At 34.9% G+C, this 72,089-nt stretch overlaps 4 protein-coding genes across 4 annotated transcripts; 3 read left to right on the top strand and 1 right to left on the bottom strand.

Moving 5' to 3' along the window:
- The first annotated feature begins 29,104 nt into the window (after nucleotides 1-29,104).
- On the top strand, nucleotides 29,105-30,211 carry LOC132310261 (uncharacterized). The gene is made up of 2 exons (XM_059808451.1): nucleotides 29,105-29,786; nucleotides 29,889-30,211. The coding sequence occupies exons 1-2, from the start codon at nucleotides 29,175-29,177 to the stop codon at nucleotides 29,952-29,954; spliced, it is 678 nt and encodes a 225-aa protein (XP_059664434.1). The 5' UTR covers nucleotides 29,105-29,174; the 3' UTR covers nucleotides 29,955-30,211.
- An 11,312-nt stretch (nucleotides 30,212-41,523) lies between these two features.
- LOC132307084 (U-box domain-containing protein 13-like) lies at nucleotides 41,524-49,172 on the top strand. Its single transcript, XM_059804746.1, has 4 exons — nucleotides 41,524-42,014; nucleotides 43,700-43,816; nucleotides 44,184-44,654; nucleotides 47,639-49,172. The coding sequence occupies exons 1-4, from the start codon at nucleotides 41,745-41,747 to the stop codon at nucleotides 48,743-48,745; spliced, it is 1,965 nt and encodes a 654-aa protein (XP_059660729.1). The 5' UTR covers nucleotides 41,524-41,744; the 3' UTR covers nucleotides 48,746-49,172.
- A 1,156-nt stretch (nucleotides 49,173-50,328) lies between these two features.
- LOC132307082 (heat shock cognate 70 kDa protein 2) lies at nucleotides 50,329-54,466 on the top strand. Its single transcript, XM_059804743.1, has 2 exons — nucleotides 50,329-50,607; nucleotides 52,491-54,466. The coding sequence occupies exons 1-2, from the start codon at nucleotides 50,394-50,396 to the stop codon at nucleotides 54,224-54,226; spliced, it is 1,950 nt and encodes a 649-aa protein (XP_059660726.1). The 5' UTR covers nucleotides 50,329-50,393; the 3' UTR covers nucleotides 54,227-54,466.
- Nucleotides 54,467-55,480: 1,014 nt separating this feature from the next.
- LOC132307083 (uncharacterized) lies at nucleotides 55,481-58,967 on the bottom strand. The gene is made up of 3 exons (XM_059804745.1): nucleotides 58,761-58,967; nucleotides 55,917-56,093; nucleotides 55,481-55,720 (listed from the first exon to the last, which is right to left on the bottom strand). Exons 2-3 carry the CDS (start codon nucleotides 56,085-56,087, stop codon nucleotides 55,649-55,651), a joined length of 243 nt encoding a protein of 80 aa, XP_059660728.1. The 5' UTR covers nucleotides 56,088-56,093; nucleotides 58,761-58,967; the 3' UTR covers nucleotides 55,481-55,648.
- Nucleotides 58,968-72,089: the final 13,122 nt, after the last annotated feature.

The raw sequence follows: 72,089 nt of genomic DNA, 5'->3' as shown, positions 1-72,089 counted from the left end.
CTCCTATATAAAGGAGCATCCACCCTTGTATTATATATGAATTGAGAGAGTATTATAAAAGTGATGTAACTCTTTGAGTTATTTGTGCTGTGGATGTGGGCCCTAGTGATTGAACCACATAATATATGTGTTCTACTTGTTTTATTTATCTCCTCGCTTTCGTTTTATACTTTACAACACGGTATCAGAGCCTAATTTATCTTCCAAGGTTTGAACCCCTATTCTGGGGTATTCCCTTAGCATCTGAAAAGTTGCAAAGGGTTTCTCGGTGTTATTTGTGACTTGTTTAGACTGCCGGTTTGTTCGGCAGTAATGTTTTTTGCCTTTGTGGTGTCTGCAGCAATTTTTATCAACTTGTCTGGGCTGCCGGTGTATTCAATAGCATTGTCTTCGCCTTTGCCGTATCTCCGGCCATTAATTTTTTGTTGACTTGTTTGGGCTGTCGGTGTATTCAGTAGTATTGTTTTTCATCTTCACTTTTCATTATTCACACTAGTTGTTAGTCATCATCTCAATGGCAAGTTGGGCATTCATGCTTCAACTTGAGGGGGAGTATTGAAAATTTAATGTAGGAATCAGTAGTGGAAAATCTTTCAGTAATTGATGTTGTTTCCTATTTTCTAATTCTTTCCATTCTCATAATTTCTCTTTTTATATAAAGGAGTCTCTACTGAGAAATTATTATAAAAGTGATGTAACTTTTTAGGCTCTTTATGTCGTGGATGTAGGCCGTGGCTAAACCACATAATATATGTGTGTTCTACTTGTTTAATTTATTTATCCCTTCGCTTCCATTTTATGTTTTAGAACAGAGTGCAAAGAGAAACCAAACGTATACTACATTTTACCCTTTTGCCGTGACAAGCCAAGGTCTGCAACCTTATAGTGGTACCCCTCTTACTTAGCAACTAAGTTGGATGCCATCTGTTTTTTTCTTTTTCTTTTGTTTTTTTTTCCTATCTCTCTTAACAAAAAAAGATTGGTACTATATTTTCTTTACCTTTTTTATTTACTTATTTAATTTAAATTTTCTTTTGCTTAGCAATCAAGTTTGGTCTTAGGATGCCATACGAATCTTGTGCGAGGGCTTGAAAGTTTTTCGTACCTCCTGTGATAAGGGAACGCAAAAAAGTAAATCAAATGCAAGGTACAATTATTGTTAGATATATATGGCTTTGAAGAATGAACCAGACATGATATACAATGAACTCTTCATTCTTTTTCAATTCAGAAAACTTAGTGCTAAAAGAATGAATAACTAATTCTCCACGTAAAGCAAAGTTGCAGACACAAGCATGTGAAAATTAAGATGATGGATGACAAATGAGAGCCCACAAGCCATTTTTTCTTTTTCTAAAGAGGACAAGTCGTGCAAGTTGGGTTCCCAAGTTTCAACATTTTTTTTTTTCGGAAGTTGCCAAGTTTCAACATTGTTATGCCAAGACTAGTCTTCTTCATCTGCGTCCTGACAGGAGAGAATTACAAAAAAACTCAGTTCTCACTAAATAGAAAGACTAAATGAAGAGAGAAGTCTATAGGCTGAAGTTATGCATTTGTAATATATTGTTCAAATATTCATGGACTAGATACTTTAACTGTTCTTCCTCATGCAAGGGTAATGTTCAATTATTCACAACTTAAAACAAAACACACACACACACTTCTGGTGTGTCATGACAGTATTGAACGCTCCAACACTAGACATGGAACATGATCCAAATTGTATGTTAGACACTGAAATTTAATTTAATTTTTGTTTTTTTGGAGAACCAGCTTATACATGCCACGTTAGGTGTTTCGATGTTTAGAACACCACAATTGAATTTAACAACAACCGGTGATACAATGGAAGATCAAAGCATTCATATCTAGAGAACTTCGGAGCTGACAATTCTTTAAACTTAAATTTATAGGTTAATTTCACTTACACCCCCTTCAGGTTTGATCAAATACCACCCTCAAATATCTTTAAAAAATAATTATTACTTAAATCCATTATAACTTTTTCGTTACATTTTTTGTTAACTATATGTAAAAAGACAATTTTACTCTTAATTTTTTAATTCCATACATTCCTAAATATTAAATTACATAAATGAGCAATATACCCTTTTTATTACACCTACCCACACACCCGCCATCAGAAATGACAACCACTGTTTTCCACCTCGCCGGAATTACTGTTTGGCCGAAACTACAGTTTTTGTTTTGGGGTTGATTTGTGAAGTAATTTCGGGGTTGATTGCAAATTGGTTCATGGGGTTGATCGCAACATCGTCGTCTAGGCCAGTAAGCGCGTAGTTCACCAACACCGAATCTGAAAGCCCTCTATTCGCGCTATTGAGGGCATTGAAGAATCAATCCTCTGATTGAGTAGGCCGACTCGGGTTTCAACAAGAACAGAAAGAGACAGAAGCGAAACAACTTTTGGGCGACAGCGATCGGGATTGGCAGCTGAGAAGGAGTTTTGGAGAGAATGATGTTGTTGTAAAACCTTCCACTTCCGCCATGCCCTCACTGACCAGGAGAGGCTCAGAGCCCACTCAAACCCAAGCCTGTCAATATGCAATGAAAATAACTTGGAAGATGAGAGAGACTTGTAATTTCAATGGAATGGACATGTTTATAATCCTCACAATAATAATGTTGTAGTAGTAGTATATAAAAGAACGAATTCGATATGATGATGACGATAATAATATCAGTTGGTGGGCCGGATCGGAAGATGTATATGTGAGAGAGATGTAAAACAATAGAGACACATTTGTTGTACGTTTTCATTGTGCTAGACATTTTTCCTTAAATTTTATATTTATTTTAATGACACTGACAAAATTAAGCGACACGGGTCGACGGGTCTGTCTGTGTGTGTAATGTGTGTATATATATATGTCTCTGTGTGTAATGTGTGTATATATATATGTCTCTGTGTATGTGTGTGTGTGTATATATATATATATATATATAATTTGTAAATTTACAACTTTCTAGGGGTATTTTAGTCTTTTAATCTAATGCCTTAGGTTTAAAGTGTTGGTTTGACAAGTTCAAAAGTTAATTAAGTCATTTTATATCGTGTCAGAACTGTTCAATTAACTGTTGGAGTGTTAGTGAAAAACGGAACAAAAGTTTGTGATGTGAGTGATAATTATTTTCAAAAGATATTTTAGGGTGATATTTGACTAAACTTGAAAGCGTGTCAGTGAAATTAACTTTAAATTTATTGTTATCAGTTATATACATAATGGGCGTATCTAGGTGTTAGGAGAGCCTACCAAAAAAAAAAAAATTATTACTAGCATTAGCCCACCCAAAAAAAATTGAGCCCACCCCATTAACATTAAATCCTGGATCCGCCTACTAATATATATGCATCTGAATTGGTGGGAATATTTTTAAATGATAGCATGATGTAGAACTAAATTGCTGAAGCTTTTACGATCCGTTTGAACCGCCAGGGGCCAAACGGACACATTGATAATTTTTTCTACAAAATATCATCATTTAGGGAATCAAAACGGTATTTTTCTATCCTATATATATGAAGTCTATTCAATATTTCAGGATTTTTGTTCGTTGTCTAAACGAACTTGGATTGCACTCAAATTTTATATTTAGTAGTTTTATTTGATTAGGTTTGTTTCTCTATTTTTTCAGAGAAACTGTAAGCCTATTTTCGAGTAATAGTGTCCTTTCGAGATTAGGTTTTCTTATGCTGTAAGGTTTTATGTTACAGTTAGTTTCTATATGAATTAAGATTTTCTTCCATTATGAATATATGTAATGTAGAGAGCAGAATTGCATATTCAATTATCAATACAATTATTAGATTTTCTCTTAATTTATCACTTAGTTTATCGTTCCTTGTGAACAAACCTAGGTTTAACTTTCATCACATATTTTTTTGGGAAGATTAATTATATATGAATTGTTTATTTGCATCCTTTGATCTTTTAAATCATCTTTCACTTTACATTTTTGACAAACACTTGTACTAGTGAAATTGAATCATCATTTTAACTTTAGAACAAAAGAAAAAGATTACAAAGGAAAAGATAATGAAGTTGTGGAAAGCACTTCAAACTTTATTGCTGGGAGAAACATAAAAGTTACAAAATGCACAGTAATTAAAGAGCAAATGTTGCAGAACTAAATAAAAGATAGAGCCTTCTTTGGACATTGTCAAGTGTTCTCTCCAAGCTCACTCTTTCCCCTACAATATATGCTAACCAGTCAATCTCAAATGGCCACAACACCACAAATAAACTTGAAGCTATTCACTGAAAAGAATACAAAAATAAAGTTGAATCTACTCGTGAACAAGGCGAGGAACGTGCTGATTGCGGAGGCCGGAAAGGACTTTGTGTACTTCTTGTTTGGACTCCTTGGGATGCCCCTTGGCTCCATTATGGCCCTTTTAATAACTACTTTCGGATCCTTAGGCAGTGTCTATTGGCAGGGGCGGAGCCAAAAATTTGGTTTTGGGGGGGCATATTAATACTGATAAAATAAATTTTTTCAAGCTGGCAAAAAATATAATAGTGTAACAACTGTGCAGCAGAATAAGTGAATAAAAAATGAATTAGAAAAATTAAAAAAAAAGGGTTATTGCACATAAATTATGCATGAGTACATGAAAAAATAAATTTTTAAGAAGAAAAAGGAATTTTTTAAGAAGAAAATGAAATAAAAAGAAATTTGAAGAATAAGAAGGAAAAGGAATAAAGAACTAAAGGCATTTTTAGAAATAGATAATTTTATGGGGATACTTTAAAATTTTATGAGGGTGTTTTATAAATATTTACAAATTATAGGCATAAAATAAAATAAAATTTAGTGGATTCAGGGGCAGATGGGCCATTTTATTAATTTTAAGGGGGGCATTGTGTCAATTTTTACAAATTTATATATAAAAAAAACAAAAAAATTTAATGGGGCAGCATGGGGCAGGGGGGGAGCTGCCCCCCCTGGGCACATGCTGCCTCCACCCTTGTCTACCGGAGTGCCAGAGGCTTTGACAACAGCTATCTGCTACCAAACCACAAAAATAAGGACTTCCTCTCGAGGCCTACGGCAGCCTCTTCAAGCACCATTCAGACCCCTCCATTTAGTAGTAGTACTTCATTTAGTACTTCATTTGGTGTTAGTGATCATTTGTTTCCAAACACTCCTGCCAAGCCAGATCAGTTGGATGGGCATGTTAAAGATGTGGTGACATACATGGTGATGGATGATATGGTGATGAAACCCATGTCCACAATATCTAGCATCTCAACACTTTTGAGGTTAAAGATGTTGGTTGTCTTTAAGAAATGATAGTAGAGGTTGACATGGAAATGGTACTACTACCCTTATAAATCTTCTTAATTTGCTTCTTTAATTAAGATTGTTGTTGTTGTTGCTTTAGTTGAGTGTGTTTTTTTGTGTGTGCTTTTATTAGGGTTTAGAGATGGTGCAGGCCTCCTTTTATTTCAACACAGTCCTTTCAGATGTTTTCCTGCCCTGAGAGAATCAGTACTCAACTTCAAGCCAATCCCCCTACTTGTAATTTAGGGTTTGTTTCAACTTATTTAGTATTAATTAATGGGATTGCAATCAATATTTAATTTCACAAGTCAAGTAGGAAAAAGGCATTGTTAGCTCCCTTTTTTAGCATAATAGTATTTTAACAGCTTGTTTCTAGCTTAGAGGTTGTTACTACTCTTCTTGTTAACTACTGCTTCTCTTCTTATGGATGCATACATTTTAATTTGACTCCATTAAGGTGGGCTTTGGTGTGACGTCAAATTAATTACGGGTGGGATGCTTCACCTTTGAATCAAAAGTTTAAATTGTTAAATACTATGGTCCCATTTGGTAACCACAATTGCTTTATGTTTTTTTGTTTTGACACGAAGCAGAAGCAATGTTTCTACTTTTAGAGTGTGTTTAACACTATTTAGAAGCTTGTTTGGTAACGTAAATTTGTTACAAGATTTTTAAAAGCAAAAACATGAAAGCATGTTTGGTAAAAAGTGTTGCAAGTTTGAAATTTTGAATGGTTAGTTAAAAATGTTATTTTAGAAAAATTATAAATAATAAATAAATAAATAAATTTGTTTTTGAATAGTGCTTTGGTACAGTGCGGAAGCAAACAAAAGTATCATTTTGATGCTTCCGATTTTGACTTCAATTTTGGAAGCGCTTCAGTACTATTCAACAACAAAGCAAATATTACCAAACATGCTTCGTGCTTTTATTTCGCTACAATACACTAGCAAAAATTATAAAAAAAAAACATAAAGCAAAAGCAATAGCCAAACAGACCCTATTGCTATGTTTGGTGTACCAGAATGGAATAGAATGCAAGTGGAAATGGAATGAGAATGGGAATGGAATGGAATGGTCATTCTCATTTTATTGTTTGGTTGTAAATATGAAATGTGTAGGAATTGAATGATAATAACCATTCTAGTGTTTGGTTGAACCAATTTAAAATTTAGAATGGAATAAATTTCTAATTGAATTCTCCAAAATATCCCTCTTAGTAACAAATAAATTAAATTAAATTAACAAAATGATATTCTTTAATAATTTTTTAAAAATAAATGGTAGCAGTGGCTATGGTGGATGGTGGAAAGCGGTAGTAGTATAGGTGGTGGTGTTGGAAGGCGACGGTGGTAGCAATGGTGAAAATTAATGGTAGCAGTGGTGGTGGATGGTGGCAGTGGTGTTGGTGGAAGGCGGTGGCAGTAATGTGGTGGTTGTGGTGGAAGGAGATAGTGGTGTAACTATAGTGGTGGTGGAAGGCGGTGGCAGTAGTGTGGTGGTTGTGGTGAAAGGAGATAGTGGTGTAACTATAGTGGTGGTGGAAGGCAGTGATGAAAGGTGGTGGCGGTGGTGGGCGATGGCGGAAGGTGGTGGCGGTGGCGATGGTGAAAGGTGATGGTGGCGGTGGCGGAAGGCGATGGTGGCGGTGGCGGTGGCGGTGGCGGTGGCGGTGGCGGTGGTGGAAGGTGGTGGTGGTGGTGGTGATGGAAGGTGGTAGAAGGCGATGGTGGTGGTGGAAGGCGATGGCGACGACGTTGGTGGTTGTTGAAGGCAGTGGCAGTGGCGATGGTGGTGAAATGTGGCGGTGGCGGTGGCGGTGGTGGTGGTGGAAGGCGGCAGTGGTGGTGTAGGGCTATGGCGTGGCGGTGGTGGAAGGTGGTGGTGGTAGTGAAAGGCGGTAGCAGTGGTGGTGGTAGAAAGTGATGGCACTGGTGAAAGGCAATGGCGGCGGTGGTGGTGAAAGGTGGTGAAAGGCAATGGCAGTGGTGGTAGTGGAAGGTGGTGGCGGTAGCAGTGGTGGTGGTGGTGGAAAGTGATGGGCGATGGCGAATGTCAGTGGTGTTGGAAGGCAGTGGTAGTGGTGGTGGTAGTGAAAGGCGGAGATGATTGTGGTGGAAAGTAATAGTGGTTTTTAGACTTGGAATATGAGGGTGTTTTGGGAAGTCAATTTTTTAAAATAAATTACTTGGGAATGGAATGGCCATTACATAGGTTTAGTTGTGGAATGGATTTTCATTCCAATGGAATGGCCATTCCAACTTTAAGTAGCATACCAAACAAAGGAATGGTTGGAATAGGCATTCCATTCCATTCCATTCTATTCCTTCACACCAAATGTAGCATATATGTCTAAGTCATTCTCCATTCAAATCCGGGAAACAAACCCCTCTTACAATATGTAATTTTGTGCACAAGAATGATCACATAAATTTATCACTGTGAAACAATTTGTGGTTCTGCTACCTCAATTCATGCTTTGTTGTTCAGTCTTCAATAGTATACTAAATAATGGGAGTAGTCCATTTATATACAAGGCCAAATTGCGCTCGACTTTTCATTTGTAAAATCAAGGGCAAATTGCAATCAAAAATTCTTCCATTTTTAATTTTTAGCCCAAAAATGCCCTGCAAAAAAAAATATATATCTAAATATATATATATATATATATATATATATATATATCCATTTTTAATTTTCAAAAGGATAGTCTCGGTATTTTGTTTAATTGTTTTCTGTGCATTAATTATTTTTGGTTCATTAATTGTTTTGAATTATGTTTTAATTGACTTTTTAATGATTTGATTTACTTGACTTATTTGTGTTATTTGAATTAATTAGTTAGTTTATTTGTTTTCTTTGGTTTAATTAATTATTTGAATTATTTACATTAATTGTGATAATTGTGATTATTTAAGTTAATTGTTTTAATTATTTATTTGGCTTTAATTCTCTGTAAATTGTATGTTATTTTCTGTTTTACGGTTAACTTGTAATTTTTATTGTTTCTTTAATTGAATTAGTAATTACATGTTTTAATTTATGACTAGGTATAAAAGTGTGGTTAGGGTTTTAGTTCTGTTTAGGTTTAATTTAATGCGCCGACAGGGTTTATAAACTAGGTTGTGTTTATGGGCCGCGTTTCAGACTTTAGATATAATTGGACTTAGGGTTTTGGTTGCCTATAAATATATAAGATAAGTCTGCTTAGGAAAATAAATAATAAAACCAAAACACGTCTGTGGAATTAAAAACGAGGAACAGAGGAAGTTGTAGGAGGAATCGCCGGAGATCGTAGAAGATGGCATAGAGATTTTTGGACAAAGATCTCAAAGGCAAGTTCTAACCTTACTCTCTCCCTTATACTCGTGTTCTTTGCATACTCAATAGTTCCAGGATGAATTACATGTTTAAAAAAAAAGTAAAAACGTTAGCTGTTTCATGTTCAGAGTTTCACTGAAACTGAAATTGTTTTAAAATTGTAAACTGTTTAAATTTTGAACTTTCTTGTTTAATTCTTGGTTTAATCCATATTAGTAGCATAATAAGGACTGAATTAAGGGTTGGAATCTTCTTGGATTAAGTTAAACTCTCTGAAAACCTATACTGTAAAGTATCGGAGGCGTAAACGGCGACCGGAGAGGAGAACACGAAGAAGAGGAGGGAGAGAGCCGGCTCCTATTGGATTGGAGCCGGCTCTCCTTGGACTGGAGGCGGCTCCAATGGTCTAGGAGCCGGCTCCAGGGCCATTGGAGGCGGCTCCAATATTCTGGAGCCGGCTCCAGGTTGTTTATTCGTGGGTTTTTGGGTCTGTTGGTTGTTTTTCCAATTTTCAGTGATTAGGCTTCCTAGTGATTGTTTTAATATGTTTTAGTGGAGAATAAATACTGTAATGGATGGTTTAGGAGTGGTCTAGAGTAAACATAAATATGCAAAGATCAGATTAACATAGAATTGGACACAAAGCATTAATCATTAGGATTACATGGAGTTAATTACGAATGTCTTGTAGACTTGTGTGGGTTTGGAGTTTCTAACTTCCAGATTATAATGTAAAATTTCTTGTGAGAGTTTGTGCACTGCTAATTGCAAATTCTTAGAGTATACCTACATACAAGGAATCTGTATTTTTGCTAAAGATTAATTGATGATTAAACTTAACATTTAATTCGTCAATTTTGTTGAATAGGAGCTTAACAGTATGATAAATTGTCTAGATTTATTATGCATGCCATGGAAATAAATATTATAACATTTGTTTAAGCTCTGTTAATTATGGATACCGGGAATAAACTTATATTTACAGACACAGTCCTGTGGGTGATCAGGTAATGGCTTATTGCTGGATTAATTAAGCATGTTTTCCTAGTATACTTTAATGTGCTTAGTTTGGAACTGTGGGTTTTGACACTGATACTGTTAGTACTTAATCAGTGGTTGGATTTATTAAAGCATGATGGTTAATCTATTCTAACATGGTTAGGTTGGAATTGTTGGTTTTGACATTTATAAATTATTTAAATACGTGGAATAGAGTAATTAATATTGATATTTATGTTTCCAATGTTAATCAATTTGTTGGGACTATTCAAGAATGGTTGTTAATACATTCTGATATGCTTGATATGGACTCGTTGATATTGTTATGTACTTGTATATGCTTTATCAACTATTGGACGGATTGGGTTGTATGTACCGGTATGGGACGGTGACATACTAGGTTTGGATTAGCTCAAATTGCTAAGTCCTACCTATTTTGGAGTAAGGGCACGGGTTATAAAATACAATCCTCCTTATATATATAAGTCGGTACGGTTGAATACGCCGAGTGACTTACTGGATTTCTTGTGGACGGTTAGAAACGGAGTTTAGATATATTTTTATGTTACCGTGTCATGAGCTTGAGTCTCAGTGTCGACGGTTAGGGTGCGTATATGCAGTTGGATGTGTAGCTGACTGTGAAGGTTGAGGTATACCCTGTTTAGGTTTAGGTAATCATGCCCACTCAGGTGCGTATTGTGTGATGCCTTCTATCCAGGTTGAGACCCCCTTCATGGCCTAGCGAGAGTCCAGTAGTGTGGATATATTTATGTACGGATTATTAGTTATTGTTGAACTATTTAGTATGTACATGCGTATCGAGTCTCTGCTTGGATTGTAGTAGGTTAGAACTTGTTCGTGGGCCTGACCCACTCCTATTTTTCAGGTATACGTCAGCTCCAGGCTTGAGCTTGTTCGTGCTGAGCAGAGACGATCTTCCATTCTACCGACGATGTAGGGTTTTTTCCAGATCTTGGATTTGGATTTTATCTTTCATTTTACTTTCATTCAGTGTGAGATTTTTATTAGGGGTCCACTAGAGATGGATTCCCGAGTTGTTCAAATTATGGATATTTAGTTTATCAAATTTAAGTATTTAATTATTTAAGGATTATCTTTTAGTTCTCTTTTCAGCTTTAAACTTTCATTTCGTAATTCATTTTGTATTCCGTGTTCGTTATAAAATATTAATTGTTTGATATTCCCTCGGGTTTGGGCCTGGGCCTGATCAACCCGTGTCTCAGATCCGAGGGGTATCACAGTTGGTATCAGAACACTCCAGGTTCAAGTGTCTCTAGGATGTTTTCGTATTAAGTCTTCCGCGTAGCGTTCTCTTGAATAGAGCTTAAGTTAGGATTCATTGTATTCCTTATGGTTCATATAGAAAGGGTACTGATGTCTGTCTTTTCGTGTTAACAGATGGTTAACGCTAGAACTGGACAGAACATGCAAGGAACTAGGAAGGAAAAGAGAGCGGCACGTAGGCAACAATATCTCCTACAGCGTCAGCAAATGGAGGAAGAGCAACAAAGGCTTGGGTTTCAAGATGACATGGATCAGTTTCAGGAGGAACAGGAGAATGTTCAACAGACTCTGGACCAGGTCAGAGATCCAGAGATTCCTCCTCACCTCAATGACCTCGTTGCTTGGGCTATAGAGGCTGGGGTAACAGCTGCACTCCGAAACCAACCACAGGTTCAGCAGGCACCTGTACCAGCACCAGTGGTTCAGACAGATTCTTGGGGAAAGGCTAGGAGCTCTTTCACAAAGGGGAGTCCACCTGTATTCTTAGGCTCAACCGATGCGAGAGCAGCTCACCAGTGGAAACAGGACATTGAGCGTCATCTTCGTTTGGTTCAGTGCACGGAGGTTCAGAAGCAGATGCTTGCTACTTTCAAGTTAGTTGGGGATGCACTACAATGGTGGGAGTCAGTTACCACCTCAGAGGAGAGGATGACATTGTCTTATGATGAGTTCAGTGCTCGCTTTGATGAGAAATATTTTCCCTATGCAGTCAGGGCAGCTATGAAGACCGAGTTTCTAAGTCTGCAGCAGGGAAACATGACAGTGGCGGAGTATGAGCAGCAGTTCACACGCTTGTCTCTATTTGCACCGGAGGAGGTGGATACAGAGGAGAAGAAGCGCAACAGTTTTGTCAAGGGACTGATGTGGTCTATCAAGAGAGCTATTACAGGTAGTCCAGCCTATACTACCTATGCTCAGGTGGTAGACGCCACTCTACAATAGTATCAGTTGACTGTGGACATCAGACAGGCTCGTGGTGAGAAGCGGGGAGATAAAGACTCTACTAATTAGTCAGCTGAAAAGGGGAATGGCAATGGTCACCGGCAGAATGACAAAGGGAAGTTCCAAAGGCAACAGCCTTGGAAGAAGCACAAGGGTGGTTCAGATGCTCATCGGAATGGGGCACCTATTCAGAGGCAACAGAATGGGGGACCACAGGCAGGACAGGGTCAGCCACAGGCTAACCGACAGAGGAGGCCATTTGGTACTTTCCAGGGTAGTTGTTACACTTGTGGAGAGTATGGTCATACCACCAGGCAGTGTCCTAAAGCAGGACAGGGACAGGGACAGGGACAGTATGTGCAGTAGGGACAGAGGGCGCCAGTGCCTCTACCAGCTCCACAGGTTCCACGAATTCAGGGACAGACATATCTGGCTTTACCGGCACCGCCGCAAACTCAGGGACAGGCACCACAGCAGTTGCATTATGGCAGGGTGTATAACCCCAAGCCACAGGATGTTCAGGCACCTCAGACTATTGAGGGTAAGTTTCCTATTCATGGTTTATATGGACGTGTTTTATTTGATACGGGTGCTACACACTCATTTGTAGCTAGGACTTTTGTTACTTTATCTGGGATGAGGACGAGGGTATGCACTAAACCTCGGGGTATTTCTACACCATTGGGTGATACAGCTATTATACATGAGAGTGATGGGCATGTGACACTAGATATTGGCAGACTCAGATTTCTAGCTAATCTATTGGTCCTGGACATGCACACTTATGACGTGATACTTGGGATGGATTGGTTGTCTCACTACCATGCCCAAGTTGATTGTTTTGATAGATCTATTATTTTTACCATACCTGGTCAGGATATGTACGTAGTAGCTATGCCACGTTCTAAAGGAGGCGGTAGCACCTATTTGTTCCATGTGGAGGAGGAAAAGGATGAGGGGATTACTGTGTCATTGGATAACATACCAATTGTACAGGATTTTCCGGATGTATTTGAGGAGGTTTCAGGGTTGCCACCTAGTCGCGAGATCGATTTTGTGATAGACTTAGCTCCAGGCACTGCGCCTATTGCTAGGGCACCCTATAGGATGGTACCGGTGGAGATGAGAGAGCTGAGGGATCAGATTCAGCAGTTACTCAGCCAGGGTTTTATTCGTAGGAGTACATCACCTTGGGGAGCACCGGTTCTGTTTGTGAAGAAGAAGGATGGTTCGCTTCGTCTATGTATAGATTACAGGGAGTTGAACAAGGTTACGATTCGTAACAAGTATCCTTTGCCCAGGATTGATGACTTGTTTGATCAGTTAAAGGGAGCCACATACTTCTCCAAGATTGATCTGCGTTCTGGGTATCATCAGCTGAGGGTTAGGGAGCAAGATGTTCCTAAGAGAGCGTTTCTCACGAGATATGGTTCTTATGAGTTTCGTGTTATGCCGTTTGGGACGACTAATGCACCTGCAGTGTTCATGGACTTAATGAATAGAGTCTTCCAGGCTTATTTGGATCAGTTTGTTATTGTCTTTATTGATGACATCTTGATCTATTCTCGGTCGAAGGACGATCATGCTAGACATCTTCGCATAGTCTTGCAGACGCTTCGTGAGCACCAGTTATATGCCAAGTTCGAGAAGTGTGAATTTTGGCAGCGGGAGGTGAAATTTCTGGGTCACGTGGTGTCAGAAAAGGGGATCGGAGTGGATCCGGCCAAGGTTTCAGCGGTGGTTGAGTGGGGACAGCCTACATCACCTACAGAGATTCGGAGTTTTCTCGGTCTGGCAGGATATTACAGAAGATTCATCCAGGGGTTCTCCAAGATAGCAGGACCACTCACTCATCTGACCAAGAAGGGTGTACAGTTCGTGTGGGATGAACACTGTCAGCGAGCTTTTGATGAGCTAAAAAGGAAGCTGACTTCTGCGCCGGTTCTGGCTACTCCGCAGAGCGGGATAGAGTATCTTGTTTACACGGATGCATCGTTGCAGGGTCTTGGATGTGTATTGATGCAGGAGGAGCGACCGATTTCGTATGGATCTCAGAAACTTAAGCCTCATGAGCTTAATTATCCGACACATGATTTGGAGTTGGCAGCAGTGGTCTTTGCCTTGCGTATTTGGAGGCATTATCTGTTGGGTGAGTCCTTCAGATTATTCAGTAATCACAAGAGTTTGCAGTACTTGTTTACTCAGCGGGAGCTGAATATGAGACAGCGCAGATGGTTGGAGTTTGTAAAAGACTATCATTTTTCTATACAGTACCATCCAGGGAAAGCGAATGTGGTGGCGGATGCACTCAGTCGCCGACCTGTTGGTAGTCTTTCTGCTCTATTCACTATTGAGTGGAATGCTTTGAAGAATGTAGATGAGTTATCAGATGCTTTTATGGCCTGCATGGTGGTTACACCTTCCATCATTCGCAAGGTTTTACAAGCACAACTCACTGATCAGCAATGTGTCGACAAGGTCACAGAGATAGCTTCCGGAGAGGTTCCATTCTACTATGTTGGGGCTGATGGAGGTTTAAGGTACAAGGGACGGCTAGTGGTACCTTCTGCTGATAATTTGAGGAAGGATGTGATGACTAAGACTCATCACTCTGAGTTCTCTGTTCATCCAGGAGGCGATAAGATGTATCAAGATGTGAAGCGGCAGTTTTGGTGGGCAGGTATGAAGAGGGACATTGCTCTTTTTGTTTCTCAGTGTAGTACTTGTCAGATGGTTAAGATTGATCATCAGAGGCGCCAAGAGCTCTACAGTCACTACCAATTCCGGAGTGGAAATGGGAGAGCATATCTATGGATTTTGTGGAAGGGTTGCCAAATTCTTTCAAGGGGCATAATTCTATATAGGTCATTGTGGATATGTTGACCAAGTTAGCTCATTTCTTGCCTATTTGCACTGACTACACTTCGGAGCAGTTGGCGAGGCTTTACATTTCAGAGATTGTGAGGCTACATGGCATTCCATTGTCTATTATATCGGACAAGGATTCGAGCTTTGTATCTGGATTTTGGAAGAGTTTTCAGCAGGCTTTAGGTACGGAGTTACACCTTAGTACTGCTTATCATCCTCAGACTGACGGACAGACTGAGAGGGTGAACCAGATTATGGAAGATATGCTTCGGTCGTGTGTTCTGGATTTCAAGGGCAACTGGGAGGAATATTTGCCACTTGTGGAGTTTGCTTATAACAATAGTTTCCAGAAGACTATTGGGATGGCACCTTTTGAGGCGTTATACGGTCGACCGTGTCGATCACCTGTTTGTTGGATGGAGGTTGGAGAGAATCGATTCTTAGATCCTGAGTTCATCAAGGATACTTCTGAAAAGATTGCTCTTATTCGAGATCGCATGCGTACTGCCCAAAGTAGGCAGAAGAGCTATGCTGATCGTCGCACTCGTGCTTTGGAGTTTCAGGTTGGGGATCAGGTTCTTCTTAAAGTATCTCCTATGAAGGGTGTTATGCGTTTTGGGAAGAAAGGGAAGTTGTCTCCGCGGTTTGTCGGTCCATTCAGGATTACGGATCGAGTTGGAGCTGTCGCTTATCGGTTGGCACTTCCGGATACTTTGGATCGCGTTCACAACGTGTTTCATGTTTCCATGTTGCGGAAATTTCAGCAAAATGAGGATCGGTATCAGCATATCGATGTTGGGGAGATTGAGTTACAACCGGATGCAACTTATTTAGAGCCACCGTGTCGTATTGTCGACCGACGAGATCAGATTCTTCGTAATAAGGTTATTCCTTTGGTTCGTGTTCAGTGGAGTCATCACAATGAGGCTGAGTCTACTTGGGAACGGGAAAATGTCATTCGCTCGCAGTTTCCCGGAATTTTGGAAGAAGGTAAGAGCGAATTCCGAGGACGGAATTCCTTTTGTTAGGGGGGAAGAATGTAATACCCCTAATTTTCAAAAGGATAGTCTCGGTATTTTGTTTAATTGTTTTCTGTGCATTAATTGTTTTTGGTTCATTAATTGTTTTGAATTATGTTTTAATTGACTTTTTAATGATTTGATTTACTTGACTTATTTGTGTTATTTGAATTAATTAGTTAGTTTATTTGTTTTCTTTGGTTTAATTAATTATTTGAATTATTTACATTAATTGTGATAATTGTGATTATTTAAGTTAATTGTTTTAATTATTTATTTGGCTTTAATTCTCTGTAAATTGTATGTTATTTTCTGTTTTACGGTTAACTTGGAATTTTTATTGTTTCTTTAATTGAATTAGTAATTACATGTTTTAATTTATGACTAGGTATAAAAGTGTGGTTAGGGTTTTAGTTCTGTTTAGGTTTAATTTAATGCGCCGACAGGGTTTATAAACTAGGTTGTGTTTATGGGCCGCGTTTCAGACTTTAGATATAATTGGACTTAGGGTTTTGGTTGCCTATAAATATATAAGATAAGTCTGCTTAGGAAAATAAATAATAAAACCAAAACACGTCTGTGGAATTAAAAACGAGGAACAGAGGAAGTTGTAGGAGGAATCGCCGGAGATCGTAGAAGACGGCATAGAGATTTTTGGACAAAGATCTCAAAGGCAAGTTCTAACCTTACTCTCTCCCTTATACTCGTGTTCTTTGCATACTCAATAGTTCCAGGATGAATTACATGTTTAAAAAAAAAGTAAAAACGTTAGCTGTTTCATGTTCAGAGTTTCACTGAAACTGAAATTGTTTTAAAATTGTAAACTGTTTAAACTTTGAACTTTCTTGTTTAATTCTTGGTTTAATCCATATTAGTAGCATAATAAGGACTGAATTAAGGGTTGGAATCTTCTTGGATTAAGTTAAACTCTTTGAAAACCTATACTGTAAAGTATCGGAGGCGTAAACGGCGGCCGGAGAGGAGAACACGAAGAAGAGGAGGGAGAGAGCCGGCTCCTATTGGATTGGAGCCAGCTCTCCTTGGACTGGAGGTGGCTCCAATGGTCTAGGAGCCGGCTCCAGGGCCATTGGAGGCGGCTCCAATATTCTGGAGCCGGCTCCAGGTTGTTTATTCGTGGGTTTTTGGGTCTGTTGGTTGTTTTTCCAATTTTCAGTGATTAGGCTTCCTAGTGATTGTTTTAATATGTTTTAGTGGAGAATAAATACTGTAATGGATGGTTTAGGAGTGGTCTAGAGTAAACATAAATATGCAAAGATCAGATTAACATAGAATTGGACACAAAGCATTAATCATTAGGATTACATGGAGTTAATTACGAATGTCTTGTAGACTTGTGTGGGTTTGGAGTTTCTAACTTCCAGATTATACTGTAAAATTTCTTGTGAGAGTTTGTGCACTGCTAATTGCAAATTCTTAGAGTATACCTACATACAAGGAATCTGTATTTTTGCTAAAGATTAATTGATGATTAAACTTAACATTTAATTCGTCAATTTTGTTGAATAGGAGCTTAACAGTATGATAAATTGTCTAGATTTATTATGCATGCCATGGAAATAAATATTATAACATTTGTTTAAGCTCTGTTAATTATGGATACCGGGAATAAACTTATATTTACAGACACAGTCCTGTGGGTGATCAGGTAATGGCTTATTGCTGGATTAATTAAGCATGTTTTCCTAGTATACTTTAATGTGCTTAGTTTGGAACTGTGGGTTTTGACACTGATACTGTTAGTACTTAATCAGTGGTTGGATTTATTAAAGCATGATGGTTAATCTATTCTAACATGGTTAGGTTGGAATTGTTGGTTTTGACATTTATAAATTATTTAAATGCGTGGAATAGAGTAATTAATATTGATATTTATGTTTCCAATGTTAATCAATTTATTGGGACTATTCAAGAATGGTTGTTAATACATTCTGATATGCTTGATATGGACTCGTTGATATTGTTATGTACTTGTATATGCTTTATCAACTATTGGACGGATTGGGTTGTATGTACCGGTATGGGACGGTGACATACTAGGTTTGGATTAGCTCAAATTGCTAAGTCCTACCTATTTTGGAGTAAGGGCACGGGTTATAAAATACAATCCTCCTTATATATATAAGTCGGTACGGTTGAATACGCCGAGTGACTTACTGGATTTCTTGTGGACGGTTAGAAACGGAGTTTAGATATATTTTTATGTTACCGTGTCATGAGCTTGAGTCTCAGTGTCGACGGTTAGGGTGCGTATATGCAGTTGGATGTGTAGCTAACTGTGAAGGTTGAGGTATACCCTGTTTAGGTTTAGGTACTCATGCCCACTCAGGTGCGTATTGTGTGATGCCTTCTATCCAGGTTGAGACCCCCTTCATGGCCTAGCGAGAGTCCAGTAGTGTGGATATATTTATGTACGGATTATTAGTTATTGTTGAACTATTTAGTATGTACATGCGTATCGAGTCTCTGCTTGGATTGTAGTAGGTTAGAACTTGTTCGTGGGCCTGACCCACTCCTATTTTTCAGGTGTACGTCAGTTCCAGGCTTGAGCTTGTTCGTGCTGAGCAGAGACGATCTTCCATTCTACCGACGATGTAGGGTTTCTTTCCAGATCTTGGATTTGGATTTTATCTTTCATTTTACTTTCATTCAGTGTGAGATTTTTATTAGGGGTCCACTTGAGATGGATTCCCGAGTTGTTCAAATTATGGATATTTGGTTTATCAAATTTAAGTAGTTAATTATTTAAGGATTATCTTTTAGTTCTCTTTTCAGCTTTAAACTTTCATTTCGTAATTCATTTTGTATTCCGTGTTCGTTATAAAATATTAATTGTTTGATATTCCCTCGGGTTTGGGCCTGGGCCTGATCAACCTGTGTCTCGGATCCGAGGGGTATCACACTGCCCCCCCTGCCCCATGCTGCCCCATTAAATTTTTTTTTTTTTTATATATAAATTTGTAAAAATTGACACAATGCCCCCCTTAAAATTAATAAAATGGCCCCTCTGCCCCTGAATCTACTAAATTTTATTTTATTTTATGCCTATAATTTGTAAATATTTATAAAACACCCTCATAAAATTTTAAAGTATCCTCATAAAATTATCTATTTCTAAAAATACCTTTAGTTCTTTATTCCTTTTCCTTCTTATTCTTCAAATTTCTTTTTATTTCATTTTCTTCTTAAAAAATTCCTTTTTCTTCTTAAAAATTTCTTTTTTCTTGCACTTATGCATAATTTATGTGTAATAACTCTTTTTTTTTTTTAATTCATTTTTTATTCACTTATTCTGCTGCACAGTTGTTACACTATTATATTTTTTGCCTACTTGAAAAAAATTATTTTATCAGTGTTAATATGCCCCCCCTAAACCAAATTTTTGGCTCCGCCCTTGGATGAAACTACCAGAATCCTTGATCATTTATACATTTTTTTTTATGCTCCAGCCGCAAACCGTCCACCGTGATGCCTCCAAACTAGTAGACAGCGGCAATATGCCGCAGCGTGGCCGATTTCGGCCTTGCCACTGGAGATAAGTTGGGACATCCATTACTAACGGCAAGGTGTAGCCACATAGGGACAATAGGGGCAATTGCCCCCACTGAACTTTTAATCTTTTTAAATTTTATATAGAAAGATTTTATATTTGTATTGTTGCCCACTCTAAAATCTGACAATGCACACATAATATACTATAACCAAAAGTTTGTTTACGAGAGGAATATAATCGTGACACAATTGTAAATATATATAATATATCTATCAATTTATACTTTCCCAAAAAATATGATATTTTTTTCACTTTCTCAAAATATTATATTTTTTACCACTTTCCAAAAAAAAAAAAATCATCAAGATATTCTACCACACTTTTTGGCTTTATCATAAACAAATGGATTATTTTCATCACATCTTCATCTTCAACATTTTCCATAATCCAAACAAAGCAAGTGGAGCAACCATTTACCAATAGACAGAGACTCAGTCAGTCGTACTGCAGTGTGACAAACATGTAATTTGATATATTTTTTTATCATCTAAATTTATTATTATTTGATATTATAATTTTAATTAGAAAAATTATTAGTCATTACTATCAAAATTATTTTAGGGTTTGTTGTTCTTTTATATTTTAGTTTGTGTTTTTATTTTTTTCACATATGTGATATATTAAAACAGTTAAGTAACTGTATTATTTTCTTTTTCATATCTTATTCTTGATTCATTGACTGTGATTTTTTTTAGTACATTTAATTGAATGAACTCAATTTTGAAACAGTAATGAATAATCTGAAAAATCGTTGTGAATGTACTTACTGAATAAAAATATTATGAATTAGTGTTTTAATTTTTACATATATTGTTTTGGTTCAAATTATATATATATTGTTATTGCTATTAAAGATTGCCCCCACAGAAGAAAATTTTAGCCACCAATGGCAAATGTTGTTAGTAACGGCTATTCCTTCACCATCTGGTACAGGGCTTCTATAGCTCTTCGTCTGGGCTCCCCTAGTTCTTGTTTAGCCTCTGGGCTTGGGCTTCTTGTGTCCCTTATGCAATGTTGTGCATGCGCAGGCACGTATAGCGTAAATACAGCTCGAATAAGCCAGTGCATCATACCCTGATTCATGATAATTCATTTGTCTCAAGATTCAGGAGAGAGACTCTCCTGGAGTCCTTCAAATCTAAGCCAAAGGCCCCAAACTTGATTCATCTTTTAGCATTCTACCCTTTTTGGGCTTGAATTTCCTTTAACTATCTGTAATATTAGTAAAACAAAAGGCTAAAATGTAATGGAACTAAACTAAGAGTTACTAAAGCAAAGGAAAGAAATCTTAGCTTGGTGTTACACCTCCAGTTACAAGTTTGAAATGAAAAATAAACCAAGTAATTATGGTCGATCGAGCTGTCTGGCTAAGATCTACCCTAGAGGTCTTATTAATAGAGAGTTGTTTTTTGGTGTTTACTTAAGCATCTTAGAGGCTGCTCTGTGACTTGACTAAGGCTGATAAGTGTGATGATGTGTTTCAACCCATGGGAGAGAGGTTTGATGTCACCTATATGTATGGACATTCCAGGCACAGAAAGAAAAGTGTGCAAAGCCAAAAATATACGGGTTGGACAATTCGTGACACTACTTGTGATCGATCCTAATACTTCTTTTTTATAGTTCTGATTGATCACTTCATATGAGATATGAGAGGTATTGTACACTTTAGATTAATGGTTCAATGGAGGAAAATCTTTCAATAATTGATGTTATTTCCTATTATTGAAGATTTAGTGTTATTAGAGGAATCAATGGAGAAAAATCCTCCTTGTTTCCTATTTTCTAATTATTTCTTTCCATTCTCATAATTAATTTCTTCTCCTATATAAAGAAGCATCCACCATTGTATTATATATGAATTGAGAGAGTTTTATAAAAGTGATGTAACTCTTTGAGCTGTTTGTGCTGTGGATGTAGGCTCTAGTGGCTGAACCACATAATATATGTGTCCTGCTTGTTTATCTCTTGTTTTATACTTTAAAACATGGTTTCAGAGCCTAATTTTTCTTCCTAAGTTCGAACCCTTATTTTGGGGTATTCCCTTAACATCTGAAATGTTGTTAAGGGTTTCTCAGTGCTATTTGTGACTTGTTTAGGCTGCTGATTTGTTCGGTAGTAATATTTTTCACCTTTGTCATGTATGCGGCAGTTTTTATCAACTTGTTTGGGCTGCCAGTGTGTTCGGTAGCATTGTCTTTGCCTTTGCCGTGTTTCCAGCAGTTTTTTGTTGACTTGTTTGGGCTGTCGGTGTATTCGATAGTATTGTTCTTCGTCTTCACTCTTTATCATTCACACTAGTTGTTACTCGTCATCTCAATGGCAAGTTGGACATTCATGCTCCAACTTGAGGGGTAGTATTGAAAATTTAATGGAGAAATCAGTGGAGGAAAAACTTTCAGCAATGAATGTTGTTTCCTATTTTCTAATTTTTTCTATTCTCATAATTTCTCTTCCTATATAAAGGAGTCTTTACTGAGAGAGTATTATAAAAATGATGTAGGCTTTTGGGCTCTTTGTACCGTGAATGTAGACCTTAGTGGCTGAACCACGTAATATATGTGTGTTCTACTTGTTTAATGCATTTATTCCTTCGCTTCCATTTTATGCTTTGGAAAAGAGTTCAAACAGAAACAAAACGTGTTCTACATTTTACCCTTTTGCCGACAGTACCCCTCTTACTTAGCAACTAAGTTGGATGCCATCTTTTTTTTCTTTTTCTTTTTTTTTTTTCCCTATCTCTCTTAACAAAAAAAAGATTGGTACTACATTTTCTTTACCTTTTTATTTACTTATTCAATTTAAATTTTCTTTTGCTTAGCAATCAAGTTTAGTCTTAGGATGCCATATGAATCTTGTGCATGCGAGGGGTTGAAAGTTTTTCGTACCTCCTGTGATAAGGGAATGCAAAAAAGTAAATCAAATGTAAGGTACGTACAATTATTGTTAGATGTGTATGGCTTTGAAGAATGAACCACATGATATACAATGAATCTCTTCATACTTTTTCAATTCAGAAAACTTAACGCTAAAAGAATGAATAACTAATTCTCCACATGAAGTAAAGTTGCAGACACAAGCATGTGAAAATTAAGATGATGGATGACAAATGAGAGCCCACAAGCCATTTTTTCTTTTTCTAAAGTGGACGAGTCGTGTAAGTTGGGTTCCCAAGTTTCAACATTTTTTTTTTGGAAGTTGCCAAGTTTCAACATTGTTATGCCAAGACTAGTCTTCTTCATCTGGGTCCTAACAGGAGAGATTTCAAAAAGACTCAGTTCTCACTAAATAGAAGACTAAATGAAGAGAGAAAGTCTATAGGCTGAAGTTATGCATTCGCAATATATTGTTCAAATATTCCTGGACTAGATACTTAACTGTTCTTCCTCATGTAAGGGTAATGTTCAATTATTCACAACCTAAAAAAAAACACAGCCACTTCTGGTGTGACATGACAGTACCGAACGCTCCAGGAACATGTTGTATATTGGACACTGAAATTTAATTTAATTTTTGTTTTTTGGAGAACCAGCTTATATATGCCACGTTAGGTGTTTCGACGTTTAGAACACTACAATTGAATTTAACAACTGGTGAGACAATGGACGGAGCTGACGATTCTTCATACTTAAATTTATGAGTTAATTTCGCTCACATTTCTTTATATTTGACCAAATATATTTTCAAATATCTTTCAAAAATAATTACCATTTACATTCATTCTCGTTACATTTTCTATTTAAATATATGTAAAAAGATAATTTTACCCTTAATTTTTTAATCCCATTTATTCCTAAAAATTAAATTACATAAATGACCTATATACCTTATCATTACACCTACCCACACACCCGCCATGAGAAAAGACAACCACTGTTTTCCACCTCGCCGGAATTAATGTTTGGCCGAAACTACAGTTTTTGTTTTGGGGTTGATTTGTGAAGTAATTTCGGGGTTGATTGCAAATTGGTTCATGGGGTTGATCGCAACATCGTCGTCCAGGCCCAGTAAGCGCGCAGTTCACCAACACCGAATCTGAAAGCCCTCTATTCGCGCAATTGAGGGCATTGAAGAATCAATCCTCTGATTGAGGAGGCCGACTCGGGTTTCAACAAGAACAGAAAGAGACAGAGGCGAAACAACTTTTGGGCGACAGCGATCGGGATTGGCCGCTGAGAAGGAGTTTTGGAGAGAATGAGGCTGTTGAAAAACCTTCCACTTCCGCCACGCCCTCACTGACGAGGAGAGGCTCAGACCCCACTCAAACCCAAGCCTGTCAATATGTAATGAAAATAACTTGGAAGATGAGAGAGACTTGTAATTTCAATGGAATGGACATGTTTATAATCCTCACAATAATAATGTAGTAGTAGTAGTATATAAAAGAACGAATTCAATATGATGACGATAATAATATCAGTTGGTGGATCGGATCGGAAGATGTATATGTGAGAGAGATGTAAAACTATAGAGGCACATTTGTTGTACGTTTTCATTGTACTAGACATTTTTCCTTAAATTTTTTATTTATTTTAATGACACTGACAAAAGCGATACGGATCGACGGGTAATCACAAGCAATCTTTGCATCAGATTTATTCAGAGACAAGATTGTAAACCATCATAACGTCGTTATCTTCTAAATTGCAGAGACCAATTTGAGGAGGCCGAGAGAAAACAGAAGGCTTTGGCGGCGGTGGCGGCGACGATTGGTGATGGGTTGGGATTGTGTGGGCGGCGGCGATGGCAGATGTCTGTGTGTGTATATCTATATATATGTGTGTGTGTCACTGTGTGTCACTGTGTGTAATGTGTGTGTATATATATATCCATACCAAAATATTATAGGACACGTTTCACGTTTCTTTTTTACACACTGTTTTTGTTTTCTTTCTTTTTTCTTTTTACCGAAAGAGTCTGTCGACGTTTCATTTTTCTAAAAGGTATCAATAGTTAAGATGTCTTTCTTTTTACACACCATTTTTGTTTTCTTTCTTTCTTCTTTTTCCCAAAGAGACTACGCTTCCTTCTTCTAAAAGGACGTCTTTTTACTTTTATATTTAAAAGAGAAGTCTATTGTGAAAGGTTGTCTGTTATCTTCTTCTCGATCTGCAAAAACTTTTTTTTCATTTTCAGGCCAACATTGTAAGTACACTATACTTCTTAAATAAATTATATATTTAGGTTACAACTCTTCTCTCCTCTAAAAACTTTTTTTGTCTCTGTATTTTTTATATTTATTTATAATTTCTTCTATATCACATTATTATTGAAATATTTTAGAGTTTTTTTTACATATAACTTTTATTCAATATACGGTAATTATTACATGAAAGAGTTTCTTTATAAAACTATCTCTATCATTCTATGTATATACATTTTTGTATGTTTCTAATTATCTGTAATTTTTTTTTATTTTGAAGTATCGTACAAGAAGTGTTTAATTTAAAATATAACTGTTAGGCTTAGTTTGGTACGATGGAATGGAATGTAAAGAAAGTGGAATGGAATGGTTTTTATTTCATTCTTGTGTTTGGTGTCCAATTTTAAACTTGGAATCGTCATTCTCCACCATGAGAATAGTCATTCCATCATAATCATTCCACCTTTTCACAAAAGGAATGACCATTTAATTCTAACTTTAGAAAAATACAAACTAAAAAAATATTAAAAAAATAAAACCTAACAAATTACAAACCCACGCATCACCATCCTTCCATCAAACAAACCGTCGGCATCATCACATCCTCTGTCAAACCCACAGCCGGCATCATCACATCTATCAAACCCACAGCCGGCATCATCACATCCTCTGTCAAACCCACCGCCGGCATCATCACCTCTATCAAACCCACCGCCGGCATCATCACCTCTATCAAACCCACCGTCAGCATCATCATCTCCTCTATCAAACCCACCGTCGGCATCATCATCTCCTCCATCAAACCCACAACCGGCATCATCATCTCCTCCATCAAACCCACCGCATGATCTTGAACTTCAAAGTGATGGACCAAGACACAATAAAAAATCAAAAGTAGATCTGAAGCTTTTTTGTTTTTTGGTAAGTTAAAAAAAATAAATAAATAAAGAAGATCTGAAGCTTTTTCGTGATACTTTCCAAATCTGTTTACATAAGCTTTTTAATTGATTTTGTGAAAGAATTGCTGAAACCATTCTTTCCAAATCAGATTCGTCCTCACCCGATCGCACTGAAGTTTGTAAATCGGATCACCATTCTTTCCGAATCAGATCACCATTCTTTCCATCGCCTTTTCTCGCCCCAATCTCCAACACCTCACTTGCCCAGTTTCTATTTTCTCTCTACTTTCTCTCTCTATCTATTGCCCCAATTTCATTCTTACATACCTATTTCTATCTATTGCCCCAATTTCATTCTTACATACCTATTTCTATCCACTGGATTGGAAAAAATTTGATGTTAATTTTTTAGTTAATTTTTTTTTATTATTAATGATAAAGATAATTCGGAGAAAACAATATAAATGATGAATAAGGTAAAACATTATAAATTTAATCCATTTTTATTTTTAGTCCAACCAAACAAATAAATGGAAATTATTATTTTACTTTTATACATTCCATTATATGTTTGCAATCAAATAAGAGAATGGGAATCATAATTCCCACTCTATTCCATTCTCATTCTATTCCCACCTCTATTCCCATTCTATTCCAATTCATTCCACCACACCAAACTAGCCCTTAGAGTGACGTGACAGATATCATAAAAACACAATTAAAATAAGTGTTTCAATTGAAAAATGTTACTAACTCATTATTTGGGTGTTCATAATTGATCAATTTTATAAATGACCTACCAAATAACCAAAAAAAAACACATGTAAAACAACTAAAATTATAATTAAAACATTAATAAAATAGTCAAAACTGAATGGACTTTGATAGAGAAAAAAACAAGATATATTATAATTGTGATGAGTTGTGTATTTTAGAATTTTTTTTTTTTTTTAAACAAGATATATTTGTGTAATGTATAATGTTATACTAAAATTTTGAATTCATGGAATATGGTAAGGGGAGGTGGGGTTCCCATTTTTCTTAGAAGTATGAAATCTTATTTGCTATTCAATTTGAATTTTTCTTCTTCTTCAGTCTGTCATATGTCATAATATGACTGGGAGTATTACTGTAATATTTTTGTGATAATAATAATAATAAAAATAATAATAATAATTCAGACTTGGTACTCATTTGTCCCAATTGGCATATTGCACATGTTCCTTGCATCATTTATGTGGTAGACCCACGTATTAATAAATTCTTCAAACTATACATAATAAGTACTATTAATAAAGGTGGTGATATATGATAATTATACTATGCAATATTAAGATTCTACATAGTTATTGATAAACACTATTTGTACTTACTGTTATCTTTTTAGATATGTATGTTTTCTTTAGTAATTCATTCTTTCTTTATTATAATGTGTTCCAAATGTTTTCTTTATTAGCTACGGTTTAGTGGCATTAGCACAGACAAACCAAGGAAAACTTCTTAGTTAAATAAAAAATTTCTTCTCTTCTAAAGCTTTGGGCATTTGATATTTATATCTAAGACCTTGGAATTTATGCTATGGGCTTTTTATGATGTCTATGATCATATTTTGGATACTGAACTTTTTCCTCTATAAATTTCTATGTATTTTTTTCACTATATTGATCAAAAAAATTCTATGCATTTTTTTTTCTTTCTCATGTATCAATAATCATATACCGACTCTCTTTATCACTTCAAAGTTTTATTTTTTAATATTTTAATAATTAGACAGAAAGATGATTAAGACCCTCATATAAATTATGTTATTAGTTATGTGACTTTTTTAAATTCTTTATATTAATAATTATCACTCAAAAAATTAATAATAATTCTAATTAAATTATTTTCTATTTGTGTACAATTTTATTAATTAAATATTAACTTAAATAAGTTAATAAAAAATAATTAAAGAGATTTTAAGTTTACATTATTGTTATTAATAAGTTTAATCTGAAACAACACATCAATTATTGAAGGACACGAACGTTTATATAAATGACACAACCTTTCACAAAGGACACATATGTCGGATAAAATAGTAAAATAATAGTTGTCTAACATATTCAATACAACAACTAAAACTAAATGATCATGAAGTAAATAACAAGATTAACATAAATATTAACAAAGGAGAAATTAGAAAAAGTCGCATCACCATTCGGTAAAAATGAACCAAAAAAAATTAAATACCAATTAAAAACGATTTTTCTGCAAAAGGAGTCATTGTGATAAAAAAAATATTATTAGTTAGTCAATATTCTGTGATAAAAAATATTTTCTTTTTTCATTTTTTGGTTTGGAAGATTCAAAATTAAAGTTAATTTTATTTTATTTTGAGATTAAATAATATATAAAATATAAAATATAATTATTTATCCAATATAGATTTTTATTTACGTGCATTGCACGTGTCCATTTTCTAGTATATATATATATATATATATATATATATATGTCTATGTGTATGTGTGTATATATATAATTTGTAAATTTACAACTTTTTAGGGGTATTTTAGTCTTTTAATCTAATTCCTGAAGTTAAAGTGTTAGTTTGACAAATTCAAAAGGTGATTAAGTCATTTTACATCGTGTCAGAACTATTCAACTAACTATTAGGGGTGTTAGTGAAAAACGAAGCAAAAGTTTGTGATGTGAGTGATAATTATTTTCGAAAGATATTTTAGGATGATATTTGGCTAAACTTAAGGGAGTGTCGGTGAAATTAACTCTAAATTTATTGTTATCAGTTATAAATATAATGGGCGTATCTAGATATCTAGGTGTTAAGATTGGTCAGCTTAAGCTTACCCAAAAAAAAAAAAAAAAAAAAAAAAAAAAATTATTATTAGTATTAGTCCACCCAAAAAAATTTAGCCCACCCCATTAACATTAATTCCTGGATCCGCCTACTAATATATATGCATCCGAATTGGTGGGAATATTTTTAAATGATAGCATGATATAGAACTAATTGTCGAAGTTTTTATGATCCGTTTGAACCGCCAGGGGCCAAACGAACATATTGATAATTTTTTCTACAAAATACCATCATTTAGGGAGTCAAAACGGTATTTTTCTATCTTATATATAGGAAGTCTATTCGATATTTCAGGATTTTTGTTCATTGTCTAAACGAATTTGGATTCCACCCAAATTTTATATTTAGTAGTTTTATTTGATTAGGTTTCTTTCTCTATTTTTTCAGAGAAACTATACGACTATTTTTGAGTAATAGTGTCCTTTCGAGATTAGGTTTTCTTATGTTGTTAGGTTTTATATTACAGTTAGTTTCTATATGAATTAAGATTTTCTTTCAGATTCAATTATCAATACAATTATTACAATTATTAGATTTTCTCTTAATTTATCACTTAGTTTGTCGGTCCTTGTAAACAAACCTAGGTTTAACTTTCATCATAGATTTTTTTGGGAAGATTAATTATATATGAATTGTTTATTTGCATCCTTTGATCTTTTAAATCATCTTTCACTTTACATTTTTGACAAACACTTGTACTAGTGAAATTGAATCATCATTTTAACTTTAGAACAAAAGAAAAAGATTACAAAGGAAAAGATAATGGAGTTGTGGAAAGCACTTCAAACTTTATTGCTGGGAGAAACATAAAAGTTACCAAATGCACAGTAATTAAAGAGCAAATATTGCAGAACTATAGTATAAAAAGATAGAGCCTTCTGGCCCTATTTTGGACATTGTCAAGTGTTCTCTCCAAGCTCACTCTTTTCCCCTACAATATATGCTAACCAGTCAATCTCAAATGGCCACGAAACCACAAATAAACTTGAAGCTATTCAACCAAAAAAATGCAATAATAAACTTGAAGCTACTCGTGAACAAGGCAGGGAAGGTGCTGTTTGCAGAGGCCGGAAAGGACTTTGTGGACTTCTTGTTTGGACTACTTGAGGTGCCCCTTGGCTCCACTATGGCCCTTTTAATTGAGCGCGGCAAGACTACTTTCGGATCCTTAGGCAGTGTCTACCGGAGTGCCAGAGGCTTTGACAACAGCTATCTGCTACCAAACCACAAAAATAAGGACTTCCTCTCGAGGCCCACGGCAGCCTCTTCAAGCACCGTTCAGACCCCTACATTATATGGTCGTAGTCCTTTTGATAGAACCGCTCCTGTTTTATTTGCTTGTAGTGGTTCTTCTTCATTTGGTTTTCCAAACACTCCTGCCAAGCCAGATCAGTTGGATGGGTATGTTAAAGATGTGGTGACATACATGGTGATGGATGATCTGGTGGTCAAACCCATGTCCACAATATCTAGCATCACTCTTCTCAACACTTCTGAGGTTAAAGATGTTGGTTGTCTTCAAGAAATGACAGTAGAGGTTGACATGGAAAAGGTACTACTACCCTTTTAAATCTTTTTAATTTGCTTCTTTAATTAAAATTGTTGCTGTTGCTGCTTTAGTCGAGTGTATGATTTTTGTGTGTACTTTTATTAGGGTTTGGAGATCGTGCAGGCCTCCTTTTATTCCAACACAGTCCTTTCAGATGTTTTCCTCCCCTGAGAGAATCAGTACTCAACTTCAAGCCAAGGCCCCTACTTGTAATTTAGGGTTTGTTTCAACTTATTTAGTATGTTAATTAATGGGATTGCAATCAAAATTTAATTTCACAAGTCAAGTAGGAAAAGGGCATTGTTAGTTCCCTTTTTAAGCATAAAAGTATTTTTGACAGCTTGTTTCTGGCTTAGAGGTTGTTACTACTCTTCTTGTTAATTTGGTTATCGGTTGTTACTTTTATGCAAAACTACTGCTTCTATTCTTATGGTTGCATATATTTTAATTTGACTCCATTAAGATGGACCTTAGCGTGACATCAAATCAATTACGGGTGAGACGCTTGTCCTTTGAATCAAAAGTTTGAGTTGTTAAATACTATATGTCTAGGTCATTCTCCATTCAAATCTGTGAAACAAACCCCACTTACAATATGTAATTTTGTACACAAGAAGGATCACATAAATTGATCACTGTGAAACAATTTGTGGTTCTGCTACCTCAATTCATGCTTTGTTGTTCAGTGTACAATAGTATACTAAATAATGGGAGTAGACCATTTATATATAAGGCCAAATTGCACTCGACTTTTCATTTGTAAAATCAAGGGCAAATTGCAATAAAAAATTCTTCCATTTTTAATTTTTGGCCCAAAAATGCCCTGCAAAAAAATAAATAAATAAATTTGAAATAAAACCCCCTATGTTATAATGATAAAAATGTCTCTTAATATAAATTTAAGAAATGACGTCCCATAATATAAAATTAAATTAATAAAAATAACTCATTCAGCATAATGTTGTTAAGAATTATTTTCGAAAAAAATTAATGATTCGCCTATAAAAAAATGAAAATACGTTGAAACAATTTTCTTAAATTTTTATTTTTAAAAATTTAATAAAGAAAAGAAAACCTAAAAAAAATCATTTTTTTAAAATTTGTATGAATGCTTCGTTTGGTTGGAGGGATGGAAGAAATAGGTGGAGTGATGGATGAGAAATCCCTAAGAAAGGAAAAGTGTTTCTCTCATTTTTTGTTTGGTTGAATAGAAATGGATAGTAGAAATAATGGATGTGGTGATTTTTTTTATTGGAAAGAAGGGAAAGTGAGTTTTTATATATTTTTTACCAATATATCCTCACTGTATAAAATAATAAGAGGTAAATATCCGTTTGATTTTAAAAAAAAAAGTTAAAATTGAAAATTGTATATGTGTAGATATTTATTCATTTTTTCTCTCATCCCTTCCCTTCAAAAGTGGGCAAATAGAAAAACAAGAAGAAATAAGGGATGTTTCATCCCTCCTTGCTTCCTCCCTCTTTTTCCTTCCTACCAACCAAGTACGAAAAGGTTCATCCATCCTTCCTCAATCCTTCCCTCCAACCAAACATAGCGTAAGGAGCATTTCTGTCATCATAAAAAATAAGATGGGCATGTTAAAGGGCCTTTAATTCTTTCTAAAAGTTTTGTTAAAAAGGGAATTTTGATTAAAACAATGCTTTCATGTGTTAGTGACCACTTTAATACCAAATTTCCAACATTTGTTTGTTAAATGGATTAATTTGCGACTTTTGATAAATTGTAGGTGTTTATTGTCAATATATATATATATATATATATATATATATATATATATATATTTCAACTTTTTGATAATATAAAGGTTTAGCCATTAGTGTAATTTAGCCTCTATAATTATGGATTCAAATATATTTGAATTGGACAAATTTTTAACACTTGAGAAACCATAATAAATATTATATATATACAGGATGAAGGTGGTAGAAGCTCGTAGAAGAAGTGACACACATTGATTAAAAAAATTAATAAAGAGAACGGCGATGAAAGTAACAGAATCCTTGATCATCTATACATTTTTTTTTTATGCTCCAGCCGCAAACCGTCCATCTGGTACAGGGCTTCTATTGCTCTTCGTCTGGGCTCCCCTAGTTCTTGTTGAGCCTCTTGGGCTTGTTGCGTCCCTTATGCAACGTAAATGTTTCTTTCCGAGGGCCCTCCTTGGGCCCAACTCTAATCCTATAATTATCTATATATTTGCTTCATCATTCGAAAAAAAAAAACTATAAACAAGGTACTTATCGCTCTTCATGAAAAATGTGTTATTTTGATTATCATTATTGGGTAGTATTAAAAATGGAGTGTGAACTGTGACCGTTATCAAAGAGGAGGAGAAGATTGAAGAAATCAAATCCATAAAAATGGATAGTAAATATGCTGTAATATGTATATTATAATACGTACACATTTTTGGTTAAAGTCACTCAGATGGTGCTAAACGTTTTTTTAAAACCTCTAACTTTTTTCAATTCATTTTAGTACCTAACCGCTAACACTACGTAACTCTCTCAGTCTCCTCTTTCTTACTATTTTATTACTATTATTTATTTATTTTTAGTAAATTACACCTCTCGTCATTCTTATCGGTAGCCGATGGAGGGAAACGTATCTGGTGCTAGAGGAGATGGCAGCTATGGCAAGTTAATTCGCTGAATTTGGGGAAAAATGTTGCGATATAATGGTTGTGGTGGTGTTGGATTTGTGACTGAAATTAGTAAGAGAATGAAAGTGGGTGTGAGTGGAGAGAATAGAACCGGTGAGAATGGTGAGATAAAAACAATCATAATTGTTTTTATTTTATTTTTCCTTTTTTTGTGGATGTGCCTGGTAGTGGTGGTGGTGGTAATGTCTACGTTGGGAGAAATTATTAGATAGTCCTAATCTATTTGAAAACTAATTCAATGAAAATCCTTCTATAATGAAACTTTGTAATTTATTAATACACTCTTTTAGAACCATTTTCTCAATTCGAGAGTTTGTATTTAATTGATCCACCAAATATTAATGGTTCAGAATCATTTAAAAATTTATCGGTGGGTATGGACTAACTATGGTTATTTTTATTTATGACAAATTAAAGTCATTGACAATGACTTTTACAATCATGGAATGGATAGAATTTTAATTGATGGAGAGTGTTACATGAAGTATTTAATATTTTCTATAATTCTGAATTACATTACATCTATATGTGCTAGTAGCTGTGATGTAACTAGTTAGTGTGATTTATGATAATAAAACCATAGAAAAAATTCTTCTCATTATGCTATTTGCATTGTGGGGGTCGGGATGAATAACCAAAAGTTTATCGGATAGTTACAAGTTTAAAAGGTGAATAATTACAAGGGTTCCCGCATCATTAAAAAAAAAAAAAATTCTTCTGATTATCGGATTGCAATCAACTCTTCATCTATATAAAATAAACATTTTGATCAAGCTGGAATGATGGTCATTAATATTAAATTTATTTGGCTGAATAAACCTATCAAATTAAATTTTGAATTCATATGGAATCATATCTGTGTAACCGGATTGACCTACTCATGTATGAAGACAATTTGAACAGATCACGTGCAGGCTGTGGAGAATAGTGAAGAAGTGTGTGCCATGAAGAACAGGGCTTTCACAAATTTGGCATGGAATGGAAGGTTGGTTTTATATTGAACAAAACTGTGGGTCTCACTTGAAGACAATTTGCAAAGATCACGTGCAAGCAAATGAAGAACTCTGTTGCAGCAAGAGTATCATCATCATCATCATCATATTTCACGAGGTGGAGGAGACAGGTGATGTAAGCATTTGTGGTAATGGATTCAGGAAGAAACCGTTGCGCTATACACCAAATTTCTGCCTACCCACGAACCCCAATACTTACCTCTGTTTACGGGTAAGTCACATGCACCTGCCATCACCACTGACGCTGCTGTCTCCGGCACCACCCCACACACTAAGGTGCCTTTACCCGCACTTAATATATAAATACAGTTCATTTTTGTTAGCCTTCCTTTTTCAAGTGATTAGGTTGGCGGAGTCAGGATTGCAAAGCGGGGGTTAAATATAAAATTCTCAATAATTTAAAAATTTTTAACACATTTACACTTTCAAAACTATTTTCATAGTTAATAATTCATTGAAGTATATTTCATACAAATAGTAAAACAAACACATAATGCAAGATATATATATTCCTTATCAATAAATTCATATTATAAAGTAAGATCTGTGAACTCCGCCCTAATTAGTTATTAATCCATTATATAGTAAATTACCTAATTTAATAACAAAATATCATCAAGTCATCAATAAAGCCTTTTTTTTTTTTTTTTTTTTTACAAAAATAAAAATTAATATTTTACTATATTAACAATAATAATCCATGATATCCATCAATCTATGCCTTAATGCCTTGCACACGAAAAGTCAAGGTCCTCTTCCATAGACTAATAATGTGTTTGGTTTACTAAGTTGTGTCCTGTTATGTTTTATTATGATTGGGCCTATCCATGATTCGTGGAGGCTTGACTTTTGTAAATTTTATAATTATTTATATTTATAAAAATACTATGAATTGGGTTTAGACTAAGCTAATAGAAAGAGAAAGAGTAATACATAAGTTTATAGGAACAATAGTACTAATTTTTTTTTTTTTTCAGTTGAACATGAACTATTGCGCCGATTACTAATTCTGCCGCTAATTACTTCTTATGTTTGGAAGTTCGTATTAAAAAGTTGCAACATTCTTTCTCCTCTAATTATTAGTAATTCCTAACATTTAAAATCATTATTAAGTATGATGACATCATCCTCACGAAATCTTTAATTTCATAATTTTAATAATGGAGTAATAAAAATACAATTTGGGTAATGACAACTGGTTTGGACAATTAGAATCATTGCATGCCCGTCAAGCATGTGCCGCGATTTTCGTAAAAAGAGGGACCACCGATGATCGTACCTCTTCGTGGACTTTGTTAGATTCATCCACCCGCCTAGTTTAACGAATCATTTGTCTCCCTCTCAGTTGTTTTTCTTTTTAGCCAACATTTTTTACTCCATCTATTCCGCGCGGCTTTAAGCCGGGTCCAAGTGATTCATACACAAGACTAATATAAATATAAATATAAATTTTTATTTATATATTTAAAATTTTACCTAATTTATAATTTTTATATTAAAATTAAATTAGTTAAAAGAGAAAAAAAAATTATTTATGTATCTAAAATTTTAATTAGCTTATAATTTTTTTATTAAAATTGAATTAGTTAAAATATGAGGTTAAAATTAAAAATAAAGAGTTATCTCAGAGTATGTTAAATAAATTTTTTACTAAAGTTAAATAAGTGAGGGATGAAATTATTATATTATATGTAGTATTAGCATTTATTATAGTTTTGTTTTTATTTATAATATACTGTGACATGTATTTAATGCCTTAAAAAAAATGATTGGACATTATGATGTACATTTAGAATGTTGATTTCACGTTAATTTCACGACTACCATGGTATATGTATTCGTCTTATAATGTGTTTATAATTTTTTAATTATAAAAAAATATTCCCTCCTTCCATATTATTGCATTGTCCTTTCAAAAATTATAAAACTATTCTTTCAAGTTTAAATATATATATATATAATTAAGTTTGAAATTTTTTAAAATTTTAAGAGTCTTTTATGAAAAAATGTAAAATATGTTATTTAAATTTAATAAGTGAATCCGTATTTGAAAAAAAAAAAATCAATTATTAAGAAACGAAAGGAATAATTATTTCTTAAATTATTGATACACCACACGTGACAATGAGATGTCCAATACATATCCAATCTAAAAATCTTTAATAAGGTATTCCATACAAACACAACACGGCACTTTTGTAGAAATGTTGTGTGATTTGTGAAGATCTCTCCTACCAACTAGACCATCACTCCCTGGTCTTCTGTAGGCTACAGTATCCAAAGCCTATACAAGTGCCTATACATGTGCACGTGCTTGCATGGTTCTATCAAGGGCCACCTTTGTTGTACTATCTATATATATATATATATATATATATATGACTTATAGAGTGATGAGGCCACCATTCATATTGTCTGCATTGCATTAGAGACGATTTTGTCCTCCTTGAGTGAGAAGTGTTGTAGTATGTGATTGGATCTGAACCATCTTTTGTTTTAATTCAAACAGAAGGTGATCGGATCAGAACTATCTATGGTTCTCTAAATTGAACTTACAGATGTATCTGTGGAGAAAGAGCAAGGAACGGATTCAGCTTTTTTAAATGGAGTGAGTTAATTTTGGAATGGGTTAACATTACTATTTTTTTTTTTTTTTTTTTGAACTAGGCTTAAAGTAGTATGGTCAAAAAAAAATTTTTTTTTTTGGGTGGGCTGAAGCCCAGTTTCGCCCACCTTGGATCCGCCCTTAAGAAAGAGGGAAAAAAAAATTGGAAAAGAAAAAAGTGATATTAGCATTGTATATTTTTGTATCCTTGCACTTTACTTGATACTTGTAATTGAAAATGACAAAATTACCCTTTAAAGATGGAATGCGAAAAGAGGTAAAAAAAAAATAGTGATAAAAACTACTCCTATTTGGTATTATGTTTGATTCAGTTATTTGAGGTTAATTTTTAAGAACTTAAAAAATATTTTTCATAGCCCTTTTTAAAATTAACTTACGTAGAACGATTATATATGAAAATTATTAATTATAGTATTTTTAAAATTATTTTCTACCTTTCAATTATCTTGGAAACAAAAATATTTCAAAAACCTTCCTCTTTGGAGAGCAGACTAATACTATTACAATTAGGGACGGACCAGAAAAAAAATGAGGGGGCATTAATTGTGAAAGTTTCTAGAAATTTCAGCGGGGCAATGGTAATTTTTATTGGTATATATATCAAAATGAGAAAAATGGCAATGTATAATAGTAGTAAAAAAAAAATTCAATGGGAGTAATTGCCCCCAGTGAACCACTTTTAGAACAATGCCTGACTGATTACAGGTGAGATTTGAACTTAAATAATAAATGTATTTTGTGAAAGTTGATGTAAATTGGAGTTATAAATTATTTTAAAGTTCAAAGTGATTAAACAGATGAATTGATTCCTAGTTCTAAAAAATTAGGAAGTCCCAGTTACTTATAGCCAAGGGCTAGTATTGGTTCATATTATATATATATATATATCGGAAGTCCAAGCATGGTCCATTTGGGAATTAAATGAGGAGACAATGTCCAATTTGGTGTGGTACCCACTTATGTATTGAGCACTTCAATTTCGTCATCATGATTGTACATAGCCCCTGCATGTGTGCATGGTTTAGCACTTGGCACTGTTCAATTCGTCCTATTATGTATGTATATACATGTCTATATATATATATATTATAGGCAGTTATATACATACATTAATGTCATTGTGGTTTTGGTTCTTCAGCTTGACTGGCATGATTCGTCTTTGCCTGCGCAAAAGGATGAGAATACCACTTGCTTGGTTGTCAATTTGTGAATATTGTCAATTCTTTGCCAAAATTTTTCCACAAAGCGCAATCAATTTATTGCCTTTAAATGAAAAACAGTTGGACAGAATAGAATATTTCTTCCATTCACATTGAGGTTCCTTGTTTTTGTAGATAATTTTTTTTATGATTCGGTATTACGTTTGTCTGACCTATTCAGAGCTGTCACGGGTATGCGAGTGATGCATAATTATTTTCATATAGAAAGGGTAGCCGCCGATTTACCTCACGGTTGGATAGATAAATGTTTGGGTTTTTTAAATTATTTTTTAACAAGTTGCTGAATATCAAAAGCTTATTTCACATTCTTATAACGCATAAATAAATATAATTAGATATACATACCTCTATTCATGATATCAAACCTTGTTGAGATTAAATTTAATGTCCAGATCCTTTAACCACGAATTAATCTGCAACTGATCAACAGACAAAGGTAAAAACTGGTTTCTCTCTCTTCTCCTTTTGCACACAATAACATTTTATGTGTTGTATCAATAATCGTACATAATTGATAAAAATCTCAATTTTTTTTTTTATTTTTTATTTTAATGTCAAGTTATGATTGGCTAAGACCATATAGTAATTTCAGACCATATAATAATTTCTTTATATAGGTGTTTAAAAGCCTTAAATTGATTCGGCTCGAGTTTTAGTAGTCTGGCTGGCTCTCTTAGACTGAAGTGATCCTCTCCTAATTTTATTTTAAAAAATTTAATGCGATTGTGGTGTCCCAATCTTTAAATTGACTGAGAGGCTACGAAAAGGTCAAGCATGACTGCGATAGCAACCCTAAACAAACAATAAGAGTTAAATTAAAGTTGACCTCATGCCATAGTATAAGTTTTATCACTAATTCTTGCCCAAAATGGTGATTATATGATCTTGTATACTTTTGTCCACATGAACTGACATATACGAGTTTACTTTGCATGTGCTTCCTATGAATTTACTTTGTCATGCATGGTAAGTGTCAAAATAATTTGGGAGATGGTGATCTTGAGCAACAATAAGGTAAAGAAATTAATTATAAAAAATATTTATTATAATATGTCACTAAACAAAACACCTAAAATGTTTTTCACCTAACCTTTTTACAATTTTAGTGACAAAAACGCTTCTCTTATTCTAACATATAAAGCTAAATGGGCTATCCATCCGTCCATTGCGTGTAACATTTTAGTGAAAAATGTTGCACGTTGCTTCTGTCCATTTTATTTCGTCCCCAAACCCTTTAAGGCAAGATTAAAGGCAACTGCTGAATTATTTGGCTTGGAGTATTATATAAAAAAAAGATTTGGTGGTCCACTGTGTTGATATGGAAGAGATGAAGACTGAAGCTTAAAAAATATGGGTTTGTCGTAGGTTTTTTATGAGAACCGAAGTGGAATGTGCTTGTCACAATTATTTTGCATGCCTTTGACTTAATAATGGAAGAGGTAGTTTTCAGCCACCTATTTCTTTTCTTTAAGATAATGGGGGTGAAACTCATGTAGGCCCAAAGGTAGTATGATTGCATTTTTGTGATTAAAAAAAGAAAAAAAATTAAAATAAAATAAACAAACTTACTTTTGCAAGATAGACAGGGTTCAGAATTAGTAAATAAAAACTCTTGATAGCTTTCTCTAATTGTGTCATAAATTTTTAATAAAGTAATAATAGAAAGTTGGATAGTCCAAATTAATTTTATGCGAGTATGACGGATATTATGTCATCCCTTGTTTACATAAAGAAGTTAAACTTGTCCAATTTTCGAATTCTAGGTCATTATTTATTCTAATAACACAAATATGTATTAATGTATTATTCCATACCTTCAAGGTTTTTTTATTATTATTATTTTTTTTTTTGTGTATAAGGCAAGAAGGATTATTAAGTTAGTTTAATAGATACAGAGAGTCGAAACTTAGCACTCCAAAATTCACCGAAAACACTAACCTACTAAACTATCGAAGCATCTGCCCGACTTCCAAGTTCAGTAGAATTAGTACCACCAAAAATTAACTTTCCCAATTACACCCTTAGGCCTTAGGTCTCCGTTGACATAATTGAAAAATATCATCTTTTCGAGTTAAAGTGAGATTTTTATTTTTATAAATAAGTGAACAATGACATTACCCCTAAATGAGGGTCTTTCAATAATGTACTTACGCTTAATAATTATTAAAAATATATATATTCTTTTCTGTTCATTTGATAAAAAAAATAAAATAAAAAAATAGGAGACAGACATCAACTCTCCCTCTTACATCTATTAGCACATAAATTTCACTACTTATCTGTTCAGAATTACAGCTTTCAATTTGGCTCCAACATTATCATCTTTGGCTTCTAGGACTATTCTTAGACAAATGCCTAAATATTTACAAATTATACAAAACTCTATACTCTTATATAATCTTCTTTTATCAGGCAATTTCTACAATCTTATGCTGCATTTGGGGTGCATAAATGGAATGGAATGAAAATGAAAATGAAATGGAATGGAATAGTCATTCACAATCTATTGTTTGGTTACAAATATAAAATGTGAAGTAATAGAATAATAATAATCATTATAGTATTTGGTTGTACCAATTTAAAATTTAGAATGTAAAGAATTTAAATTAAATTTTTGAAAATACCATCTTAGTGACAAATAAATTAAATTAACAAAATAATATTCTTCTATAAATTTTCAAAAGGGAATAGTGGTGGAGGTGGAAAGCGATAGTAGTATAGGTGGTGGTGTTGGAAGGCTGCGGCGGTGGCAATGGTGGAAGGCAGTGGATGGTAATGGTGTTGGTGGAAGGCATTGGTAGTAGTAGAAGTAATGGTGGAAGGCGTCAACGGGGTAGGCGATGATGGTGGAAGGCAATGGCGGTAGCAGTGGTGTGGTGGTGGTGGAATGCGACAGTGATGTAAGTGGTGGTGGTGGGAAGCATTGAAGGTGACAGTAGCAATGGCAATGGTGGTGGTGGTGAAAGGCTGTGCCAGTAAAAGGCAGTGGAGGCGGCAGTAGTGTGGTGGTGGTGGTGGAAGGTGACAGTATTAGGTGGTGATGGCGGCGGCGGCGGCGGTGGTGGTGGTGGTGGAAGATAATAAAGATTGCGTTGCTAGAATGTGGTGGTAATGGTGAAAGTTGGTGGTGGAAGTTAGTGGCGGCGGTAGCGGTGTAGTGGCTGAAGGCAACAACAATAATGGCGGCGACAGTGAAGGCGGTGAAAGGCAATGGAGGTGACAATGGTGAAAGGCGGCGACAGTTGTGATGGAAGGTGGTGATGCTGGTTTTCTTAGAACACGAGAGTTTTTGGGAATTTGTTATTTTTTTTAAAAAAAATTATATATTATTTGAGAATGAAATGGTTATTTCATAAGTTTAGTCATGAAATGAATTTTCATTCTAATGTAATGACCATTCTCACTTTAAATTACAAACGAAACAAATAAATGACTAGAATGGGCATTTCATTCTATTTTTGTACACCAAATGCATTAATGCAACATTATACTATTCAATAATATCTCAAACAACATTCTACATTATCTAAACAATTATGAAAAACTCTATAACTCAACTCTCCACGTAAAAAAGAAGAAGAAAAGAAGCAATGCAAAATCCTCCTCCGCAATTACATGTTGTTTGCATTGCACAACCCTCTAAACTAGCCGTGTCATAAAGGTTTAAAAAAAAATCGTTAGAAATGATAAAACCGGAACGAACCAAATCGTATGGTTCAGTTTGCTTTTATAATCTATTTAGATCTGTTCGATTCTAATTCTAAAAATTAAACAATAATTACTTACGATTCAATTCTAGTTTGGAGTTCAAAATAACATACCTGAATCGTAGTAAGAAATATATATATATACTCCGTATATTATATTGTCTAACGCACTTGTTTAATTTTTATTGGTAAGGAAAATTATTTATCATACACCACAATACATAGAAACATCAGATTTTCTATTTTTGAAGTATATATACATATATAATATAATATACTCCGTATTTCAAAAGTGTATAACCAAATCGAACTAAACCAATCACTGCAGTCGGTTCCATTGTTGTTCGGTTCCAAATTTCCAATACTTTAGAACTACTTGAATCGGATCAAACCACAACGCGCGTGACACAACGCAACAATTAAACCCATGTTAAATCTAACCATGGTTAAGCTCACTCCTCGCAAGCAGCGGCGCAGGAAAAGTCTCTCTGCTCACACTCGTGACCCTTCTCTCTGTAAAAAAAAAAAAAGGGTTCCTGCCAGTGGACTCGCGAGTCCCACAACACTATTCTCTCTCATGGAGACGACTTCGGGCTGCGACTGGTCGCCTAATATCCGCCAGATTTAGCAGAAGCTCTCCATCTCCTTCACCAAAATTCGGAAAACTTTGGATTTGCCTCACTACACGCAGTTAGATCTCTGACCTAAAGCCATGGAAGACGAGAGAGGAGCTCTAATCCAGAAGCTAATCGACATCGTCAATGAAATATCAACAATCTCAGACTATCGGTGTACGGTCAAAAAGCAGTACTGTAATCTAGCGAGGAGATTGAAGCTGTTGACTCCAATGTTGGAAGAGATTAGAGATAGCAAGGATTTAGTTCCTGAAGAGTCCTTCAAAGCTTTGACCTCTTTGAAGGAGGCTTTGGAATCCGCTAGAGACTTGCTCAGGTTCGGAAGTGAAGGAAGCAAGATTTACCTGGTGAGGTTTTCGATTCTCGCGTGCTATACATACATTTGTGATCTTTTGTTGATTAATTTGATTTTACAGTGAATTGTTTCATGATCTGATGAATCGTTCGATTTGGATCTGTTTCTTGTACTAGTTGGTAATACGTTGAAAATGCGCCATCTTGCTTGCTGGGACAAAATTGGGAAACAGAAGAAAAGATTAAGAATATTTTATCTTTTGCTGTTAAAATTTGCGGAAAATTAAAGAATTTGTGTAGTTAAGTTAGGTTCAGTTGAGTGGACCATTTTTTTGTTTTGCTGTTCCTACTTCAAATAAGTATTAATATAGTTTTAATTCATTTCACTTTCCTATATTTTCTCAGCAAATGAAAGCAGATGGGGTTTAGGATGTATAGTTGGAACTGTTTATGTTCTTTTTTCTGTTCTGATTATCTTCAGAATCCATTATTCAATTGGTTTTTCTGTTTGAAATATCTGTCATCAAATGAAGATTAAAGCTTATGTAAACATCCGTTCAAGATTGAGACAGAGAAGTGTAATCAACTAAAATAAATTCCCCTTAGAGTTCATAGAAGATCATTTTGGATTTAATCTTTTTGGGACAGTCTTATTACTATTGAGATAGATTTGAGCTTTTTTTTATCTCGAGTCTTAGAGTTAGTTACAGGAGTGGCCCTATAAATTATGAACTCTGAATTATTGACCTTTTGTCTGTATCTGTTACCCTTATTTTGATTATAGCTAGATATATTTACAGGTGTTGATTATGGTAATTTTGCCAGATTTGTACTATTGTGGTGGCTCTAGGTGCAGACGCAAAAGCAGTTTAATGCAAGTTCTAGTAGAGTAATATATGTGAAAACATTGCAGTTTAATGCAAGTTCTAGTAGGGTAATATATGTGAAAACATAAAATGGCATACTATTTAGGGGTTTAACAGCATTATAAGGGCATGTATGAATTGTAACATGTTTTTATTTTGCACGGGTTATAGAAATATTGGAACTATTTCATAAACATTGTTCACAATTCTAGAGAATTCCAAAAGGGGAATGATTTGATAAAACTCTAGGCTTTTGCAAAGATATCTAAAGATAGAAATTTTTAGATATTATCATGTGAGAAATTTGTTGTAAAATAAATGACAAATAAATTGTAGACTTTATTGTAACAATTAAAAAAATCTAGAGAAATTATGGAGGTGAAACTGGTCTATTTTTAGCTCATCTATGACCACGAGTCAATTTTGAATTCGAATATGAGAGCAAATATGCTTGTAAGTGTTAGAGGATTTGTTTTATTTTTGAAGGGCAATATTGCACTTTCCCTTCTTTAGTTAGTTAGCCCTCTTTAATGCATATTTTATCCTTTGTTATTGTATTATTCTATAATTATCAATTGGGGGAATATACGAAATACAATTTCTCTTCTCTCTCTTCTATTCTCAGTTTGTTTACCATAAGAAAGTGAGGAAATGTAAGTTGAAAATATAGAATTATTCGAAATAATTTTGGAATTGATCAAAGTTGAATAACTATGTTGTGACATATGAAATACTTGAGGTGACATGAGGCCTCTAAGCATTGTGTTCAATTTTTGGAAGCTCAACATTAAATATATTTTATAGTTGAGATTTAAGTATTTGTTTAGTATTTTATCTCTCTAAATTAAACTAGTTCTGGACATTACTTTCAGGTCCTAGAAAGGGATCAAATTATGAATAGATTCCAAGAAGTCACAACCCACTTGGAACAAGCTTTGGGTGGAGTTTCCTATGAAAAACTTGACATATCAGACGAAGTTAAGGAACAGGTATAATTCATTCTTTAAATTTTCTGCTGACATATTTTGAATAAGTGATAAGATAAGAGTATGCATCAAATTCATTTTCTTTCTATACTTGATACGTCATGTTAATTCATTCAAAGATACAAGGCGGGATGATTCCTTGGGAACCTTAATTGTTATAAAGATGCATGAATTGCTCCTTAATTAGGTTACAAACTGTCTCTTTTGATGATTTCAAATTTGGAAATAACTCGAAATCCAAGGACCTAAAGATCTGAAAATAATATTCCTTTCCTATATGTAGTTGTTAAATAGTTTTGAGTGCATCCTAAAAGCAGAAAAGGTTATCTTTTAATTCTTCTTCCCTTTCTGTTACTCGTTGCATATCCAGGTTGAGCTTGTTCTTTCTCAGTTCAGAAGAGCTAAAGGGAGGGTAGATGCACCTGATGTTGAGCTATATGAAGATTTGCTAACCCTTTACCTTTACAACAAGATCAATGATTCAGCTGTAGATCCAGACTATCCAGTTCTCTTAAGGAGATTGGCTGAAAAGTTACAATTAAAGGGTATAACTGACCTCACCCAAGAATCACTAGCTTTACATGAGATGGTTTTATCCGTAGGTGGAGATCCAGGGGAAAGAATAGAGAAGATGTCAATGCTACTGAAAAGAATTAAAGATTTTATGCTGACAGAGATTTTGGACATGGATCCTCCTACAACTGAGAAGTCTATTCCTTCAGGTTGTGCTGGAGAAGCATCCATGGAAGGAATTCACAAGTCACCGGTTATACCGGATGATTTTCGCTGTCCAATATCCCTCGAGTTGATGACGGATCCCGTCATTGTATCAACAGGGCAGGTATCACGTTTGGAATTCTTGCTGTTTGATTACTCAATTCCAATGCATCATAATCTATTTTTCTTTTCCTTTCTGTCATTAGCTGCTTATTCAAAACATCTTTTTGTACCAAAAGAAATAAGAAAAAGGCGTCATATGTATCCTATATAAAAAGTCAAGTCTAAAAGATTTCTTACAAATTTCCCAATTTATAACATGTATTACTATCTTATCTGCAATTAATTGTACTTTGATAATTAAAATCAATTACTAAAACACTTACTAATTTCAATGGTTCTCAGTCAAATGATTAATAAATAAACCTTTTCCTTTTTTGGCTTTTCTTATGCATAAGTTTAAATTATAATTTTTTACAATTTTGGTTGTTTGGATTAGATTTCTTACAAATTTCACAAACAGTCTGTGTGTGTGTGTGCGTGTATTTGTGTTCATTTACATATTTGTTTATCTTTTTTCAATATTATTAGGTCTAAAGTTTCTGACTCAATTTGTACATTTTCATCAAAAAATTGGAAGTATGGTTAATTAGACGTCTTCTTTAAATTAAGGGTAAATTACACTGACGTCCCCCGAGGTTTGGACAAGTTACACATGGATGGACCAATCAGTATTATTACTTTGACTTCCCCTAAGCCTGTTCGCGGGCAACTGGGGGATAAATTTGAGTGTGAAAATTCAGTATTACCTTTATATTATAATAAATATATAATATTACAAATATCTGGTAAACTAAAAACACTTTTATGCCCTTAAATATTTTAAGGGATTCAAGAATTACAAACGTATTCAATAATCTCTCTCTACTTTTCTAACATGCACCGTCTTCTCTCTACTCCCTCTCTCTTCACCATCCACCATGACTACCTCTGTTCTCTCTCCTATCAATGGCTGACAACCATCATGTGTCCCAAGAGATTCATCATCAAATCAGGCCAGCTCCCTCTCTCCTTCCCCATCTTCTATTTCTTCAGTTCGCCATTGGGTAGTTGATTTCTCCCTTCTCTACTCTCAGTTCCGAACTACTAGAGATCTCCGCCCAACTCTTCTCTTTCCTCACTCAACCCAATCGGGGATTTTTAGATTTTCTATTATATTTTGGTTTTTGTCCAATCAATTGATCAACGATAGCACAACTCAAAAATTAGGGTTTCATATCTCGTAAAACTATATTTTTTTTTTTGTTGTTGAAAGGAAGGCATAATTGTGGCCTTTTTCTATTAGGTATGTGGGGATGCAATGAGATTTGTTGATTTATATATATATATATGTATATATTAGATTTTGTGGTACATTAATGTGTTTAAATTTTTTTATTTTTTATTTTTTTTGTTCTGAGTTTATTTTGATTTTTTTTTTTTTTTTTTGGGTGTTCTGAGTTTTGTTTGTTAATAGAAGTCTTGTGTTGGAGACTTGAATACATCTATAAATTTTGTGGCATGTTAATGGGTTTTAGTTTTTCCTTTTGGGTGCTCTGGGTTTTCTTAATGGAAGTCTTCTGCTGGATACTTGAATATATTTGTATGTGTGTGTATATATATATTTTGGGTGTTCAGAAGTTTGTTTGTTATGGTATGTTAATGGGTTTGTTTGTTTGTTTTGTTTGTTTTTGTTTTTGTTTTTGTTTTTGTTTTTTTGTCATTGGTTTAGAGCTACCCAGTAAGGAAAAAAAATCAAGAGGTCAAACAAATGCAGACGTGGCGGTAGGTGGTGCTGGTTGTAGGCAGTGGCGGTGAGAACATAGAAACAGGAGGAACTTTTACTGGGTCTTTCAACGAAAAACTTAATTAAATGAAATTAGTAAGAAAATTTTCAATTAAAATATTTGACAGTAAAATTAAAATATTTTGTGTAATATAATTAGTAGTGTCATTACAACCCAATATAAGCATAATTTTTTTTATTAAAATATTTTATTTAATATAATTAAGAGATATATACTTATAGAGGCTGTAATATACATCAAGGGCTTGTACTAGTGGACTTTTTGTCATTTCATGGCAACACTTAAGATTAATATTGTCTTTTCATACAAGGGAAGGGCAATATGGCCATTTTTAAAATTTTTGTTAACAGTCATGCCGGACTGATAACAACAGGGGTGTCGTTGAACACACACCCCAAACCTCAGGGGAAATCAAAGTAATAAACGCCAAACAGTCCATCTATGTGTAAATTGCCCAAACCTCAGTGGATGTCAGTGTAGTGTAATAAACCCTTAAATTGATTCAGTATGTGTAAATTACCCAAACCTCAGGGAGGTCAGTGTAATAAACCCTTAAATTGATTCTGTTTATAAAGATATCATTCATATTTAATATCGATACAGTGAAGGTGCCCTAAATTTGATGTTAAATCTAAAAATTTGTTTTGCTTCATGCAAACTAGTGAAACCAATGATCTCTTGTTAAAATTGAAGTTATTCCGGATGATGAATTTTAACAGTGTAGTTTATCCCTTCTTTCTTAGTGTCAAATTAATAAATTAATTTACAACTACTTTTTATTCTCATATATAGTTTTTATTTTTTTCATCACTAAACTCTTTTTTCCTACCCAAAAGAGAAACTTTTTTCTGGATTGCTAGTTAATAATTAAATTCCCAGAAAATAGTGTCAAGAGGGAAACTAATTCATTTGTAAATTATGATTTAAGTGTGAATAAGCTACAGCGCTTTTTTACATCCATTCTTATTTAATAGATTTCATTTTCCCCAATAGATATGTACGTGTGTATATTTTATATTAGGTGATTGTCCTGAGGAATCAAGTAGTTGAGGAATTGAAGTTAGGTGGTCCCTCATGTGAGACTGCATGGGCTAGAAATTAATCTTAAAGATGACCCTTGTCACCAAGTTTATTAGTTGCTCAACCAGGCTGAAAACTTTTAAATCAGATTGTGGTAGAAAAGGAAGAATAAGAAAACCATCTCGAACAGCATGAATTCCAATATTGCTCTCTAACAGGTCCCATTTTTTCTTTGTTGTAGACCTATGAGCGTTCCTGCATCGAGAAATGGTTGGAGGCAGGGCATGGCACTTGTCCAAAGACACAACAAACCCTCACTAGCACTGCCCTCACACCCAACTATGTTTTACGTAGCCTCATAGCCCAGTGGTGCGAGGCAAATGGGGTTGAACCACCAAAACGACCCAGCCCTCGGCCCAGGAAGATATCTGCATGCTCACCTGCTGAACGTAAAAAGATAGAATCTCTCCTTTGTAAGCTTACATCTGGCAACCCCGAAGATCAGCGATCTGCTGCAGGGGAAATACGCCTTCTTGCCAAGCGCAATGCTGATAATCGTGTGGCCATTGCTGAAGTTGGTGCCATCCCTCTTCTTGTTGGCCTCCTTTCAACACCTGATTCCCGCACTCAAGAGCATGCTGTCACAGCGCTTCTTAATCTTTCCATATGTGAGGATAACAAAGGAAGCATCATGTCGGCAGTGCCTGGTATAGTCCAGGTGCTCAAGAAGGGAAGCATGGAAGCAAGGGAAAATGCAGCGGCCACCCTATTTAGCCTGTCAGTTGTGGATGAAAATAAGGTTACTATTGGTTCTATAGGAGCAATCCCGCCACTTGTGACACTGCTTAGTGAAGGTACTCAAAGGGGTAAGAAGGATGCTGCAACAGCACTCTTCAACTTGTGCATATACCAAGGGAACAAGGGAAAGGCAGTGAGGGCTGGAGTTGTGCCCACGCTGATGCGGCTGGTGACAGAACCTCATGGTGGGATGGTGGATGAGGCCCTAGCCATACTAGCGATACTGTCTAGCCATCATGAAGGGAAGGCAGCCATCGGAGCTGCAGAAGCAGTGCCATTTTTGGTAGAGGTTATTGGGACTGGGTCTCCACGGAACAAAGAGAATGCAGCTGCAGTTTTGGTGCACCTTTGTGGTGGAGACCAACATCATATGGTAGAGGCTCAGGAACTGGGAGTGATGGGTCCACTGGTGGATTTAGCACAAAATGGCACGGAAAGGGGCAAGCGGAAGGCTGCACAGTTGCTTGAACGTATGAATAGATTTGTCGAGCAGCAGAAGCTAGCACAGGCCCAAGCTGAGACTCAAGTTCAGACTCAGAGTCACAACTAGCAGTCACGGCCACCATCCTCGGCAAATACTGTTGTTGGTTGATAACTTGTGTTCTCATTACTCTTGCCTTGGTTTCTTCTTCGTTTTTTTTTTGTTTTTTTTTTTTTTGCCTCCTCCTTTCCCTTAAGAGGGGGGGGGGGGGGGGGGGGGGGTTCGTCGATGAAAAAGGGGCAGGTGGAAGATGATCTGCCCCATCTCTTAATTTACTCATTTGTTTCGTTGGGTTGAAAATTGTTGTACATCACAAATACTGTTGAAAAGAAGCGCATCAAAAGGGAAAAGAAGAGCAGAAAGATACAACCTGACATGTATGTTAAAGTGTACCCATTGTAACATGTAAAACTGTAATCATCCTCGGTTTCTATCGAAGGAGATATTTTTATCCATCAATGAAACTGCTGCTTATTTTTATAGCAAGCACATTAAATCGGTGGTGTTGAACTTTTTGAATCTTTTGAGAGTATATCATTGTTTTATTGTGTATCATTTATAGGGTGTTTATCTTGATGACTCATTGCTTCAACATGTTTTGAGAAAAAAAGCTTTTAACAGTTCAATCAAACATCAAGCTCTTGCAATATACTATAGAGGAATATCTATCTTTGAAAATCAATAAAAATGAGTATTTGTTCTTTTTTCATGTGTGATTCTCGATATCTAAATTTATGTGGACATGCTATAGTTTTTTGGCAAGTAAGAAATTTTAAAAATATGAAACAAATATGACAATATGGAGGTTGCATATACCCTCATGTACAGGTAAAAGCTATTTACAGTGGCAATATGGATAAATAGAGAGTTCTCATTCCTTGAGAATATAATTTGCTCATTCCTTGAGAATATAATTTATTTAAATGACTTTTTCAGAGTAGGCCTACGTCCACAGATGAGAAGTTTCATTGTAATTATGATTATATATTTTATTTGTTAATTTCTTCCATGGTCATCAATAGAATTTTTTTTTTTAGCCAGTTCACTCTATCAAATTCGTAATTACCTCTACCCATCAATCTGTAGGTTTAGAAACCAAATTCAAATAATTTTTTAACAAAGATTATAATTCATTGAAGTTAACCAGAAATTACAAAATAAAATATAACTCTAAAATAAAAACCTAATTAACATAAGCATGATTTAGGGATCTTAAAAAGAGAATAAAAATTCAAAGTAATAAATCTTAAGGTAATGTGTTATCATCTTTCAATTCAAAGACGCAAATGTCTCGATAATTCAGTGGGTATGCCTTCGGTAAATTTTGGAGTGTCATACTTCGACTCTTTGCATTCACTAATCTAACTTTTAACCCTTCTTGCTTGTTAAAAAAAAAAATTCAAAGACTACTTCCCAAAAAGATATTTTCAATTGAAAGGCCAGCTGGGCCTGAGGCGAGCCTGGACTGGAATTGGGCCGGTGTCTCAGATTCTCAATGCACCTTGTCGACCGGCCCGTCTGCACACACGACCTATTGAGATGCGGAGAATTAATCTCAATCCGTTCGTTGAACACGTTTTCCATCAAACGGTTGAAACACGGCCCACAATTCCTATATAAACCCACTTACCCATAACCCTATCTCCATTATTCATTACGCCCAACTCTAGCCTTTTTTTTAACTCTCTCTCTCTGATACGTAGATTCTTGGTGAACAATGGCCGGAAAAGGTGAAGGTCCGGCGATCGGAATCGATCTCGGGACGACCTACTCGTGCGTCGGTGTTTGGCAACACGATCGCGTTGAGATCATAGCCAATGATCAAGGCAACAGGACGACGCCGTCTTACGTCGCTTTCACGGACACTGAGCGTTTGATCGGCGATGCTGCCAAGAACCAGGTCGCCATGAACCCCACGAACACCGTCTTCGGTAAACTCTCAACCTCCTCCTACCTCTCGAATTCGATTTACTTTATGTTTGATAATGTGATTTCAGATCTGTAAGGATCTCTTTCAGTGCAACCTAGCCGCATTTAGAATATATTGTTATTCAACTAATTTTGGTAGCTTTTTCAATGTTGAATCTATGCTGCCAGAGATTCTTGATTTGTTTAGGTCATAATGTTTATCTTGATTTGCTTGGTTTTGTTTGTTTTAGCCACTGTCCTCGGTTTTTTTTTTTGTTGCGATGTTGTTGTTTATTGTTTTTTAATTGAATATTATTTATCTTGTTGACTATTTTCTCATAATTTTATTATATTAATATAACTGATTTGGTTTTTTTTTTAGCCACTATATCTTGATTTGATTGTTTTGTTTGTTTTAGCCACAATCTTGATGATTATTCATCATCGTGTCAAGTATTTATCATAATATGATTATAGTTGGATTAATAAAAATATTAGTCTGAAACTGATACAGTCGAACTGCAGTCGAACTGTATATCTGTAGATCTCCCTCTGTTTTCTCTTAAGAGAAGTAGTGCTAGGGTTTAATTTGTTGGCCATGCTAATCTCCAAAACTTTTGGCAAAACTACAAACTTGGTTGGACTTAGGCAGCATTAATCTCTTTGGTTGAACAAAGTGAATCTTTTTTTTTGTAACGTTTGGAAATAAATAGGAGTGCTTTATATCACCTGTTCTGCTGCATTATTTTGGAGTTTGTTAACCTTTATATTGAATTTGTTGGTAATTTTATATTGAAATTTAGATGTATGGGTGTTTCATTTTCGTTTTCCTCTTTATGATTTGTCTAGGCATTTGAGGCATTTGAGACGACTTTTCTCTTCCATCCAGACTCCGAATCAAGTGACTCTTGAGTCTAACTTGATTAATTTTTTTACTGTCTTTCCAATGGTGTGCTTAGTTGCACCCGGATCTTTAATTTCATATCTTTTCCGTTCGGACTCAGAATCAGGCGATTCTTGAGTCTAACTTTGTTAATTTTTCGTTGTCTTTCCAATGTTGTGTCCATTCTATAAAATGGACAACATCCACAAGCTTCATGCAATTTTTTTTTTTTTAAGTTGTTTCCCAAGGAAAAAGTGTTTTCTATCTGTAAAAGCAGAAAAGTTTGAGACCATAAGCATTTGGATGGTTTTGGTTTTCTATTGAATCAAAAGAAGAATTGCCACTTTCTGATGAGCTAAGAATTTTTACCTTTCTTTTCTTATGGAAAAGAAGTCAAATAAACCAGTTTGGGAATCATTAGATTTATAATAACCTCAGCAGCTTTCCTATTTAGTGCAACTAAAGGGACTTAGGTGTTGTTTGATAACAAAATTCAACACTTAATTTTGAATAAATTAGTGGTCATTAAAAGTGTAATCACATAAAGGATACCTCACTTGATGTTGTTTATAAATTGAAATGTAACCTAACCAACTTTTTAGTATTTGGAACTCATTTTTTTCGTTCAAGCCCTATCAAACTAGTAACATAATTTTTGTACCAGTACAAAATGGCAGACTCAATTTCTTGTGACAATATGCATTCTTTCACTATTTAGTAAGTGTATCTCCTTTGGAAAAGCATGAGTGAGATAGGTAATGTTAAGGCATTATGTTACTAAATAAATTACCAAGGCTAAAGACCTGGTACCTGAAACTGCATTCAAAGTTGTGCATCTCTTTTACTTCCATATTCAATCTGATGAAGAATCTGAATATATTTGTTATATTATAAGTTAGTTGTAAGTTCTATTTTCTATTTTATCAAGCCATATAAAGGATGTCACCATGTGTGTGTTTAAAGTTGCCCTTTGTTGTTTCTAGTTTCCAATATGCTTATGCTTTTGTTTTTTAATGTTGCCAGATGCAAAACGTCTCATTGGTAGGAGGTTTAGTGATGCATCCGTCCAGAGTGATATTAAGTTGTGGCCCTTCAAAGTTGTTCCTGGTCCTGGTGACAAGCCAATGATTGTTGTCAACTACAAGGGTGAAGAGAAGCAGTTTTCTGCTGAGGAAATATCCTCCATGGTTCTTGTCAAGATGAAGGAGATTGCAGAGGCCTACCTTGGATCAACAGTGAAGAATGCTGTTGTCACTGTTCCTGCATATTTCAATGACTCACAGCGCCAGGCTACCAAGGATGCCGGTGTAATTTCTGGTCTGAATGTCATGCGAATTATTAATGAGCCAACAGCCGCTGCCATTGCCTATGGTCTTGACAAGAAAGCTACCAGTGTTGGTGAGAAGAACGTGCTCATCTTTGATCTTGGTGGTGGTACTTTTGATGTTTCTCTGCTCACCATTGAAGAGGGTATTTTTGAGGTGAAAGCTACAGCTGGAGATACTCATCTTGGCGGGGAGGATTTCGATAACAGAATGGTGAACCATTTTGTCCAGGAATTCAAGAGGAAGCACAAGAAGGACATTACTGGTAATCCCAGAGCGCTGAGGAGACTGAGGACCGCATGTGAGAGGGCAAAGAGGACTCTCTCTTCCACTGCTCAGACCACCATTGAGATTGATTCTCTATTTGAGGGAGTGGACTTTTACTCTACTATAACTCGCGCAAGATTTGAGGAGCTAAATATGGATCTCTTTAGGAAGTGTATGGAGCCAGTGGAGAAATGTCTGAGGGATGCTAAGATGGACAAGAGCACTGTCCATGATGTTGTTCTTGTTGGAGGATCTACCAGAATTCCCAAAGTTCAGCAGCTGTTGCAGGACTTCTTCAACGGAAAGGAACTATGCAAGAGCATCAACCCTGATGAGGCTGTAGCCTATGGTGCTGCCGTACAAGCTGCCATTTTAAGCGGTGAGGGCAACGAGAAGGTTCAGGACTTGTTGCTGTTAGATGTCACTCCACTCTCCCTTGGGTTGGAAACAGCTGGAGGTGTGATGACTGTTCTAATCCCAAGGAACACCACCATTCCTACCAAGAAGGAACAAGTGTTCTCAACCTACTCGGATAACCAACCTGGTGTGTTGATTCAGGTGTATGAGGGTGAGAGGACAAGAACCAGGGACAACAACTTGTTGGGTAAATTTGAGCTGTCAGGCATTCCTCCTGCCCCCAGGGGTGTGCCTCAGATCACTGTTTGCTTTGACATTGATGCAAATGGTATTTTGAATGTCTCTGCCGAGGACAAAACAACCGGACAGAAAAACAAGATCACAATCACTAATGACAAAGGCAGGCTGTCCAAGGAGGAGATCGAGAAGATGGTCCAGGAAGCAGAGAAGTACAAAGCCGAGGACGAGGACCATAAGAAGAAAGTGGAGGCTAAAAATGCACTTGAGAACTATGCCTATAACATGAGGAACACAGTGAAGGATGAAAAGATTGGTTCTAAGCTCAATCCAGCTGATAAGAAAAAGATTGAGGATGCTATTGATGAGGCTATTTCATGGCTCGACAGCAACCAACTTGCAGAAGCTGACGAGTTCGAAGATAAAATGAAGGAGCTCGAGGGCATTTGCAATCCCATTATTGCGAAAATGTACCAAGGTGCTGGCGGTGACATGGGTGGCTCCATGGATGAAGATGGTCCCCCAGCTGGTGCAAGTGGTGGTGCAGGCCCTAAGATTGAGGAGGTTGATTAGGAAAGTGAAGCAAAGGCATGAATCTGTCGTTCGGTTTCTTCCAGTAATATAGTAGTTTTAATTGGAACTTTTAGCGGTTGGTTCTAATGCCCCCGTTTTATAGTCCCTGGTCATCGGTTTTAGATGTTTGGATTCTGTTATGGTTTTGCTACTAAATTTTTGCTACTTGGTCCGTTATTAGTGGCAAATTGAAAGGTTTTGTGACACCCATTGGCGTGAAGTTTATTTATTTGTTCTGTACATCTACTTAGTGAAATTTTCTTATTCGATATCAGCACCACCAGTGTTAGGCACTAGCTGACCCAACAACCAGTGTTGGGCACTAGCTGACGCAATAAACGATGATGCGAGTGCTTAACAAGGGATGACACCGTGGCCAGTTTTGAGCGGGTGTAGCTGCAACCATCCCCTAAACGGGGCTTTATCACCCGTTTAGATTTCTCCTTTAAATTCTATATAAACTAATAAAATTTAAAAGAGTTTCTTCAAAGTTAACTATGTATACTAATAAAATAAGAGTAATTTACAAATTATTAGCAATTTTATTTTTTAATTTTTTTTGGTTATAGGCCTATGAATTTTTAGGCTTTTCAAGAGAAAATTTGGGCCTATGAATTTTTAGGCTTTTCAAGAGAAATAAGGGAGCTCTTTGGTGGACCTAATTTTATTGGGTTTGTTTATGAAATTTTCTTCATAAGTTTGCACCAAACCATGCCCTCCTCCTTAGGTTGGGTTGAAGTGAAAATTTCTTATTTAGATGTGGGGCTGATGGACCGGGTGAGATTGGTAGTTCTTCAAAATTGGTTCTGGATGAAAGCCACAAGGAATAGGGTAGATTTGGGTCATGGGTAAGGCATTGATTTTGACAAAGAAAATGACAAGTAGTTAAGAGAGTGGGCGTGTGGTTTCTTGGCAAGTAAATCTCACTGTTGAATAAAGTTAAGTGCCACATTTCCTCTCCCTTACAACATAAACGCAATGCCCGACAATTAAAATCATACAAGAAATTGCAGTATCATCTCTACAATGCCAAAAATGGTCACGTATCATAATTTTCTCATCACTCGTATTGGGCCGGGAGTAATCACCATTGTAAAATCATCAGCAAGGAAGAAAATATAATAGCTTGCAGAAAACAAATTCCTCATAACGTCACCTATAAATTGTTGGCATCAGGAAGTATCTTGGGGACTTGCAAATTCAGTTTCGTCTTCCTAAGACACAATTACCCATATGCAGCACTTATGTCAGCTCTAATTCAAAAAAACCTCATTCAATATGTTATTATTGTGAATTTTCTGAGTGCTACAGGTACAAAGCTCCATAAATTCATTAATCCATTTGAAAACATGTCTGAACTTTGCTAGACACAAATGAAATTGCAAAATGACGTCCGTCAAACAAAATCCATTCTGACAGAAATTATTTCCTTCCCTTGCTAAGCCTCTGCAAGTGATAGTTGATGCTTCCCCAAGGTTTTTTGGGTTTGCTAGCCTGAAATAAAAAAATAAAAAATAAAAAAAATATGTCAAGAAGGTGGAGTTAAATTTTAATAGCATTGGAGAGATCAAGAGAAAATTCTCTATTGCATTGATTTTGGAAGGGGTGAAAAAACAATTACAAAACAGTGAAAATACAATTACAAAACAGAAGATGCAGAATTTACTGCAGAGAATCAACGGTCCATCACCTGAGCATCCACACAGGCACTCAAAAGTTCCTTCTGCCGAGCACATTTATCATCATTGTTGTGGTTAAGAGCTAAACAATTAAGAAACGCTATTGTTTCTTTCATGCAAGGTTTCGCGAGACTTCCAAATTTTTTGGGGTCTATATAAACACCACCAGCTTTCCGGCCCATTCTACCCTGGTAAAGATCAAATAAGCAGGTACGTTATCAACAGACTTGATCAATTCTTGAGAAAAGTTCTGAAGCCTAGGAAGATCGAGACAAATGGATTTAAAAATCAAAAGTAAAGAAATGTTATGAAAGATGACCATGACTGTAAAATAACGTTTTAAGTTGCTTCCTTCAAATCTAACTCATAATATCCACTTCAAGAATGAAATGTTACAAAGTAGTCTGAAATATATTCAACTGACAAGACTGCTCATTTATCTGACGAGTGACGAGCCTTGTACATATAAGCCGAGGGAAAATGTCAAATTATAATTTCCTGCTCACTTGGAAACACAACCAACATATGAAGGACAAGTGCACCCTACACACCCAATCAGCTATAGTGCCTATAATTTAGGACCACAGAACAGTTTTAAAGCAGATTTATTTTTATTTTTTTATTTTTTTTATTTTTCAGTGTTTAGCTAAGAAAGATGAATAAGAACTCCTTTTTGTTACCAAAGAAAATTATAATGCAATGAAGATCATCCTTTCCGTTTTGCCAACAGAAAGTTTTATACACAACATATTACCATTACTCTATTCCAAAGCATGCGAGATGAGCAACCATTAGTCATTACTAAGAGACATCCTAGTATCTAAATTAGTCATTCAAAGGTCTCTTTTAGTAGTTTTAATAGAAAATAATTCTGATAACAAAATAAATAAATAAATCGATTTTGTACTCTATCTCTGTATCCTTTATCCCATCCCTACAGTAAATTTTAAGACTTCCAATTTGATTAATTATTAGAGGGTCAGCAATTAATAGAATTTGGAAGTTCAACTATAACATCAAAGATTAGATTTGTCTTAAATCTTCCCCTCCTATCACCATGCATAAAACGGTACCAATGCTGGTAATGGAATCTCCCGATCCTCGATCTTAATTACATTTCTTACTTGTACAGTTAGTTTTGCTAAAAATTACAATCCAATTTAGTTTTAATCTCACAAATAACCCTACCATGGAAACAATAAAAGGTCTCTAAAAAATTGGTAGTTGTGTTGTGGCTGTATTGGTGAAGATGGTGGCTGTGCTGGTGTGGATATGGCGGTAGTGGCTAAGATTACAAGGACGATAGAAGAGATTTAAGTAGAGATAGATTGAATAAAGGTATTGGCTAATTATGGTAAATTAACTATGGTTAGGTTTGATAAAGGAATAAAGTGTAATTTTCCTAATTGACTTTTGGTCCGTTGAAAAGTCCGTTGTTTTGGACCGCATGAGAGCCTTCCTGACCCTGTTAATATTGGAGCTTCTTTCCATACCTTTGATTTGACATTTTCCATACTAAAGTTTCATTAATCAATACAATATCATGAGCAAACAAAACAACATACACAACACAATGAAACCTCAATGAAGATAACACAATGACAACATCGTAATGACTGGTTCATTACAGCCATGGCAGTGCAAGAGATTCTAAAGCTCAAATCCCTATTCATCTCTGTATATGTGTGAATGGCTTATAAAAATTATACTAAAGTGCAAGTGCATTTTATTATCTTATGTACATAATGGTTAAAGCCAATTCCTCAACCTTGGTTAATTGCCATTCCTAAACCCGAGAGAATAAATATTAAGGTAATTTCAAATTAACCAACCAAAAACATTCTGATGAAATGTATCCGTTGAATGATAAACTGCTTTTGTAGTGACTTGACTATCAGAATCTTTTCTCCAAGCAAGTGGTGGGCAAAACAACTTGCTCATATTTTAATTAAAAAGCATAAGCATGTGATGAAAATGAAAGAATAGACAATGAGTAAAGATAGGCATAATGCATGTTCCAAGCCGCTTGTTCTTGAGGAAACAAGAACAAGTAAGGAGCCAAGAGGACAAAAAACAGAGGAAGGATGGCAAAAAAAAAAAATTGAAGGTCTTCCATGCTCCTCGGGGATGAGGAGATACATAAAAATATAGATAAGAGAGATCAAAACTTCTAGAAATAACTCTATTCAAATTTCCTCTCTTTCTAAGAGTTTATCCTGCTTTATACCAAGGTTGTTAAAATCGGAATTCTACAGTGAATCATATAATCGGAATAGAATAGTAAGATTCTACCAATTTGTAAAAAAAAAAAATTCAAAATACTTTTTTTAAAACAATATTGTTTGTAAAATATAGCAAGAATAAGGCCAAAACACAAAAAATTGAGACATAAACAGAACAGAAAAGAACACAAAACAGAAATCCACAAAAATGAACAAATTCCCCAAAATCATCATCGCCAAGTAGTCACAGACTCACGTATGGACCATGGAGTATGGACCAAGTAGTTATTAATATGTTTATGATTCAAAACAAATCAAAACACAACAATATAATACTGCTTATGAATTTTCAATTGATATGAAATTGAAAACGCCAAACATAAATTATTGCAAATCACATTATTTAACCTCCTCGGCCAAATCAGATTCAAAACTTTGTCAACATAATTCTCAAAACAATACACCCTAGAATATGAGCCACTTGATTAGTTTCTCTGTAAATAAATTTGCACAGACGATAGAATGGAAGCAGAACAAAAACAAAAAAAAAAACCTTGAGTTTGTAACTTTGTTGGGTAATCCGAGAAGTGAAAACTTAGAAGGTTAGAGGAGTGAGGATTGAGGACTTCGAACCTGTTGAATTTGAGAAGGCTTGATGTGTTCGCAATTTGAGACTCTCTGTTCGCGACTGTCGAAGAGCAAGTTGAGCAACCAATCGTCGATCAACAGTGGCGTGAGAAGGCTTGGAGTGTTCGCTGAATGTCGAAGAAGCGGTGAGAAGGCTCGAGAAGAAATGTGAAATCCATTGATTTAGGGTTTGTTTTTGTGCCTTTTATTTTTATTTTTCATGCTTATATTTTATTTTATTTTCTGTTTTGGGCCAAAAAATGGTTGGGCTTTCTTAATAGGGTTATTTATACAAACCTTCCCATAGTTTGTCATAATTATAGAGACCTTCCCTCTTGTTTCAGAAATTACACGGACCTCTCGTAATTTTGAAAATATGAACCTCCCTTGCGTGTGATGGACAATTAAATACACCTACGAACCTGTCAAAATTATTGAAATACCTTCATATTGGTATCTGAAAAAACTAAACTACCCATAAACTTTTTATAAGAGTAATGTCATATATACACGGGTCCGATCTCAATATATATATATTGGCCTGAATCGATGGAGGGCCATGGTAGCCGAAATCCATGGAGTCCTCACCGACGACAAAGCATCCCTTCTCCTTCTCATAGTTTGTCATAATTATAGAGACATTCCCTCTTGTTTGTACAAACCTTCCCATAGTTTGTCATAATTATAGAGACCTTCCCTCTTGTTTCAGAAATTACACGAACCTCTCGTAATTTTGAAAATATGAACCTCCCTTGCGTGTGATGGACAATTAAATACACCAACGAACCTGTCAAAATTACTGAAATACCTTCATATTGGTATCTGAAATTACTAAACTACCCATAAACTTTTTATAAGAGTAACGTCATATATACACTGGTCCGATCTCAATATATATATATTGGCCTGAATCGATGGAGGGCCATGCTAGCCGAAATCCATGGAGTCCTCACCGCCGACAAAGCATCCCTTCTCCTTCTCATCTCCACCGACCACGGAGTCCCTCTTTCCCTCTTCTTCTGCTTGTGAGGATTCGTTCCTCGTTGTCTCCTTGTCATCAAGCAGTCTTCCTCGTTTTCATGTTTGTCATTGGCCGAATCTGCAGTGACGGCGATCTGTGACAGCGACTTTGATCAGCAAAAATAGGAAATTGGATGAGTTGGGTTACATTTTTTTTAAATTTATATATATATATATACTTGAACATTGGGTTAAATTTGATTTTGTAAAATAATTTGATTAGCAAAGTTTCCTTGTAAGCTTTGCCTATCTTTCTCAATTTTGTTTCGACACATAATTTTTCATCTAGGAAGACCCGAAATTGAAGTGTGTATGTAGTTCAATTCTGAATTCCGAATTCTATCTAACCACCATAAGTTTATTTATTGTTTTTGAAGTTTTAGCTTTGTTTTTCAACTTCTAAGATCACAATGGGTTGCAAGTTTTAGCTTCTGCTTGCAACTTGTATGTTGTGGTGATAAATTAATTATTACTCTAATTTTTATTTGAGATAGGTTAGATAGTCATGTTTGTTTGAGTTTGACTTTTATGGTTGCTATCTATCTAATTGCCAGCAAATTGTTGGTCAGATTTTAATTATGTGTGTATATATATATTTAAGGTAATCTGCACAAATCTTTCTTATAATTTTTTATAATTATAGGACCTTCCTTTTTGTTTCGAAAATTATGCGAACCTTTCCTAAAAATAAAAATAATCTACACGAACCTTCCTTGTGTGTGACGGACTGTTAAATACACTAAAGGAGTTGTCAAAATTATTGAAATACTCTTTCATTAGCATCTGAAATTACTAAAATACCCATAAGCTGACGTCATATATATATATTATTCTTTTCGATTTATGTACTTGTTTTCTCCACCATTAGTAGTATTACAGAAGGACTCCATTACAGTAGGATTACAGGACTCCATTAAAGTAATTGATTTCAGTTCGATATCTACAGGTGAAGAAGATATGCCTTAGATTTTGGGTTGTTACTGTTGGGCCAGAGTTGGAGAGAGAATCAATGACTGGAGATGAGAGAGAGAGCCACGTTTTAGACACGAATGAGGGATTTCGCCGGCGATTCTTGCTTCTCCGGTATAAATATCAGATCAATTTTTAAATTAATTTAAGAAAATTAATATAAAACGAAACAATAACGAAATTAAAACAAGCATCGACCATAAAGATTAAACCTTATCAATATTTTTACTCTCAATTTTGATTTCTAAAATAAAAACCAAATAATTTTGGGTTGTTGCTGTTGGGCCAGAGTTGGAGAGAGAATCAATGACTGGAGATGAGAGAGAGAGCCACGTTTTAGACACGAATGAGGGTTTTCGCCGGCTAGATCTCCACCACCAGGTCTCCTAATGATTTCATAAGAGAATTGCACGGTGGTTGCAAATTGCAATGCCCTCCGGTATAAATATCAGATCAATTCTTAAATTAATTTAAGAAAATTAATATAAAACAAAACAATAACGGAATTAAAACAAGCATAATCCGCCTCACCCGCCTTATCATTCTCAATTGCAACCGGCTTATCCAAGTCACAATCCAAAATCACACAGTCATCATCCAAGTCTTTAACCGATGACTTCAATCTCTGTTTAGGGTTCGCCATAACCTCACCCACCAATACCACATTATCATCGTCCTCAAGAAACTCTGATATCCAATCATAGTCGTCGCCGCCACCACAACCCTCTTCGTCCGAGCTTATATCAAGCACTACAGGCTTCGGATCCATCCAAAATCCCCAACTTAACCATTGAATGAACTTTTCAAGCAATCTCTACTCTTTCACATCCTATCTCGCTCTGATCAAGAATTTCCTAGAATTTTTCACTAAATATAAATCACCAGAATCAAAATAAAATGAAATTTAGAGTTTGTGTGAGAAAAACCATAATTAAAAAATAAATAAAAAAGGAACTTTAAGTATTCCAAGAACTCACTGAGAACGAATTGTCCCTACAGTCTATTGTTCTCACAAATTTAAGTATAATAAATTACTCAAGTATATTTATAATATGTAATTATATAGACAAGGATATTTTAAAAATTTTAATAAAATTAGTAACTAACGTCATTAATTTTCGTCGTCGACTGGCATTGATCGTAACTGAAAGGAGGTCCATGTAGGATATTTTTAAAAGTAGAGGAGATTCGAATAATTTCCCAAATAGGAGGGGAGGTCCCTATAATTATGGCAAACCATAGGGGAGGTTTGTGTAAATTACCCATATATTTATATATATTTTACCTATAATATGTAATTATAAAAAGGCAAGGGTATTTCAAGGATTCTAGTAAAATTTGTACATGACGTCATCACTTTCTGTCTTTAACTGTCATTGACTCTAACAGAAGGGAGGTCCGTGTAGAATATTTTCAAAATTAGGGGAGGTCCGAGTAATTTTCGAAATAGGAGGGGAGGTCCTTGTAATTATTGCAAATCATAGGGGAGGTTTGTGTTAATTACCCTTCTTATTAAAAATATCCAACCCCTCAATAAAGGCCGAACAAGGTATATCAACCCCATAAAACAAAGCCCTGTGATACAACAGAATCGTCCAAAATCGGTAAAATTGTAAGATTCTACGATTTCATGAACGATTCCACTGATTCTACTTTCGATTTTTATACGATCTAATGATTTTGGGTAACTAGAATCGTAAAATCACGATTTTGATAACCATGGTTTACACCAACAAAGTCAATATTGGCGTTCATAAAACCTTTAAAACAAATAGATAAACCCTTTGTAGATACCTGTTTCTACAATATGGTTGAAAAATCAAAGGGTCGGGGATATATCACTTAAAACAATGTGAGGAAAGCGGAAGAATTGAGGAAGGGGGGGAAAGCTAGCCCAATGCGAGGACTGGAGTGATGGTAGAAGAGATGATACCTGGAGTGTATGGTCCGAACAGCATGCCTGTAATCTTTTTCCATTCTTTCCTTTTATAGCCTTAGGTCATTTAAGAGGCATTTATTAGGCCTCCTTTTAGATAGGGTAGGGCCCATGTAATTTAAAAAATCACGCTGCCCTAATCTGTAACGACTCGATCATTTTTCTTCCTTTCTTTTTTCTCAGATTATTACGGATACATTTTTCTTCCTTACTTTTCTAAGTTTGGTTGCTCGTCATTTAGTGTCGTCTCGAGTGCTTGGAAATGGTTTCCGAGACTCTTTCATTTGGATTTACAACTTCCTAAAAGGACTGCGTCATTTCGACATTTTTCGTTTTTCGACACTATTCATTTTTCGTCATTTTCCCCGTTTGTCACTTGGTTGGCATAACCTCACTTTTCATGTTCGGAGTTGAGTTTTGACTTCACGAGTTTTCATTCAAGTTGATTTTCTCGAAAGGCGTAGCTTTACTTTTGGAGAAAAGCTCGTCTGTTGTTTTCTTCTCCCGCAAGGGCATGGATGAAAGGATTCTTTAGAAATATTGATATTTCTTTGGGTTTTTTTAGTAAATATATTTTGAAAATATTTATTTCAGGGGTTTTTCAGATGATATTTTCATTCCGGGTAGTTTTGTAATTATCCCTTTTTGTAAGGGTCATTATGCAATTAACGAAAGTTATTGCAAAATGCCTCGTTTTGAGTATGGATCCTCGTACGGGATTCATTTTCATATTTCATCGAGTCATGAACTCTTAGGATTGGTTGCTAGTCATTCCTTGCAGTTTTCAGGTTTTCGGCCCCGGTTAGCGCCGAACTTATTCGGGGCATAACTCTCTGCACAGGACTCGGTTTTTGACGTTATTTCTTCCATTATTCATTATTTATTTATTTTTTTTCATTTTGGTTCTTTTTCATTCATGGTGTTTTGCCGTTTGAGCGCGTCTGCTTAAATTCCACTTTTTCAGACCCGGCGAGGCAATTTCGAGGCACTTTTAAGGTTTTACTATAAATAGGGGGTTATAAAAAAATTAAAACATTTTCCTCCCTTCTTCTTAGCCAAACAGTAGCAGCTATGGCAACCCAAGGGGCTGCCACCTTCTTTTGCACATTCTTCCCTCGTGAAAAATGTCGTAGTGCCTTAGCATTTATCGTAGGCCTTGGCGAGGCGGACCTTTCCCCCTTTTTAGAAGCCGATTCCGACCGTTTTTGAGTTTGGGCTTTGAGTTCAGGTTTGGATTTTCCTGGTACCTTAAAGGTTAAAGTTGTTTCCCTCGTAATCCCCGACATAACCTAGGAGTATCGTCGAATTCGGAACGTTTTCGTTTCGCTGGGGATTTGTGATTTCATCACAAAATGAGGTAAGGGATATTTTAGGTTTAATTATGTGTTGTATTGATGATTTTATAAGCCTATACAACTTGTAAGTATGCCTTTGTATTAATTCTAAAATTTAATTTAATTATTTTCTATATTTTAGATTTAATTCTCATGGTTGTATATAGCTTGGAATTAAATTGTGGCATGCTATTAAATTAAGCCTTGGTATGCTTGTTAACATATATTAAATTGGGAGGATTTGAATAAGTATTGCAACTTTTAATTAATCTTTCATTTAAATAAAAATTTAATTCAAATGGTTGTAATTGGCATGGAATCAACTTGTAATGTGATATTAAATTTGGCCTTAGTATGTTCTTTAACATATGTGAATTTGAGGACAATTGGAATTATTTTAAAATTTAGAGAAAATTAATTAATTAAATTAATTAATTTTATTTTAATTGTCCTATTCACTTAATTGGATTTTTGACTTGATATTGTTGATAAGCTTGGCATATTCTATCATATACATTAAATTGAGAATAATTAAATAGGTTTTGAGACTTTTATTTAATTATTTTCTTTGTATGGAATTTAATTCACATGGTTGTACCTAGCTTGTAATGAACTTATAATGTGATATTAAATTAGGCCTTAACATATTCGTCAACACATATGAAAATGAGAATATTTAAATGAGTGTGGAGAACTTTATTTAATTATTTTCTTATGTGAAGTTTAATTTACCTAGTTGTGAGTTAGGTATAAATAACTTGTAAAGTGTTGTTAAACTAGTCATTGTTATGACCTTTGACTTGTATTAATTTTAGAATATTTGGAGATACTATATAATCTTGAGAATGGTATTGAAGTTGTTTTCATGCTTAACTTGTAAATTTGGAACTTGTTGTATGATTACATTATAGTATTTCATGAGTAAAAGTTACAGTTTAACTTGCTTACATACACATTATATATTTGACATGTATGCCCTAGTAGCTTGAAGACGTATAATGAATATTGTGTGTATTACTTGACTTGTTTGTGCATAGTAGTTGATTATTACATTGTGTATATGTATTATACCTTGATGCACAACTTGTTAATTTTACAAAAGCTTACAAGGCATTGTATTATGTTACGGCTAGGGCATGGCTCTAGTACGGGGGATGAGAGCTCCCCCTACAACATATGATGAGCACTGGGTGGTTCCCTAAGGGCTAGTAACCCTAAAACACTAATATACGGTTTGATTCCGGGTTTAGTGTGCACTAAGTAGTACCTTGCGGGCTAGTAACCCGAGATCAGCTTGATTGGTCATTGAGATCGCATGTCTTGTCTTTTCGCCACTACTTGATTTCGCATTTAATTCCAAGTTGTTTAATATGGATTGATTTATAGCTTGCGATGTGGTGTTTAACATTTCAATTAGGTGTAGTATACATGTGCTTAATATACTTGCATGCCTTACTTTTCAATACAAGTTAATAGCACTAAATTGTTATAACTTGTTGTTTCCGTATCTTAGATTTCAAGTTGTTAACTTTGATAATCTATGCCTTGATGCATTATATTAAAAGTTCTAATGTTAATTAAAATTGCATTGATATTGTAATTTGTATTTTAACTGTTCAATGTAGCCTATGATGATTCATTAGACTCATTTGGAACATAGACGTTAGGTGGTATGAACCGTTTTGGTTATTTTTCACATTTTAGGTTCCAAGTTGATAACTTTGAATACTTATGTCTTGTTGCGTTGCACTATATGCTCCTATGTTGTTAAATTGCATAAATGATGTGGTTTTTGCTAGAAATGTTCTAAGGTAGCTTAGGATGCTCCCTAAGTCTCACATTTGACATAGACGTTAGGTGGCATGACCATATGAATTGATTTATATCAACTTAATAAGTTTGTAAAACACTAGGTCTTTACATGCTCATCTCCTACGAGTAGCTTTATGTTACTCACCCACGTAGTGGGGACATTTTTCAGGTACGGGATTCAAGACTTGGGGCTTTGTATTTGCTTTGGGATGTCTTGTAGACTTGAAGCATTATTTCATGAAAATGTTAGCATGAAATGTTATTTGTAGCTTTATATGTCAAAATGTGTATATTTGATTCTAAACATGTAATGTGTACATAAGTACACTCTTTACAATGTATTTGACATGTATGAGATGAGGCCATAGGCCAATGACATCTAATTTGTATTCTATGCATTTTCACTTTCAATGTTTATTATGAAAAAAATAGAAAAATGACAAGTCATCGTCTCACCATGTTTACATCAAGTGTGGGAATTCCATTTTTATTCTTTCATAGGGCCTCATTAATTATGTACGAAGTGTGGCCAAGGGCTAAACGGTAATTTGAAACCATTTCATAATTTTGGATTTCAAAATTTTCATTTCATGTGCATTTTAGCCTTTTTGGTCTCGGGGGGTCGAATTTTGCATCCGGTCTTCTCGGGAGTCGCGGACCATTCCCGCGTGCTTAAAATCATTTATTACGCTTGCGTGCATATTCGTTTCAACCTAGAAATACATTTAGGATCAAATGCATACTTGGTGCAAAGTTGCATTTTTTAAAGTTTTTGCCATTTTCTGATCTAGGGGCATTCTAGGTATTTCACAGCGTGTTTTTTTCGTTTTCTTCCACGAAACTTGGTAGAAAACTCGATTTCGCCGGGGGGGGGGGGGGGGGGGGGGAGGGGTTCTTCTTCGTGTTTTTCCAGAAAATGTCATTAAGGGCCCCGTTTTTGCTCTCTGTTCTGGTAGATTTCAGAAAAGTCCCTGTAGCAGCTTTTAGGCACCCTTGACCTGATTTTTCTTGGGGTCATTCTCAGCATTACACATTACATTTTCTTTTGCGTAGTCGGGTAGAAAACTTGATTTTAGAGGGGGTTTCTTCTTTGTGTTTTTCCAAAAAAAATTCGTTTAAGGGTCCGTTTTTAGCCTCAGTTCTGGAAAATCAGAAATGATGCTTTCTATCAAAACACTATTCACTGCCCAGATTTGTAACCCGAAAAGTTGATTTTTATGAAACTTTGGAGCTTCATATCTTCTTCATCTAACTCCGAATCAAGTGATTCTTGAGTCTAGATTTATTAATTTTTTCTATCCAATGGTATGTACGGTTGCATTCAGTTCTTTCTGAAAAGACCATTTTACCCCTTGTCAAATACCCTTGCCGCACTGATTTGAAACCTAAAAGTTGATTTTTATGAAACTTTGGAGTTTCATATCTTCTTCATCCGGACTTCGAATCAAGTGATTCTTGAGTTTAGATTTATTAATTTTTCCTTGTCTATCCAATGGTACACACGGTTGCATCCAGTTTTTTCTAAAAAGACCATTCTAGCCCTGGTCAAGTACCCTTGCCGCACTGGTTTGAAATCCAAAAGTTTATTTTTATGAAATTTTAGAGCTTCATATCTTCTTTATCCGGACTCCGAATTAAGTGATTTTTGAGCCTAAATTTATTAATTTTTCCTTATCTATCCAATGGTATACTCAGTTGTATCCAGTTTTGTTTGAAAAGGCCATTTTACCCCTGGTCAAGTACCCTTCCCATTTTATAATCTTAGCTTCCGCACTTGATTCTTTTGAGTTCCGTGACTTCATGAAAGGTCACCTTGGCGTCTTAGAGATGCCGTGTATCTCTAAAGACTTGGCTTTTGTTATCGCTTCTGCATTCGGATCCATTATCGGGTCAAACTTCGGTTTATCACAGGACGCACTAATAATTTAGCCCAGTAGTCCTGAATATTTAACCGCGTTAGCTGAATTTTACAAAATTGATAAAGAACCTATAGGATTTACTAGCTTTAAAACAGACGTGCAGTCAACTAATATACACATTAGACAAAATAACTTTTTAATTCAATTATTACTCCAGTTATCTGATAAAGTTAATAAACTTGAAGAGAAATTAAAAGTAATACAAGAAAGTATTCCCAGAGAATCTTCAAAAGAATTATCTGAATTATCAGATAAAAAAAAAAAAAAAAAAAATTGTCAGTTAATAACCAGTCCTCTCCTACAACAGCCAAGCGTGTAAATTTATTACAACTTCAACCCCATAAGCAAATACCACAATGGCCATTATCCTTAGCAAAGCCAAAGAAATAATGAGAGTAGAAGATTTATATGACAATGAACATGATGCTAAAAAATATATAGAACAAGGAATGAAGAAGGTAAAAAATAAAATCAATCTTTATTCTAATAATATATTAGATTTTCAGAGCAAGATATATAATCATTTTAGCCAAAGAAAAATAAGTGCAGTTAATAATCGAGTTATTTTAGACCTTATAACACCCGAAGCATGCCAAGAACTAAATAATAATAATCTAGAACTTATGCATTTAGGCGTCATAATGATAGGATTAGTAGGATTAAACAGAGCAGAAACCGGAACTAGAGCACTTGCTTATATTTATGATGATCGATGGAATAACCATCAACAAGCTCAAATAACCAGCGCCGAAATAGACTTAGCCGATAATGCCGCAATAGTAGGATGTATTCCCAATTATACGATAACTACTAGAGAATTCAGTAAACATATTAAGGTAGCTATATCTACAAAAGGATATAATATGATAGGACAATTTGAAAATCTATTAGTTAATAATTTATTTATGGGAAAGGCAGTTAATCAGTATAACTTAAAATTTAAAGCCCAATTTAGTAAAATAGTTAAACCTTTTAGTAGCAAATATGTCCAGATGATAGAAGCCAGAAAAGTAAGTAGTATTAACTATGAGGGAACCAAATGGAAATTACCTAAACTTATTACTACACCTAAAAAGATTCCCGAAAATAATATGATATATGTTGCAAATAGCGGAGATGCAAGCATACGGTTTAGTAATTATAAAAGGCAAGACAATTTAGTTGATGATACTCAAGAAGATTTTTTAACTACACTAATAGAGATAGAATCTCCTGAAGAAATAAATGTCCTTTATGATAGATTAGAAGATGAAATTCTAGATAAAATAATGTACGATTTTGATAATTTAGAATTTGAAGAGTTACAAGACAAGTATCCAGAACCTAAATACCAACTTATCGAAAGTATTTATTTAGGACAAGGAAATAATGATGATATTAAAAAAAATATTCTAAGTGTCGAATTTGAATCCTTCTATACAGCATTAGAATTAAACACAGTAAAAGAAGAATTAAATGTAATAGAGCATAGAGAAGGGAAAGCACTAGAAGCATCAGAATCTCATTCAATCGACCAGGAAATGAGTGACCAAAGAAAGAATAACACCTCAGGAAGTAATACCTTAAGTGATGATTTTACTACTGGACAAAGATTAAATCCCTTACGCGAAACTTATGTAGAAAATAGAAATATACCAGCTATGTACACCTTAACACAATATCGTAGACAATATGACAATATACCAGCGCAATCATCAAGAACAATATTAGACATAACAAGATACGATCCCCAAGACTGGGCAAAAGTAATCGAAAACTGGGAACAAGATTGTATTAGGCAATCTATTCTGACCAATTTTGACAATAGAACTCAAGTTTTAACCTATTGTGAAACCTTATTAAGAGGAATCATTCATGACTGGTGGCAAGCTTATAAAGTAATTTATCCAAATGATTATGCCATCTTCGTGATAATTTTACTATTCAAGAATTTACAAGCCTCATTAAAAAGGTATTAATTGGTGAAGACAGATTATTAGATGACACCTTAATAAAACAAAACGAAACTTTACGTAATTTAGAATTACTACAGATTTGTGACTTTAGATACATAAAACCCTATACCAATAAGTTTTTTGAGTATTTTGCAGCCACTTGTAAAACAGGTGATAAAATATTACTTGATCGATATCTTCAGAAGTTACCCGGAAGCGTAGGAACTAAAATATGGGAAAAATGGTTAGAAAACCCTAGACGCGATACGCTAATTATAGGCGATAGAGTTAATCATGTTTATAACATGTTAAAAGCAGAATGTCGACAATGTAAAGAGTCTAAACAAATCAAAAAACAATTTTATTATACGTGTAGACAAATAGATTTTCCACCCCAGTACGGATGTATGCCTCAGAAAAATTACAATTATAAGCATAATAAACCTAAAAAATATAATCTGCGTAAAAGCAAAACCTACAAGAACTTTCGTAATAAAAAACCTTATGTCAAAACTAACCCTAGGCAATTCAGAAAAAGGCCTTGGTATAAAAAGCAAAGGATAAATAAAGATACGAAGGACAACAAAGACAAAGATAATAAGGTAAACACTTAACCCACAAAGGAAAGACATTGTAAATGTTTTATTTGTGGAGATTCAGAACACATTAGACCAAATTGCCCTCATCGATACAAACAAAACCCTATTAAAAGGATACAAGAAAAGATCAACATACTCGAAGATATTGAAGAACAGATAGAGAAATTATATGAATTAGAAAGCATTTATGACTCTGACGATGATAATGAAAGTATATATAGTATTGAGAGCTTCGATAGCAACTTTGATAATGATGAAGACTTTGAACAAGGACTTCATTCATTAGAAGATTTCGTTTATACTATAAGTAATCCATCATGTCAGTATAACGCAGTTAGTTTTCAATTTTCCTCTTATAATTGTAAACAGTGCAACATATCTATTAAAAAAGGTTATTACTGTGAAAACCATTGTAAAACTTTATTATGTCATAATTGCTACACAAAATATGAAGATAAGTAAGAAGATATTTTAGTTAAATCGATAAATTCAATATATAAACCATCTAGTCTAATTCAATTTCCAGTAACATTAGAATTTAGAGAAAAATTAGTTCAAACCTCAGCTATGTTTGATACGGGAGCATCTAAAAGTATAATTCAAAAACATTTAGTCCCAGACGAAGCCTTAGTAAAGTTAAATTATAATGTTAACATGAGCCAGTATAATAATGTGATACCCCTCGATTCTAGAGGCACGGGTGATCAAGTCTGAGTACAGAAAATAAGGGATATCAAACAATTAATATTTAAACAAGTACTGGAATACAAGATGAATTAAAAATAAATAGATAAGCTGAAAAGAAAACTAAATAATAATTAAAAATCCCATACTAAAGTTCTCCAATCCTCTGATACCAGTAAATAATTAAAACCACAACTCGGGAATCCATATTGTGGACCCCTAATAATATCCTAATTGAAATAACTGAACTGAAATAAAACTAATAATTAAACCATGAAGAAGAGTCCTACGTAGAGTCGGAAGAGTGAATGACTGTCTCTGCTTGGCACGAACAATCTCTAAGACTAGAACTGACGAACACCTGAAAAATAATGGTGGGTCAGGCCCACAAACAAGTTCTAATCTACTACATCCTAAACAGAGACCCGATACACGTACACATCCTAATTAATTCAACAATAACTAAATAGTCCATACGTAGATATATACACACTAAAGGAACCTCACTAGACTATAGAGTTGTCTCAACCTGAATAGTAGGCAACATGCAAAACGCACATATAGTGGGCATGAGTACCTAGACCTACCAGGGTACACAACTACACTATATCTAGCTACACATCCCTGGCAATATACGCACCCTAACCACTGATCCTGAAACTCAAGCTCATATCATGGCGTATAATTATATATATAAAATCCGTCCTATCCAACCATCAAAGTAAATTATCCAAATATTATTTTAATAATATGTCATCCAACTATTCCGTTGACCTGACACGAATAAGTAGGACTTAACAATATGGTTAATCCGTTCCCTTATTAAGAATAGGTAGGACTTAACTCTTAAGTTAATCCGCTCCTAATATGCCCCCATCCCATAATGGTGCATTAATCCATATCATAACCAAATAAAAGTTTCAAATCCAAGGATAATGTAAATAATTTTTACATATAATAAACCAAATTAGCATAATATAAATCTTATACACATCATTTGCATTTACTTGAGCAAAATATCAATTCTAAAATATCATGCATTTAATTTACATCACAAGAAATTAACATGCATATCAACTAAATTGTACATCTCCAAGTTCTGATTAAATTAATTTAAATCTAAACAAT

Source organism: Cornus florida, unplaced genomic scaffold (assembly GCF_030987335.1).
Source record: "Cornus florida cultivar Cherokee Brave unplaced genomic scaffold, ASM3098733v1 CherokeeBrave_3.0.0_Hap2_Chr05, whole genome shotgun sequence".
Taxonomy (NCBI): Eukaryota; Viridiplantae; Streptophyta; class Magnoliopsida; order Cornales; family Cornaceae; genus Cornus; species Cornus florida.
Note: the sequence above shows the minus strand (reverse complement) of the source record. Positions and strands in the feature narration are given on the sequence as shown.

Bases quoted from the DNA above. Each gene is read 5' to 3' on its own strand.
- LOC132307084 (XM_059804746.1), top strand. From the start codon at position 41,745: ATGGAAGACGAGAGAGGAGCTCTAATCCAGAAGCTAATCGACATCGTC. The intron at 42,015-43,699 runs GTGAGGTTTTCG...CATTACTTTCAG, and splicing joins AAGGAAGCAAGATTTACCTG to GTCCTAGAAAGGGATCAAAT. The intron at 43,817-44,183 runs GTATAATTCATT...TTGCATATCCAG, and splicing joins CAGACGAAGTTAAGGAACAG to GTTGAGCTTGTTCTTTCTCA.
- LOC132307083 (XM_059804745.1), bottom strand. From the start codon at position 56,087: ATGGGCCGGAAAGCTGGTGGTGTTTATATAGACCCCAAAAAATTTGGA. The intron at 55,721-55,916 runs GTGATGGACCGT...TTTTTATTTCAG, and splicing joins GTGCCTGTGTGGATGCTCAG to GCTAGCAAACCCAAAAAACC.
- LOC132307082 (XM_059804743.1), top strand. From the start codon at position 50,394: ATGGCCGGAAAAGGTGAAGGTCCGGCGATCGGAATCGATCTCGGGACG. The intron at 50,608-52,490 runs GTAAACTCTCAA...TAATGTTGCCAG, and splicing joins CCCCACGAACACCGTCTTCG to ATGCAAAACGTCTCATTGGT.
- LOC132310261 (XM_059808451.1), top strand. From the start codon at position 29,175: ATGCTAACCAGTCAATCTCAAATGGCCACGAAACCACAAATAAACTTG. The intron at 29,787-29,888 runs GTACTACTACCC...TACTTTTATTAG, and splicing joins TAGAGGTTGACATGGAAAAG to GGTTTGGAGATCGTGCAGGC.